Source organism: Pomacea canaliculata, linkage group LG6 (assembly GCF_003073045.1).
Source record: "Pomacea canaliculata isolate SZHN2017 linkage group LG6, ASM307304v1, whole genome shotgun sequence".
NCBI classification, from domain to species: Eukaryota; Metazoa; Mollusca; class Gastropoda; order Architaenioglossa; family Ampullariidae; genus Pomacea; species Pomacea canaliculata.
The window spans coordinates 3736625-3808325 of NC_037595.1; the positions used below are offsets into that span (position 1 = coordinate 3736625).

Genomic DNA, 71701 nt, shown 5'->3' on the forward strand with positions numbered 1-71701 from the left:
CGCCTGCTCATCGGGCGAAACGCCCAATGTCCCGCTTTCTGGCTTTCTGACAAGTCCATCAAATGTCCCGGTTGTCTTTAAAAATCACTTTTTTCGGCGTTCTTTGACGGTGACGACACCATCATCGGCACTTGTCCCGCTTTCGCCCCCGAAACGTCTGGTCACCTTAATGCATAATAAATCACTTTTGGAAAACCTACTGAATACACAGGTAGCACCAGAAAACAGGATCTGATGAAAAGGAGGTCTGAGTTCTCCTTTATCAGATTGACTAGTCTGAAACTCAATAACATCTGCTAGACAAAATATCTCAATGAAGTTGGTCATACTCTGAAAAAGAACAAGAAGACAGAAGAGGAAGGTGCAGGGAGGTAGAAAGCTTAGTTTCAAAATCAGAACTTGTTGGGTTTTGTTTAATGACATTTTCTTCATAACCTGCTTTACTGGCATTACAGTTCAGTGTCAATTCATGCTTTTATCCTAGAGGGTAAAGTAAGGCTTAAACATGTCATTAAAATGTTGTACTTGGAGAACTGCCAATATAATCTGCAGCCCACAGAAGAAGATCACAGTCAGTATTCATAAAGACCATGCCAACAGCAGCAATGAAAACAGCTATAGTGACTGTTGCCACTGTGAAGAAATATGTAGCTCCATTTTTGACTGATTCTGTCTCTGTCATCTTTGATTCACAGCTTTTTTGGATTAAGACACCCAAATCTGCAAAATTAAAAAAAAACAACTGTAACCTTAACTATACTAAATTATGTGCTATTTAACAGACGCCTTAGTAATAATCCGAGGTAAAACATTGCTCTGAAGTATTAAGGAAATCAAAGGTAAGTGTCTTGCCTCCAATGCTGCAAAGTGCTGTGAAAACATTGCTTTTTGCTGTTTTAACCTTGGGCATCTTTGCCAGTGTAAAGGGTAAAGCTACATCTGTGGTGTCCGAACATTTCTTTATAAGTACAGATGCTTGTCTTTGAGTTTGCATGTTGTTCCAGGGCAGTAACTTACCCTTGCTTCATAACTATGGTCCTAGGATAGTCAATTGTCCAATTGTACACCCACAGACTTGAAGTCCTTTTTATTGACTTTGCATCTTGTCTGAGGCAGATTTGGAGTCCACTAAGATTTGATGTTCAGACAATGCAGTGTTTTTGTTTTCAGACCATTGTTAATTTTCTGTTTATTGCTTTTTATCAATACAAGGCAGGGCTGTCCAGAGTCAGCCACCATGCAAATAAAATTATTGGTTCATTACAGCTGCCACTTTCTGACTTGTACCTTCATGCAGTCAGAAAGATAATATAATTTGAGACGAAACATACTCTCCATCACAAACTTTAGCTGTTGCCCTTAGGCAGCCACTACAAATTGCCATGTGCACTAAATATACTGCCAGAGGTCCTTTGTGCCAGCAGCAATCACCATCCTAAATAAAAGTCACAACAACTCATATGTCTACTGTATTACCCATGAATTCTTCATAGGAGGTTTATGTGTATGTGTGAGGTGTAGGTGTGCATGTGTTGAATGTCGTGTACATGTATCTCTGCCCGTTATATAAATATAGATATGCTTATATCATGTTAGCATGAGTGTAGTTTGTAAACAACAGACAATAAAGTTTGATTTGATAAATGTCCCTATATAAAAGCATCAAATGATTGCCTAAAAATATTTTTGAACACTAATACACTAGTTTTAGAAACTTTCTCAACACCTTTAATACACCACCAGGAGCTGTGTGAGCACCGACTGTATCACAGTAAACACATTACTACTTCAGTTTTAGTAGTAGTAGCTCTCATAACGGTAAGAGCAGGAAAAGCAGCCTTTCTGTATATTTAGAGAAGAAAGATGTGAGAACAGTACTTTCTGTAAAACTAATAGCTACTAATTCAGGAAGAGGGTGATAAGCCATAGAAAAAAAAAACATTTGGAGTCTGATACAATAAAGTGAAATGAAGGATAAGCAGTTATTGTAGTGCACTGACAACAGGTCTGACTAGTAATGCCTATGATTATTTGAAGTTTATTAAGTTTCAGCCTCCCTTGTATCTCGCCCCTCTGACAATTAGTAGTCCAATGAAGTAGCAGTCAAGGGAATGAAAATGAAAATACGAACCTATACATGTCCGTGATGAAATGTAGCAAAAAGAAACGCTCCACACGTGAAACGGATTACAGGTAAAGAATCCATAAATAAACAGAAACAAATCAAAACACTACGACTAATTAACTGATTTTGATGTTAACTTTCTTGGACTTCATACAGTCTTAACACTGTATCATTAAAATTTTTATTTATTACATTATAATTATATATATAATTTAGTATTCTATATAGAATTTATGATTCATTAGAATGAGCCATCCTATTTAATATTCTACGAAAATAATTATCGTCCCTGAATTATAACCCGTTGGCAAAATAAGCTACTAGCCGAAAAAATGTAGAAATACCTGATTTTTATTTTGTGTCACAACTTCAAAGTGATTTTTTCACCCCTAAATAGAATTATCGGGAATAGTTGTACGCTATCTCTAAAGTACAAAGTCTCGCAACTTGTAGTTGGCGCGCAAGGGAGCTCACTGTTACAAAATCTTCTTCAACAAAAGATTTGTCACCGTTGTAGTTCTACAGGTGCCAGGCGTTGGCCGTTAAGTTTTCAGAGACATGTTACAGCGATGTCCAGTTTTGCTAAAATGGTGTGTCTGTTCACTAAGTCTTCCAGATGAAGTTCTCCCAAAAGAACAGACATTTAACTTGCAGTAAATCGCATCATGGTGTCGTCATTTGGCCGGGGCAAACAAGATTTTCCTGAACTCTAATTCTTTTTGAGATGCAAAATAACAGTTCAAATATAGAAAAGTCAGGCAGCATAAAAAGAATCGTACATAAAGAGGAATATTTTCTTATTTCTAAGGATTTTGGTTCTTTTGGAAAGCAAGATAACCTGCAGTTCTCGATATCAGGGGACATTACCGGGAGGACACTGAGTCCGAATCACGAGGTACTTGCCCTTTCAAAGAAAACATTTGGCATTCCATTATTTGCTCTGGTCCTCCAAACAGAAGACAATCAGGAAGTGAGAGAAAAGAGGCACCACAGTTAGCTCTCACTCTCAGCAGACACAACTATAAATGAATGTAAGCAAAACAGTAAGCTTCTCTAAAAGCCACTAGCGATAATGACAATCCAGAATGATTTTGTCTTTTGAAAAAGATTAGTTCTAAATTGCCTTCGAGAGTTTAAAAGCTGAAGGTAGAATGCGCTTAAGACTATCCGGTTTCAAATAATTTTCCTATAAACACCGACGAGGATAGTTTTTGTGATTAGATTAATTCACGATGAATTTGGTATCGATTACAATTGTCAGCTAGGAATTATCTCCCTTCTTTTTGTGTCCATCTGTAATGGGCTTTTTTTTTCCACTCCCGAACATTCAGCGGAGTAAAACTTGGGAAGATCGTTAGCTGTTGCGAGGGAAAGAACGACCAGCCATTTGAAAACCTATACTTGGTTCACTCCAGCTGTCCAGCGGGCTGCATTTAGAAGAGCGTGAATCATGCAGTGTCATATTCCCGCTTCTTCCTCATCATCATCAGCGTCATCTTCTTTCTTTCGTACTTCTTTCGTCTTTTTTTCCTTCTTTCGCCTATTACTCTTGGTATATTATTTCTTCTTGCTCTTTCTAACTTTCAGCTAATGTATGAGACGTGTGCGGTGCATCAATATGAATCTGTGGATGTGCTTACCGGCACCACTTTAGGCCGCAAGACTTTGACATTCAGTGGAGAATGACCAGCTGGCTGTTTGACCTTTTGTCAAACTACTTACCCTTACTGAAGCGTGAGTAGTCAGTTTTGGCTCATAATGCAAAGACCACTAGCTGAACACAAATCAGTTTCAGTCAGTAGTCATTCATTCCTTGTCTGGTAACGGTCATTGGGGAGAAAGGGTGCACATAATTTGACACGTAGACTGACAACACCCGACGAGTACTTAAAACTGTTGATCACCCCGTTCATGTAAAGCTCTGCATTCCCGTTGCCAATGACCACTACTTTAATCTTATCAGGGCTGGTCTCCATTCCAGATTCTTTAGAACTATATGTCAGTCTGATGGTAAGATCTTGTAGTTTATTTGGTTTTCTTTGTTAGTGCTTGCTATCAGATCGATGTCGTCTGCAAACCAATAGATATGGAAGTGTGATGGTTGTGTAAGGTTTCACGCATGATGCTCACTTAGAAGATGTTGAACAGCACTGGTGATAGAGGTCACGCTTGACGCACGCCTACTTTAGTGTGACAGAAAGCTCCAAGTAGGTTACCCATCAGGTTACTGGGTTCGTGGAACTATTATTCAGCGCTTCGATGGCTTGGACGAGGCCTTCTTCGATGCTGAATTTTCGCATCACAACTCCTTGCGCCAGATTTTGTCAAACACCTTTTTGAAGTCAATGAAGTTGTGATTGAAGTTCTGCTGATGTTAAAGATGCCTTCCTAGTATGATGCGACAGTTAAAGATCTTATCTGTTTTTACCTGGTCAGAAGCCAGCCTAACCAAGCAGTTCCTCGGCGGTGGTGCTGATGCGGTTCAGCATGATTTTGTTTGGGGGACTGATAAGAATTATGGTTCTGTAGTTCTAACACTGTTTCCCTCGCTGACTGATTAATCCAAGCATAGCCCATGTGGTCAGTGGAGACCGGTCGTTTCGTTCTGCCCAGGCTCGTCTTCTTTCTGTCCCATGTATCAGACTTCAGAGTTGTTTAACATGTTTCTAAGACTCAAAACTATTGAAAAGAAGCAAATTTAGAAACTTTTTTTCAGTAATCCCTCATGTACTATTTCGCTACGTTGCACAGATTACAAAATATTGCGTCGATGGAATCGAAAGTCTGGCTTTAACAGTTTCAGATAATTTAAAACAATTTTTCGTTAACCACATTCTTAAATTGTTTTTATACAAATCATTTTATCATAGGATTTAAGGTCTAAAAGAGTTTAAAATTAGAAATGTGTTGTGTAGCTGGCTCCAGAAGTTTGGCGGTTGCCCATTTTCCTTTCCTGGCCCCAGTGCAGGGAATGCCGCACCATTGTCTCCTTAGTTGGGAAGCTAAAGGTTTTCTAGTTTAAACTCAAAGCTTATCTTTCAGGAATACCTACTGAAATTCTGTGATTTTCTTTTTTACTGTCTGATCTCTGCCTTCCTTCGTGCACTTGGAGCTGAGAGAGAGAGAGAGAGTGCGCGTATACATTAGTGACTTGATATTTTTTTTAGGTAAGTGCCTGGGTGAGGTATTGTTTTGTTAGAAAAGATCTTTTTCTAATGGAATTGTTACAGTAGTTGAACTAAGGAACTGGTGAGTGGATTTTTTTAAAGCCTTGTGGAAAATACGTGAACTAATTTCTTACTTTCCTCAGTATGTGAACCTATTCTTTGTTTGACATAGTATTTATATAGATACATGCTTAGAAATCTGGTTCATGCTACCTTAACTAATAAAGTTTTGAAATTTTCCTTGGCATAGTTTTTTTCACTCCAATGGTTTTGTTGGTTTTTTTTTCATTAAATCGTCACTAATTATCTCCTTGTTTCAGAATTCGAGTCATTGAGTCCTTGTTTCATTCAAACATGCTTCATGACTGAATAAAAAGCACACATGTTATAAAATATGTTTGATAAAGATTTATTTATACATTCTGCCAGTGGAGATCACTTAGACCAATCAAAGCATGTCACAGCATGACACATGTCCCATAGCAAACTGTCATGAACAGGGACCGGACAATTGCTTTTTGAATATTTATGAATTTTATGCATTTGGCGCTGATTGGATTTTGACTGTCAGTGACGTGGGGTTAAGTGTGACAAATAGTAACGAAAAGAATTGTGAACGAGGGCTTAACACTGAAGCCAGATGCACAATCAGTTGCTAAGTAAACTGCGTGTATGAGCATCTTAGTTGACTGCTTTGTGTAAAGCCATGCAGTAAGGACTTGGCAGCTCACCGTGCAGCCGGATCCTGGCCTGTCAAATATAATATATTATACACAAGTTTATAACAAATGTTTTTTAAAGGGAGTTCAAATTTCGCAAAACAAAGCAACCGCACTTCGTCGGTGGCATTTCGTTAAGTGTATCGCCGTCATTACAAAGACGACTATTAGGTCTTTCTGTAATACCACCGCAGTATGAACGGCTGTCATATATCTTTGCGAAGCACCAACACACTGCGAGCTGAATGTGATCTATCTTTCCATAACCTTACCGCCACACCGATAACCACCATCTTCCTGTAATATCAGCGAGGATCGCTGTCATCTGTCTTTCCGTCGTTAGCCTCCACGCCACAGATGACTGTCATCTTCAGAATTGCTTGTATGCCACAGAGGACGGCCCTGTCATCATCTCAGAGCCACCAAATTTTGCCAACCGCAAGATGGTCACAAGTCACGTTACCCTCGTGTCGCTCCTTCCCAGTGATCACTGCGGGCAACAGCACAGCGCTATTGTTGTCACACCGCCATAACACGACAACAAAATAATATCAAGACAGCTGTTATGTGTTAGCAATCGCGATGCTTGAGTCTTGTCGAGTTTTGTTAGGCCTGAAGGGTGGTGCCTTAAGAAGGTAAAGATGAAGGTCGTCACCTAACCTTTTTGAGGCCGTTGGGAACAGGGCGTAGATCGCATTTTTCTGGAGACCAGCTTTATGTGAGTGCGGTTCACATCTCCCTTCCCTGACCGTCTATACTTCTATGGGGTTAGGTGCCCACTACCGACGGCAGGTATGGATGTCAGTGTTGTATCCACTCGGCTACCCGCTTCGGCGAGTGACGTCACTTCGTTCGACAATAATTGTGTCGTTTACTGTCCAACGGATCTGACAGTGAGCAGACCTCAGTGTTCGTCAAAACTTTTTTTTTTTAAAGTCCGCCCGTGTAGCTGATGGTAGACAATGCCGACATGGTGCCCAGGCATTATCTTCTCCGCAGTTGTGTCAGTCTGAAAGTCACCTAAAGTTTCTTTGTCCTGGCTTTGTATAGGTTGATGTGCTGCCTGCTTGTTTTTATTGGTAATCGTGTAGTTTGTGTGTTAATATGCCCCTGTCTCTCTTTCTCTCTCCCACGCGCGCGTTCGTGCGTGTGTGGTAGCATTGGAAGATTTCCGAATGTATCAAGCATATTGTTTTAGAAAATGCGTGTACATGACGATAAGAGTGATGGGACCAGCTGCAGGCTTAACATACACTCATAAATGTGTTTATGCGTGTGTATGTGTGTGCGTGCGCACGCAGAGTACAATGTGTACAAGCACAAGACATTAAAGCACTCACCACGTTTGTGTATTACACAATAACAATAACAACAACAGACTAAGAAAGCGGAGCGGACGTACCACCCTGTACAACACTGTCGGTGCTCGGTAGATGTGCTGATGTGTTGCGTGTACATGCGTTCGCCATACCGTTCAAAAACATATTCTCAGTGTGTCCTCTCAGAAAGCCTCAAGCGCGTGCTGTTTGCGAGTGACATAAGTGGTTGGTTGCCAAGTTCGTGCAGAACATAATCATCAAGTGTGTCAAGCATCATCGTTCATCTGTCACCAAAGACATAAAACATCCGCGGCATGTGTTGTACGTGAGTACAGTAAGACACTCTCAGGTAAACCGCGCTTTCACTTTCGTTTTGTCGATTCAGAAATGTTGTTAGTCTGTTCGTCGCACGCACGCATTCACACACCCACCCATCCACCCACACACGTGTACTTATTATTTACGATTTCGTGCGTATGACATTTGAAGAGTGAGCACAATTGTTCGGCCAACTCACGAGTCCAAGTCTAGAGCCTCATCCTTCATTTTCAGCTCGAACTCAACGTCCCATCTCGCGTGGACATTGCTGACGTCACACACACAAACCACAGGTCGGGCACGAGTCAAAGGTACAAGGCTATGAACTTCCGGTGACAAGGAAGACGATGACATTGGCAACATGCTTTAAGCTGAGGCATCCTTCAAGCTCAAGTTGCGAAGATTTTGTACCGTCATCATTGAGAGCGATTGCCACGAGAAAGAAAGAACAACCTTCCAACGGCTGGAAGGAGCGACCGGAGAGCAGGATGTTGGCCCAAGAGAAAGATCCTGGTCTCCAGGCGTTTTCTCCAAACACACGGTCTCAGGTTGGAAAAGCAGACTTGGGAGAGAGGGCGGGTGGAGAGGAAAGGAGATCGAGGGAGAAAGTATGTTTAACTTAAGTCTAGCACGTGGTTTAAGTAGGAAATGTAGCAGATGGCCAGCCGGAGAATCTCGATCTTGGACAGCTTCTTGTCCGGAGGAAGTGTGGGCAGCAGCTTCCGGAGATCGCCGAACGCGACGTTAAAGGCCTCCACGCGAATGCGCTCCCTTGTGGCATGCGCAGTCCGGTATTTCTGCGTGGCGCGCCGGCGTCGGCGCCGTTCCTCCCTCGACAGCTGTGACGTGTTCTCTTGGTTGGCGCCGCGCCGGCAGCGCACGTGGCCCACACCGGAAGTCACGTGGGCGAGGACGTGTGAAGCTGGCTCCGAGTCGTCCGGCGGACTTAGATCGTCGGCCATGGCTTTAATGCCGAGGTCGCGACCCGAGGTCAGGAAAGGGCTCGGCATGTCCGGAGAAGAGTCCTCCACACTGCTGAAACTGGCGTAGTCGCAGAGGTCGCAGCTGTCGGGCGTGTGGTCAGCAACGGACACAGGCCTGTCCATCTTCATCTTCATCGTTCAATGCTAGCGATAATACTGAGGAGAAAAACACCAAGATTTGTTTGTTATTTTTCTTTCTTTTTTTTATCCTCAGTCCCGATGCCTTCTCCACGAAAGTGATCCCTTGAACGCCATGGTGCGACAGAACTTTGGCAGAATTCCTGCAACAAACAGCACACCCACTCTATAAATAGAACATGGGGGTGAGGGGATGGGGGGTGTCATACAACACAAGCACAACAGATCACGCATGGTCAGACATACATAAGATACACGCACGCACACATATAGACTGGCAAAACTCAAACTCGTGTTCATAAGCCGGAAAGCAATAATACAGACAAGATATGCACATACAAATAATAAAAAAAACACAAAACCCCAACAAACAAAAAAAAAAAACAACAACAAAAACCCAAAGAAAAAAGAATAACACCATTCAGCATTGCTGTCTGGGTGTTGCTACTCATTCTACTATTTTTCTTTTTTTTTTTCTTTTTTTTTTTTCTTTTTTTTTGCTGTTTTTACTTTCTCTCTTTCTCTGATTTTCTAGCTGATATGTTGGGACCTACAAATCTCATTTGTTTGACAATGCAAGGCAGGCGAATGGAACAAACGTTCGTCGAGTGGGACACGAGGTCAGTCAACAGCGAGAACCCACCGAAGAATAACACATTCTTTATTCTCTTTTTCGTCTTTCTTGCTGTCTTCTGTGTCCTCTTCAACAGCTACACACATTCATCTAATCTCATGTCAGGTCAAATCATGTTAAGGGCCAGACTTTCATTTACCCCCGCCTCGTTTTAAGTGCGCCAGCCTCGCTCTGAATGAGGCAGAGGCCACCCGGACTTAAATTGGATCAGGCGTTTCTGCTGCAACCTTACGGTCCGAGGTCTGCGACTTACAGACGGCTCTGACTCAGTCGCCAGACCAAGTGTCTTAAGGTTGGGGTTTCGTGTCAAGTCTGGCGAGAACAGTTTTTTTAAAAGAGTATTGTAACAGAAGCAGTAGCGAGAGGTAGTATAACAGTAGTTTTATGTAATTCGTCTGCCTTAATTCGCGTCTATAGATACCTTGGGGAGGGTGTTAAATTAAAGGAAATACACACTGATCATCGGTCTTGTAACATAGAGAGGTGAGACACCCGCTTGTCGCATTGCAGTGAAAATCGTAAGGTCTGAGGATCGAATTCCATCTCGGAGACACACATACATTTCTCATTGAGAATTGTCACATGTTCACGGGCCTAGCCGTCATTTTTTTTTTTCGGGTACTCTTGTTTGCTCCCTACGCGATCTCCTCCAATATTCTTTGCCCTCATAGTGTGGAATCAAAGTTTGGTGAAAACACCTTCGAAAGAACCAACAAAACAACCACATCAATCTAAATTTAAAATAACACAAAGCAGGGGTTGTCACTTTTGAGTAGACAACATTAAACAACAATAGTTAAGAGGTGGAAAAGCCTGGCCCTCGACAGCGATGAAGAAGATCGTCGGTTCGAAACCTTCCTGGGCCAGTGATTGGAAAATTCACCTTGCTCACCCAGAAGCTGTCCGACAAAAGTGTGTATCTTATTTATCAAGGCGGAGGAAGCAGAAGTTTCTTCCATGTGCCGTGCTCTACACACGGTGGATCTTTCATATTACCTACTACAGCCAGCAATTCACCGGACACAATTTTTAGGAACTTTCCAACAACTGCAACGAAGAAGAAAAAGAAGATGGCAGCCAAGCATGATGACAACGAAATGGCAATGGTCCTTTCACATTCTGGATGCGCGGCATTGAACTCGTGGAAGACTGGAAGTCTCGTAACTCGAGCGTGCACCTCGAAGCAGGGTCAACTCTCCGAGAGTAGTCGGCCCTTGTCGCAGAGAGACGGTCTCGGAATTGAAAGAAGGAAACCCAAACCCACTGAGACAATGCGCCAAATAAACGTCACTTTCGCGTTGGGCGTGCTCCGAAGCAAATTAAACTCGAAAGGACCGCAAGTTTTAGGACCAGTGGCGCGCAAGACGACTAATCGAAGGCCACTAAAAGTAGTTCCTGGTTTCTGCAACAAGTTCCAGCTCAGTTCGTCGGTACAGAGAGCATTCAGGGTTAGAAGAAGAGAGGTTTTGTTTTGTTGTTTCTTTGTTCCAGTTGGATTAGTTTTTGTTAATAATTTTTTTTGTTCTCTCTCTAGCAACTATGGTGTACCACGGACTAGTATCCCTGGACTGCTGGCAGACGATTTTTTTTCCAGTTAACTGCTAAAACGAGGCATTAGACGACATAGCTTCCGGTTTATTCACATTCTTTGTTTAGGCTCGCTGAGACTAACAGCGGAGAACTTCGCAAGAGGCTAAGCGTTGGTCTCGGCAGACAGACAGCAGTCCACCTATACACATCCATGAGTGTACAGTAAAAACGAAGGTTTAATATATATATATTCTTACCTAATTGTGTCCTAATTAAACGTGGACTACGTCGAAATTGAGGGGAAGTATGAGATGTATTCCGGTGCCCGTGGTTGACGAAGAAAAAAAGTCCTGAGAAGTGAAAACCTTATCAAAACACTTTTCAACTGCGGGTGGCCTAAGAAAGGCCAAGAGAGGTGCGAGTAAGGGTGGTGGTCTGAGATGGGGAGGTGGACAGTTAGGTAGCAGCGGGACGGTGTGAGATGGGGGAAGGGTCATCCACTGACACTGGTCAGCCGTTTTGCGGACTGATGCCTCCCTCAGGGATATGTTGAGATGCGATTGTAACCAGGTGCTGCCGCTTGTCGTGCCGTCTGTGCTGTACATCTCAGTAGTCCAACACAATCTTTCATCAGCAACTTCCTTTACCGAGTATTTGACATTTTCGTACCCGAGGTAAACACCAGCAGCGTCTTACATAAGGACAAACGTTTCTGTAATTGTGCTTGTAAAGAGGAATACAAACACTTATTTTTACATTATTCATAGCATTTTCCACACATTTTTATGTACATTTGTGTACACAGACGAACAAACATGGACATGAATACCCGCAGATTTATCAACATCTCCAACATTCCATCTCCGTGCTTTCTCTCTGTATATATACCATATTGTCCCAAAAGAAGAATGATTTTTCAGGATGCTCGTTATATAACCCTTACCCCAATTATAAACCTTTGTTAAGATGTGAACCACACAGACTTCGCTCATCCCTTAAAACACACGAAGGATGTATTGAATTATAAAGTAAAGATATTAATATATATAGAAATAATATTACATCCATGCTCAAAAATAAATGAAAATAAATAAAACAAATTATAACGGGCAATGATTCAGTTGGAAAGGGAGTCGCAAGAAATTCAGGCCGGAATTCAGGTTTAGTTTTATACACGAAAAAATCAGGCATCCGCTGAAAATAAGTCCTAAAACCTCTTTCGGAGCAAAATGTAAAATAAGATCAGGTCTTATTTGGGGATAAACATTGTATATATATATATCTTTCTTTACCACCTTGTATTCTTTTTCTTGGTGTTAGATTTTTAACTCCTTATCACAGTTGAACACATTATATTTTTAACCCCTCATTCCAGTTTAATTCTTGGACTTCGACTCCTTGTCCCAGCTTAATTAACTTCTTAATTTTTTTTTAACTCTTTATCCCAGCTTAACTCCTTAGGTTTTTATCCCAGTTGAACTCCTTAAAATTTTAACTCCTTATCCCATTTCTTTATCACACTTTTTTCCCTTTCCTTCGTCTTTCCTTGTTTCTTTCTTCAGTCCTTCTTCCTTTTCTTTTTCTCACATTGCTGTTAATTAGTTAAGAGGGCACAGAATCAGCTGTGAAGGCATGAATGAAGCAGACACTAGGGCAGCTGGGGAAACTGAACCGCCAACACTGCGAGGCGAGCACTGCCCACTGCTCCATAAATCTTCCCATAAAATTCACTTTGCCACGCTAAGCGGGGGTAGTGGGGAGGCAGTAAAATGGCCGCTCGACTCCTCCTTGTTTTTACACCCTCGCTGCTGCACAGTGATATCGGATGACTGCAGCAAGCAGCAAAACCTCTCGACCGCCTCAAAATTTACGCTTTGACCACAACGGTGTTGACTGTTCAGAAAAGAAAAAACAAGTTCGTCCGACTACAGCAGTATGGACGATTTCGGAGAATTGCGCATGCGTGTGACCTTTTATGGGTTTGACCTCTTCCGGTGGACTATATACTGTACAGTATTGGACAAACTGTTGTGCTTCACGAAGTAAATTGTCGTTGAAACATTACTAGAGAGCTACATGCAACTTCACTTAGTTTTAAATATCCTGACCTGTTTCTCGAGAATTTTCTAAACACAGAAAGCGAGAAGGTTGTGACTAATGTGGACGTCAGTGTTCGAAGCAGCCGGTGGGCGCCTCTGGTTTCAACGAAACTGGATACTTTATTAGTATCAATATTGCTTTTTACTTTCAGATATCTTTATTCTACAAAATGTCAGTGTGTAGATACTTGATCATTTCTACTTTTAAATATTAATATTCAAAAATTTGGTTTAGTTCGTATTCTTTAATTTCTCCGTGTGTGAACCTTTAAATACTGCACAACCTTTCTTTGGCAGTGTTTCTTTCCCTGTCATTTTCTGTTGCAATTTGTGTCAATTCTCCTTATTTTTCGACAAATGTTTGCTTCGCTTTATATTTGGTGGTGAGCCAATACAGGAATTATACACATTTTTAGTCATTTTTGTAAGAATACATAAAACGCGCCATTTTGCCTCCAGAGTTGGAAAAAATATAAATGGACCTTGACACGAAAATTAAATTCCCTTAAAAATGTGTCAACCCGTTCTAAAACACGCTATACCTGCTTTGTTATATAAAATGAGAAGTTGAAGAGGCAAGTAAAGGATGTTCCACATCAACCCCAACCAATCAAAATGTTTTTTAATGAGATAGAATTATAGATATAGACATGCACATTGTTATCAACTGTTAAGCTACTGAAATAAAATAATGTTAACTGAAAAAAAAAAAACCAGAAGAAATTTAAAGTCAAATGACTTTCTCGTGTGAAGAAAACCGCCAGTCCCTCTCTTCCATGATCAACTCCGCCATTGTTAACTGCGTGACCAAGTTCAAAGACAATAAACGGGAACTTCAAGAATGTGGCATACTTTACAGAAATCACCATTTTCTGGCATATTTACTCAAAAACAGCATGTTACAACATGATAGTACATCTTGAATACAACATCAACAAGGAGAGTGACAACCACTTGCAGACGACGCCTGTTGTTGTGCTCCTTTGTTGTCCGTCGTAGTCTCAACAAGATGTTTGTTTTATTGCACTCTTGAGATCTGTTTGATGCTTTCGATTTTTATTTCTTGTTTTAATTTAATTTTATCGGCCCTTCTGTATCTTTACGATGGGCACATTCTCGTGTATATGTGAGGCTGCTAGGCTTATGTTTTTATTCCTTACATACCTGTATCAGGATTCACATCCTATCGACTCAGTTTGGAAACACGATGAAAAAGATGGCTTCTCCTCTCTGAATGGAATCATTTAGGAAAGACTAAACTTCATTAATCTGTAGAGGAGGTGTTCTCGTTTTTTTGCTTCAGCCATGTTAGCGATGTCTGAACCGGAGGTACTAAACGCGATCAGTTTCTGCGCATGTCTTTGGCGCACTTACGACAGGGTTCATACAGCTGGACGTCTGGGGTGGCTTGCATGAACGGTCCTACGTCTGTTTAAACATAGAATTGTCCATAAGTCAGGTGGTTAAAGGGATATTAATTACTACGCGTTTTTGTGTGATGAAACACGTTGCTGGTCTGAAATATTGCGCTCAAGACTCCCCATGCCGGCTTCTTGCACTCGGCGAACATTTGAGTGAGATTTTAATAACAACCTCATAAACCTAGCGGTTAGTTTTATTCAGTTCTGATGCTAACACTCTACAGTCGTTCAGAGTTGGGGTGAGGTGTCAGAGACCGTCCTTTTTCAGGGCCAGCTTTTTGTTGTGCCCGTCTCCCTCTAGCTGGTTTACCTTTCTCCACCCTTGTATGAGTCAGGTACCCATTCCCGTCAATTGGATCGACTGGAGGTGGTGATGGAGTGGGTGGTTCGCTGCTCCGCACGATAATCGAACCGTTGCGCCTCCGGTTGCTCTAGTCAGTGCTCTAACCACGTGGCTGTCAACTACTTGTTTGTTTTCACCTAAATTTTTGTTTGTTTCCTTTGTAAGAATTTGCGAGCACACAGCTCATACTCCTTCACTATTCTTCAATTTTCACTAATTTAGTTCAAATTCTGTACCTTACAGTTATTCGACAATGTACTGGTACAATATAGCTCCATTTAATAATAATAATAATAATAATAATAATAATAATAATAATAATAATAATAATAATAATAATAATAATAATAATAATAATAATAATGAAGTGGCATTTCCAGTCGGGCTCAAAGTGCTCTATATACATTTACACAAGCACATACAATATTAGAACTCCAATCGGAAGTAACTCAACCACCTGCTAGCATGACCATTCTTCTCAAGCATAATTACACACCCACACACACCCCCACACCCACACACACACGCACCCACACACACCCACACGATGACTGCGACAGGTTTCACCTACAAAGCTGTCTTGATGCAAACGGATCAAAGCAAAATAGTCACTATAGGAGCCACTGTCACCGAAGATCAACACTGTCAAAGAATAAAGGACTTAATAAAGAACCAGAAGCAGAACATCTGCAGTCACCATCAAAGGAGGCACAGACGGAGACGAACGAGCTGTGACCATGTGAGTCAAGCTTTTTCATCCGCGGCGTCAGAGTGGAGAAATAAAATGAAACACTTGTGATCTTGATGTCCCTTCTCTATTCTGGCAGGTTGACAGCTCATGATCGGCAATGTGGGCATGAGGTTTTCATTGAAGCCGTCACGTGACTCATTCTCTTGCTCCTTTTTTCCTCCTCTTGCTTTCTCTTTCTCTTTCTCACTCACTCTCATTGGATACATTTTTAAAAGTTGCTTAAATTTCCTCTGCGTTGTAGAAATTTCTGCTGTGTTGAAATTTCTTATATGTATTTTTTTAAAATTTAGAGACACTGGTGACATCTAAAAACGGATAAATGAACTATAGATGTATCTGTTGTTCCTACATTATATATATATATTCATAAACTTCTAAACTTATTTCTGAAGGCATCAAAAGTGAGTTGTGCAAGTCACCAGTTGACAGAAAGACTCCAAAAAGTCGTCTGCATCTTTGACGAACAGGACTTCGATCGTCAGCTACAGCTCAGGTTTCCCGGGAACCCTTCCACAAGCTGCTGATTAAATTGACTGACCATTCACTGACCATTCACTGACCACTGGGGTGTCCAGTTCGTGCCCTTGCTGTGAGATCGGGGTAGGGGAGCGGGGCAATGAATCATCGTTAAAGATTTCGTCCACACCATCAGTGTCGGAACGGATCAGGCCATGGTGGTGGTCGCGATGGTGATGACGGTGGGAGCAACCACGATGGTAATTGCTGTTGGGACACGGGTTGTGTGGTTTTCTTACAGCAACAGAACCCGTAAATACAGACGCCTATAAAAGTCATACAGCGCACGGTTAGATACAAAGATGGATGTTTTTGAACATTTATGTGATGTAAAATTTGCAGTTTAAAGAGTTAATTACATTAAAACTAGCAGCCTATTACCAGTCAGAAAATGCTTGTGTTGGCTTTGTCGGCCGACATTGTCATTCATAGCAAAGTGAAGGAGGTGGGACTTAGTTTAGTTTATTCCTTGTTACTCCGCGAGGAGCATAGGGTGGTGGAGGAAGTGGAGGGTTGAAGTTAATACTTTAGACAGGTGGAAGTGGCTCTGTCTGTGAAAAAGATGTGTGATTCTTGTTTTGAGAAAGTCTAATCACTATGATACCAAAGACCTTCCTTTTCTCTTCCCTCCATCTTATTATTTTTCTATTACCCAGTTTTTTTATTTCTCTCTCTCTCTCTCTCTCTCTCTCTCTCTCTCTCTCTCTCTCTCTCTCTCTTAAAGCCTCAAAGTTTTAGATACTTTCTAACCCCAGGACCATTATGTAACTATGAGGTAAAAGAAAATATTAATTTTGTACACATGTTTACCCCGTCCGCTGTGTTTAGATTGTTATTGTAATACTAAAGAATTTTTTTCCCTTATATGGCAGGGAATATATAAAAGAAAAGCATGTTATTCTACAACCCTCGTAAATAAAAAATTGTCATTGTCTTTCTCAATTTCTTTCTCTTTCTTTCTCTCTCTCTCTCTCTCTCTCTCTCTCTGCCTCCATCTCTCTCTTTCGCTCCAGCTCTTTCTTTGTATTTCTCAAGTTGTTTTTTTTTCGCTCTCTCCTTCCTCCCTCTCTCTGTAACTATTAATTCACTCTCGCACATTACAGAAAACAAACAGAAACAAAGCATTGAATGCTGACAGAAACCTCGTGGCTATTTTACAATGAACATATTTATCGACAGTTATCCTGATGTGATGTATGGAAATAAAAGAAAAACCAGATAAGTTCAAATTAGAGAAAATCTATACCACGTGACAGTAAAACACATTTCACGAGCAGCTTACACGGGCCAAAAAAAAAAAAAACATGGGCGGGGGTGGAAAAATGTGGAGGAAGCGGGCGACTGCACAATTCAGCTTGCATTCAGGCAAGAAATGAAATGAGTCGTCTGCTGCTTGATCCATCTGTCAGCAAGGGGCTACGTCACGTGACTGCCTTTTATCGCGAAGGTCAGGGTGTAAAGTGTTGTAAAACAGCTAACAAATCTCTCCCCGCGACTTGCCAGAAAATTGCTTTGACCTCTCCCCCCACCGTAATATCGACCCACTCCCTCCCCCCTCGCCCGCCCATGCCAAGCATATCGCAGTGCATAATAAACGACTAATAAATGAACTCCTTCCTCGACCCCCGGCGTGACCTTTTTTTGCTGCGCGCATGCGTGGACTTGATCACCATTCATCTTCGCCGCGGATCAACTCTCAGGCACGCGCACGAGGAGGAGCAATAGTAGGAGGAGAAACTAAAGCCAACGTTTGTAATCGCCTGTAAAAATGTGGCGAAGGATACGGTTGGAGATCGAATCATGCTGAAAGCTTTTATATTTTTTTATATTTGTAAATGATATAAGCAAATATGCGCCGCCGTTGCGACTTCTTACTATTTCTTATCTTCATCCTCAGTGCTTGATTCTTCGCTTGTAGCAGTACTTAAACGAGAAGAAAAACTCATCCAATCAAATTATATTATTATTACTTAATTACTCTATTAAGTGTGACAGACTGACATGGTGACGTGTCGGGTCACATGACTTGACTGTTGAAAGTAGATGTTCCCGGTGTCGTACGAGTGTGGCTATCTTGTTTCGTGCAAAGTCGTTGATTCTATGTTATTTGTAGTAAACCTGAGGATATTTCTGTCTCACATTCTGCTCAGTCTCGCCATTGCTGCTGTCGCTGAAGAGGACGCCTGCGGTGGAGCTGCCATCTTTAAATTGCCCAATATTACCCACAATGCAAAAAGTACCAGTTACCCTGGGTAAGGTGGTGTTACGGTGAGGAATGGCGATTTAGCTGACTATTATGCATTTTGATCCATGTAGTTCACCTGGAATCCGGTGTTTCTACGTAGGTACATGCCCTCGAATAGTCTACCATAACCTCCAAAAATGTACAGCTCTCGCACTGAGCTTTACGAGAGGTCCCTGGCTCGCACTGACCTACATGACTGGGAAATATTAGTCCGAGACTGAAAACGGGCTTGGAGAGATGGGCGCCGCCAAGCGGAGGACGCCCACAGACAAACAAAATGATGAAGCGAAGCATTGGTTAATGAGACCCGCTGGCGTGAGTTCACCTTTGCTACGCTCCGTCAGATGTCTGCCCTGCGACTGGTGGATGGCAGGACCGCCAGTGGAGGGACAAACTGCAACTGAACAGAGTGCTGAACAGAACAGAAAGACAGAAGCACTGTTGTGTTCCAGTTTTTAACCATGCACACGGAAAGTATAAACAACAAAAACTAATTTTTGCTGCTATCACACGAGGTTCTTTAAAACATTTTATTTATTCTATATTTAGTGTCAGTATTCTTGTTACGGGTGTTAGATGCTAGGATCACAAACTGTTTCTTCCAAAACTTTCTGAAGAAGCATGGACCTCTTACTGTGCCTTTCATGTCCTAGCTAATAACGGATTTATTAAAAGTGTCTAATATTTTTTTCTTCGAGCCATATTTTTCTCTGGAACTGCCCAAAACAGCGAAAAGCTGGGGGTGCGCTGGCAAATAACGGGTTGCATCCGGTGACGTCGTTGATGGAGGAGTAGGGGTAGAAGCAGGAGTGGGGATGAGACCGAAGGGGAGGGGTGAGGCCATCTCTCCCGAGGCCGGTCATCGCAGACTGAAAGACAGCTCGCCCCCAGCTCGAGCATTGCGCGCCATCTGCGCTTGCTGCGACGCACGTGAGTTCGCTTAAAGTGCAACACGAGGGCAACATATTTCCTTCGTTACAGTTAAATTCATTTTAAAATAATTATTCCGCAAATATGAGTATATAATTATTTTAAATCTCAATTTATAACCCTTTCAAGCATCGTCATTCTCACCTGCCATTAGAAAAGCAGAAAATAATTACTTGCGCGCAAGTAGTATTTGTAGCAGTTCAGCAAATTTTTAGAAATACTACCCCTTATCACCTCCTGTTTTCTGGACAAATCCAGGTGTGATTAACAAAAAACCAAAAACCAAAAAACAAAAAATAACACTAATATAATATTTTTCATGCTTCTTGGTCATAAAAATCACCAGAATATGTTTTCCGATACCTTATGTTCTATTTCCAGCAATTTTCGCTGAGCGCTCGTGTTGCCCTTTAAGCAACCACCCTCGGCACCTCCTTTCCGCGTGCAGTTCTTCCCCCTTCACCCGTGAACACAAAAGCCTGGAACCCCCGCCATTCTAGCACGCGGTCTAGGCGCTCGGCGACTTCGTAAGCCCTTACCCTACCCCCTTTCCCCACCCCCTCATACCCTGTCCTCCAACTCCTTTCCCCAGACTCTGAGGTTTGAACCTTCAGCTGCACTAGCCGAGAGAAGCTCGAGTTTTCTTGTGGCGAGCTCTTCTCGCGCTAAACTCGCGCCGCGAGAAAGCCGTGCGTAATCGGTTCAAAGGACAAGGCGACGTGCTTAGCTGCATGTGGGTCAGCGCCTCGCTGGCAAGGAAGGGGTTAATCTGTAGCCGGAAGGTGCTGAAGCGCGGGAGGGGATGTTGACTAATCCTCGGCTTAGGGGAGGCGACTCACAAGGGGGCGCGGCGTCACAAGTAGAGTTGGGCGCAGGAACATGTGGCGCGTGGAACCTCAGTCAGTTCCAATAAAACACGAGGAACATGGAGAGAAACACGATGGACATATGACGAAACATAACAAAAACAATGTCCGACACAATGAACACGCGGCGAATATTTATCAAAACATAAACACTCATGTGAAATAGTTGACAAATAAATATTGTGAAATACTCTCAAGCATCTCGTGTGACGTTCATGAGCGTTCAGCACCTTCAGGTGTTAGGGAAAGTTTCAATTTTAAAGGAGTGACGAACAAAGGTGCTGAACATTTGTATACTTAATTGTATACTTAATTACTAAACATTGTGGAAGGAGGAAGGATGTCCCAGACTGAGAGGAAAATGTCGTCGCTGGTTGTAAGGTTTTTTGCCAAAATGTTCTACTCGCTCTTCAGGACAAGAATCTTGGAAAAATGTTTGTCCTGTCCAAGATCTGATCCAGCTCACACCGAAATTAAATGCGAGACATTTTAGTTGGTGACATCCAGACTAATTAACGATCAGCTGCTTCATTAGCATTGTCGTCTAACAGTAATTTTCTTTTTGTTGTTGTAGAATAAACGAAGTGCGGTCTAAAAGCGATACAAAGTTTCAAATAAAATAAAGAATTCAATCGCCATTGAAATCTGGTTCATAACCGGTACTCTTTAAAAAGAGAAGGTTGAAAATATCTGTTTTCAGATATGTTAGTGGGAGGTTTTTGCATAAAAGTTTTTAAATTGCTCGATTTGCCTATTGATTTTGAATTTTATTCTGCTTTGAATAATTGTGATTAGTCTCATAAATACGAAAAAGAATTTTATTATAAGCTATTTAATAAATCTGAACAAGTAGTTACACTGAAATACATTTTATCTTTGTTATCCTTTTGGAAATGTTGATTGCTTTATATCTGCAAAAATGTTGCTTGATGAAAAGGAATTTTATCTGTAAAATGCAATTGGCTCTTTCGATTTTTTTATCAGTTATGTCGAAATGTTAGTGTAACAAGTAAACGACATTAGCATCACTCTTATCTGTGTTTACAGATAAGTTACTAAAAATATATATTATGTATACAAAGTGTTGCGGTTTTTAATTATAAGTGTTTGTAAAAAGTTAATGGCAATTTTGAACGCATTAGGAATTAGAGAAAGCTTGAAAAGTATTTAATAAATATGTTTCACTAGTGTTATTATGAGAGTTTTAATTTATCTTCTGATTTTAAAAACCTATAATACTTCAGCAACATTAATTAACTTCAGGCAATTAGAGAGGAGAGAGAGAGAGAACTTCTCTGTAGAAGGTAGGCAGACATATAGAAGAAGGTCTTGCCTATGTAAATCTTTATCTCCTGGTAATTTTTTTAAGTTTTCAACTGTCAGTAAAATAAACGTTACTCGTCTTCAACGTCCAAACCCGGGAACCCGTCGGTTCGATACCCGTGTGGCACAGCAACCCTTCTCCAGTCGACCCAGCTGTCGGGAGCTGGTATGTGGCTCTGTAGGAGAGATGGGGATGATAAGGATGAGAGAGGGAGAAAGAAGAAGGAGATAGGCATTACCCCCATCACCGAAACTTTGCCCCCAGAATGTGAGGTCACTAACATCTACCTCCGTATCGACTAAAATGCTAGGGATTACCTTTATCTTCTTTATTTTACCTTCCTCTTAAAAAAACAACACATTTCATACTAGTGCTTATATCTGCTGGCACACTTGGAAGACTATTTTTAGCTCCTCATTTCCTGAAAGATGATTATATCCTCACAATATCTACTAATACATACAGGCTTTTGTAAAAGTCTTCTTTCTAAGTGTTTAAGAGGAGGAAAGTATGAATTGTTCAAGATGTTTAGCATACAGTCTAGTCATCCATTCTGTCATATTTTCAGCGATATATTGTTAATTGTGAAGGTAACAAGAAGAACTTATTCCGCGGAAAGAAATAGACCGCCATTAGACTTGATTACCTGTGCCGGTGTCAGACCCGCCTGACCGACTTTTCAACTGTGGTGAAGTCCTCTGTACTTAAGTTGAATTCCGGAACTAATGGGTGATCACAAGGCGAAATAGTAAAACTCAGTATATCAATAGAGAAATACATGAACACACACACGGACACATACACGCACTCACCTAAGCATTCATTCACAGCCAGAAAGAGATTACAAACAGAGGGTAGGGGAGTGGGAGAGAGGGGGAAGTAGAGAGGAGTAGATCATGAAGGGGGAATATTAAGCGACAGAGAGGTAAAAGATTAGATTGGGGAGTGTCTGTCTGTCTGTCTGCCTGTCTGTCTGTCTGTCTGTCTGTCTGTCTGTCTGTCTGTCTGTCTGTCTGTGTGAGTTCTTTACAAATGTACCTAATATATTCACATATTTATTCAGTCACTCGCAAAACAGGATGGTCGATGACCGGGATGCTGACCGGGACTCACTCACTCACACACAGGATGGAGCACGAGCATAGGGTGGGGCGGGGGATACAGGCGCGCGGGGGGAGGAAACTCGTGGCCAGATGGCCGCTTTAAACGCTGTCTTGCCGTAATGAGAAAATCGAATGTCTCAGAGCCGGGTGCTCACAGTCGCTGACGAAGACATGTCGGTCAGTCGAGTGACGGGTGGTGTCCTCATCGGACGGTTGTTCGTGATCCTACACACTGACGGCCTGACTCACGGTGGGTCTGAGCTCGCCATTGGCCGGTGGTGCAGCCATTAGCACCTGTCACCAATACAGTGAGGATTAGCTGTCCTGGGTTCAACTTTCATCTCGGGCATGTTCTTTCACCGTATTTCACTGTTCGCAGACCCGGCTGCTTAGTTGTGATATAGGTTTAATCACTGGTAATCAGTTGTCTCCCCCAACACGCCCCTAGCTGCGCGTTTCCTCCCTTTAGTTCACTACGTCTCCGGAGGAGTGTTCCTCGTTCCTGACCAACGTGTCTGTCAGCCTCAGACTACACTTTCGACACCAATGTTAGATGAAAAGTAACCGATGAGTAATCTGCACGCCGATTAAATTTAAAGTAAAAGAAGGCGAAGGCGAGGAAGGCGAGGCGTGATATTAAAAAAATAATTAAAAGCTAGATTTTTGTAGGCTAGGTGGAAACTTAATCTTGATGAACACAATTAAGAAGAGAAAGCAGTTCAAGGAAAGCGTCCACGTGAGAAAGAGAGAGAGAGAGCTATCAGCAAGAGAGAGAGAGGAAAAGAGGGAAATGTGAAAGAGAATGCGTCGGAGGCATGCAGATAAAACAGATGATACTTATATTCAGAATACTGATATTAATGGTCAAAATACACGTATGTCATATATAAATAAACCATCAAATAGAGATGATCCTCATCATGTAAGTACACAACACACTATTAAATGTCATAAGTACATAGATAGGTAAATTATCATAATTGTAGATAATCATTATACAGGTGCGGCTAATACAGACGGCGCTATCTCCTTCTGTGTCCATAGCTAGATTATTGACACATTATTTATCCTAACTCTTGTTATGACAGTCTAAAACAAAAATAATATTATGATGATAGTAGTTTGGTTCCTTGCGAGCTTTCTCAAGACACCGTACTCAGACACTTGTTTTCATGGTAGCGATAACAGTACTTCTCCTTTTATTTATTTAATATATTTTTTTATTTGGTTCTGAATTTTGTTAGACCGTCTACATTTTACTTTTTCTTATCCGTGTGTATGTTTGTTCAAGCATTTTAACTTTTAAAGATTTTTTTAGAACAAAATTGATAAAACGTCTTGCTTAAAGGGATCCGTGCTGCTGAAAGTCCTGCTGCTGTCCTCCTTCCTCTAAATGAAATGAATTTTGATGACTTGTCTCTCTCTGTGTCTCTTTTTCTCTCTCTCTCTGTCTGTTTCTCTCTCTCTCTTTCTGTCTCTCTCTGTTGTAGCTTCGTTCAAACAGACGGACTGCTCCATTCTGTCGTCTCTGATGATGAGAAGTGGTGCAACGCTGCTTCCTTGCAAAGTTGATAAAATTATTGTCATGCTTATTCAAGATACCCTCACAATGTAGCAAGGATGTACCTACTACATGTATATGCAGCTGGTGTTTGCTGTAGGTTTTCCTCGGCGCCGGTTGTCGAAGTTGTCATCTAGATAATGTTTTAGTTTATCGTTTTCGAGCTCTACCGCTGTATGAGTAGACACTCTGTACCAGCAGTCTTCAGAATCCTATTCGGATTTTTTTTTTCGGTTCTTAAAGAAATTATCGATAAAATGTGTCGTGTACTATACAGTGTGCCACCCAGTTTCCACATAAACTACAAACTATGACTTCTAACTTCGATTTTCCTCCCTTGGCGCACTCTTTCACTTCCACTTAATAAGGAAAGAAAGGTCGAGATGCCTTGCCCAGGCAACTTGTTCTCGCCCTGTTCTGCTCGACTTCATGGCACAAATAAGACCTGAGGTCACGTGACGCTTACATGCAAACATTACTGCATCTGTTGTAGGTGTAGGCGATGACTTGTCAGACACGATAGTTCTGTTACCTGTAAACAATTCCTTGTCTCATACCAAAGGCCTGCTACCTGTAAACAATATGTGTTTGTGCTGTTTGTATATGCTAATAAAAGATCTGTAACAAACACGCTCGCAAACACGCTAACACACCTCAATACCCGCCCCGAGCTCAGCCGAGCGCCTGCAGCGCGATGATGACTGCTAGATGTCCCGGATGTAGATAACAATACAAAGGATGATTTCTATTGCCATTTACCGTTCTCTCGACATTAACTTCCTCAAGTATTGCCATCTTGAGCCCAGTGTACATGCCCGTGCCCTTTGTGTGTGTGACTGTATGGATTGCCTGCGTGCGTCAGCGGCTAGTTTACACACGATTGTGTAAATTCGCTATCAGGGGACCTTTGTCACCATCACCCACCATTGCAAGACAAGTCACAAGCGCTTCGATCAGCTCGTTTCTTGACATTTACTATTGTTGGGGAGTTTGCTAATTATTTCATTACCTTGCCGCAAAGGTTGTCAGTATTTCTTTACTCGTGTGGAGAGAGACGGTCACTTTAGTGGAGCGAAGAGAGAACACGCAGACAGAAATAGAAACAAACGAACGACGGAAAGGAATAGAGAAAGAAAGAACGGATCGATGGATGGAAGAAAGGGAAGTTAAAATATAATGTAAATAAAAAAATGAAACAAAAAGAAGAAAGAATGAAATAAAGAACATCGAAAATGTAGAAAAAAGAGAGAAAGAAGGACGGAAAATAAAACAAGTAAGTGCCTATGTGTAGATCTACTATTACTTGTACACCATTCGTCAATGCGTGTAAATGCTCACTCGTGCGTGTATGTGTGTGCGTGTGTGTGTGTGTGTGTTTTGATCGCGCGTGTTCGCATCTGGATGCCCGCATTGGAGTGCGCTCTGGTACAGAAAGCATCATTTGCGTTTCGAGTCCCTCGGTGACACCCACCAAGCACCAAGCCACCCCATCTTCTGCCACCCTTGCAAACTACGCAGGCCGACATGCAGCTGTATCAAAGTAAACACGTCGACATGCAGCTGTATCAAAGTAAACACGCCGACATGCAGCTGTATCAAAGTAAACACGCCGACATGCAGCTGTATCAAAGTAAACAAGTCTACATACAGCTGTATCAAAGAGATGACATCCCTGCAGCTCACCACAGGAATGTGTCGGAATGGAAACATCGTCCACATCATCTACAAGTCTCTTCTAAGTCTTTTTTTTTTTAAAAATATCTAGTCTATTAGGGATGTCTTGGTCACAAAATTATTCAACAAAGGAAAAGATAACATTCGACAAATTAGTTTACAGTTAGGGTCGTACTGGTAATGAAAAGTAAAATATAAAAATGTCGGTTTTTCTTGATAAATTCCAAAGCCAAATGTAATTTTTGTTATGATTAGTGACGTAGAGATAATATTCAAACACTTTATCTGCTGTACTACAAGGGGGAGAACAGACGAGCGAACAGACAGACAGGAAACTGAGAAGTGTAGAGGAAGTGGACATACCCGTGACAGCAGACATCAATGAAAACAGACCACGTGTCTGAGGTTAAAGGCCAATCTCATTCGCGATGGATTAGTTTCAGGCACACACGCTGCATGTCCTTCACCTTGTCACCTATTTCTATTTCCCAGGTGTCGCTGCGAAGTTATTCTTGGAGAAATAACTAGGCGTTACGTCACTGGGATACACCGGGGCAAGGAGTGGTCCACTGTCCAACGTTGGGATTGCAACCATTGGTCAACTTTCCCTCATGCGTCACCAAGGCCGTTAATAGCAGTGACGTCAGCTAGCACAACGTCACCAACGCCGTCAGAGGTGACATCACGAGTGGTCATGTGCCTTCCTGTACGCAATGCAGAGCTCACGTGACTGGCGTCCTCCTCCCCAGCTGACGAGCAGGAGTTGTCTGTCAGCGGCGTCGACATCGAGATTCTTGGATGGAAGTACGTTGGATTTTTTTTCCCACCCGCTCGCTGTCTCCTCCAGGGCGCGTGTCTTTGTGACTGCCTCGTGCTATGATCGAGGAAAGATGAGGATGGTTCCAATGGTGTCGTCAAAGACACGACGACACGGCGTCTCCTGCACGGGCCCTCCCCGAGGCGCGGGCGCAGCACGCACGCGTGAAGACACTGCGGCGGAGTGTGTTTGGGGTCGGGTGGCGAGGATGGGGCAGCGAGGCGGTCGATGAGAGCAGACAAGAGAAAACACAACGGAAATGGTGACGGTGACAGCGCATGAGAGAAATTGTTACATCACTTCCAGCTCCATCAGACACTTCTGACACTTCTTGTGGCTGCATCTGCCTGGGTGGTCAGCGACGACCACAGCCTCCTAGAGTCTCGCTGCTACCGGACAGACGACACAGCGATGATTAACGGTTAGAAAAAGTAAATTAAAAAAATCAACTTCAGGTAAGAAACAATTCTGCAGTCTGTCACCATCTCGTCGTCCTCACACAATGCAGATAACGGCAGCAGATTCTGATGTACCCGACACACCCTTACGACTTCATATTTCTCGTCTGAATGATCTCCATGCGAAGTGGTTGCGACTATCTGAAGCTGCAGAATGAAACCCTACAGAGAACAGGCAGGTTGTACTGGATGATACCTGTGCTTCTTAATCTCTCTCTGTTTGGGTGGGTGGCTGGGTGGGTGGGAAATACTTTCTGTTTGTCAATGTAATATCCTTCACATTCAGCCCTTCTCAGATGTTTATTAGTATACTCTTCTGTTTCAAATTCTATCAGCACTAATAGTTCCTAGTATCCTGTTTTAATTAATTTGATTTCTAAGCCTCCAACATGTACACGAGCTCGCACCCGGCATGCCTTTAGTGGGAGTATTTTCGACAAATAAATGCTAAATCAGTCAACCAAACACTAATACAACGAAGGATTTCTTGTCTGTCAAACCATCCTGCTATTTAGTACAGAAGATTGGTTGGGAAACACAGACGCATAAAGAGGGTTCATCTTTCAGTCAGTGTCACTTTCTAAGAACAAATTATCTCTACTCGGAGACGATCGTCAGTGCTGCTGGGACTGCAGCAATAAACTGACGGTTGAGGATGGTCGGGAGAGTTCTTCATGTCAGAAGAGCTCACTGATGGTCCACCGTGTTCGGCGTCCAAAGGTTAGCTTGGACGACGACCAAAAAAAGCTTTCTATTAGGATGCCAACCCTCGCTAACTCCTCCGCGCAAAGCATGATGGGGCCGAGGGCATCAAGAGACGGACTCCATCCTACGAGGGGCTTTATAGAGGTCTGAGCACCTCGGATGTAACGACAGTCGTGGCAAGGGGGGATAATTTCTTCCGTTTCCTGCGGAGATCGCCGGTTAGCAGCCCACCAAAGATATCAAAAGCCCTCCACACATTTACAATGCAATGGGACTTTGGGCACTTGGAAGCTTTGACACTTCCGCACTTTGCCCCAGTGTGCGAGTGTGAGTAAATGTGTGTGTGGTGCGTGCGCGCGTGCACACTATGTACCTGCGCTTTGACAGTTGCACAGTAGAAATCCGAAAGTCAGCAGCACATCTAACTTTCAAAATACCCTATTGCTCACATGAGATATATTTTTTTTTTTGTCATCTGGACTTTATTTTTCGTTTAAAAACATGCCAGCAAACTTGCAGCTCCAGAGAAGAGTCAAGCTATTTTCTGCAGAATTTATGAACGAAAACTGAACCAACCGTCCTGTGGATCATACATTTTTGCTTATATCCTTATACAACGTGGAATCAGTTATCTGCCTTGTTATGATTTTATGCTGTTGCCATCTGACTTTTTATCCAGGGAAGAAGAAGAAAAGACAATCTACTCTGTGCGGCATAGCAGACCTTGTGGGAGGGGAGACAACGCCGAAAAAGTAACCAAAGAAAAGTTAGCAGTTATCTCACAGAATTATCAATATTTCTATAATTTGCTTTCAGAGTTAATGACAATAATAACGAATAATGGTAATTACCAAAGCTCAATGCACTTTACAAAATATATAAAGACAGACAGGCACAATATATATCAAACTGACAGACTAACACGTCAGCAATCAAACGAACAGATACAGACATAAACACGAGACAAAACCTGAGAACAAAGCATGCAAGGATGTAGGATATTTTCGGGGTCTAACAAGTGCAGTATGTAATCGTGTGTAAGATTACAATTTTGTGAGTTTTTTGAAATATTGGCAGACTTCTACATCACCGAATTTCCTCAGAATTAATTCTTAAAAACTTCAAACTGGTGTAAGGATTCAACTAATCGAGTGAAAAGAAGGAAGATTGAATTGGCTTACATGCAGATGAAACTGGATCTGACTGTTTGCCTGATTAGGACTTATTAGTCGGAGAAGGACATGAAGTGAGAGGACAATCTGCAGTGAAGTTCAAAGGAAACAACCTTTTCAAAATATCTCAGTTAGCTATGAAGATTCCTCCAAAAATGTCATTCTTAACTGGACAAACATGGACAAAACGCATTCCTATGCACACACACACGCACACACGCGCGCACAGGCAGGCTAATAAAAATAGAATGAATGGCAGACAGACCAAATGTGGTCAGAGTGCCAGATGCCAAGCTCTTTTTTCTTCCTTTCTGTTTTTCCCTTTCGACTTAAGGTCAGACAGCCCATAAATTAATGAGGCTGCGAGCCCCCGTATATCACCGGGTGACTAAAAATGAGACATTTCAAAAACAATCATTCCGCTATTTGCTGTTTGAATTCTTTCCATCGAAAGTCTGCGAGGACATCAGCGGGAACCGACAGCCATAGTCAGTACTCTGATGACGTCACTTCCTTTGAACCGTTCCTCTTTTTTATTTATTTACTTTGTGCGTGTATTTATTTGTTTGTTCTCGTTGCAGTCTTCTGGCAGATTGTCTTCTATTGTTGCCAGACGGAATCCGAGTCCGTCTGTCGGCCTTTATCGTAAAGAGATCAAAGGTCAACCGAAATTTTGTGACACAGAACACGACCCGAGCGAAGAGCAAGGACGGAGTTACCTTCCCAAATTACCTTTAACGACAACGGTAGTTTTCGAATGAGAGGTTTCGTACCGCAGACGACGGGGAAGGGAAAAAAAGGTGTTGCCGGCAATAATTATCGGTGTAACTACAGCTGAGATCCAGACAAAGTACAGGTGAGATCCAGACAAAGAGTTAGCTCCTCTTTTTGTTCATTAAATGTCGCGGCGGTCCGCAAAAGTAAGGGGATACCGGTATTTTCTGTCTTTCTCTATCGCTCTGTCTCCGGTTCTTTCTTTGTAACATCAAAGGCGATCCGTAAACAAGAAATCGCCAGCTGTCTGGTACTAAATATATTCAAATTATTTTAGTTCAAGTAGCTAGCTCATTCGTGAACTCGGGGGAAAAAGTAAGATGGGAGATGGGGAAAAGACAGACAGACAGACAGATAGACCGCTCATATTGTCCATCATTACATTGTGGCTACAGTCTCCAACATTTCCACTGTTTCGGTCGTTTTACAGGCGACGCAGGAATTCTGCAAAATCTTTCAAATTTATTCATCTTTTTTTCCTTTCACTGCTTAACATATCAGCCAATCATCTTAATCGGAGTCTTGTTTATCATTCTCTCACTCTTTCCCACTTTCGGTAAAATCTTTCAACAAGATTTTCTTCGAAACTAGTTCCTACTCTTTGGGTTTGAAAATACCTCGCTGTCTTCTTAACCATTCTGGAGTTGGTAAGTGGGTGGGTAACCTTGCCTTCGACCTTTCCCATTGAAGAAACAAGAAGTTAATGAGGCTGTCATAGTTTTTATTTTGCTTACCTTTACATTCTATCCATTCTCAATTCTGATAATCCATATAAATGATTTAGTCAAACTTTATGTCAGATTGTTGCGTTTTGTTAGGTTCCTAACAAGATACTGTTGGGTCTATAAAACATTACAAGCAAACTTTTGAGGATATCTGATAATCGCAGCTGAAATAACCTTCTACGCTGACTTGTCATTCCTTCATGGATTATCTCATAGTTTATTCGGGTTTACTTTTCAAAGTGAAAAAATCTTTATTTTCAGCTTCGAGGCACTAACATTCGCTATTACGAGCGAAGAAGGTAAATATAATCCCTTGACTTAACGGTCGTTAGGAAATGATGGGTTATAGCCCCTGTATTCTCAAGACCAGCTTTTTCCTCATCTCCCTCGCTGATTGCCACCCCTAACTTTCTGTGGAGTCAGATGCCCCACCCGACAGCTAGGCAAACTAGAGGAGAGCATGCTGCGCTACACGGGTATCGAACCGGCGAGTGTGCGCCTTCAGGGTGGGACTCCGCTGCTGTAACCACGAAACTTTCCCTGTTATGAGTGACTAACCCAGGCTAGAGTTTTATTCAGAAAACCCAGTAGTAAGGACTATCACATGATGTTTGTGGAAACGAGTAAAAACAATTGTTACTTTGTGAGATTATTAAGGGGAAGGCATAATTACCACAGCAAATCAGTAAAATCCGCCAAGCAACACAGTATCGTACCTTCATAATCCTTTCAAAGAATTTATGAAAGCACATAACAGTGCTTCTTGAAATTAAATTCTGAACACGATATTATATGTTAGGTCACCCACCTTCCACCCACATCCCACAAAATATCTCTTTACCACTATTCATCCGGTTATTCATTAAATAATTTTTATAGACAGTATAACTGCGATCTCATTTTTGTCTGAACTTTAAGGATGGTAGCTTAGCTAAGTCAGTGTCTCTTTCCTCTTACATTACTTTTTTAAAGCTTTTTTTTCCTCAATGAAAGAGAAGACTCGATTAAAAATAAATTTATAGCGATTAGTTTTCCGTCAGGTCCTCCGATCGCTAATTTCATTAACTTGTTTTTGAAGTAATGATTTCCTGGCTGCAAGTTAGCCATGCTCAAAACACTTTGTCAAATAAGTGAGGGTATTTTTTTCGAACTTTATCCGTGATTGAGAAAAATAGTTTCTAATCAGTACGGCTTAGTGCGGCCACATCGGACCCGACAGACAACTTCAGAAGAAGGATGATCCAGTCACTAGTAGCGAGAGAATAATGCAGCGAGCCAGAAAGTAGGACAGACAGACAGACAGACACAGACAGACAGACAGACAGACAGACAGACAGACAGACAGACAGACAGACAGACAGACAGACAGACAGACAGACAGACAGACAGACAGACAGACAGACAGACAGACAGATTTAATTTTTTTTTAACTATTCGGATCACAAAGAAAGTGCAAAAGTAGTCGTATATCAATCTCGTGTAAAACTCACTTACCCACTCACGCAATCAATCAATCAATCGATCGATCAATCAAATTAACTCGAAAAGTAAGATGGAGAAATATGTTAGATATTTGGAACAACAACAATTTCGGTGGAACAATTACATCCGAAACAAAACCAAAAGAACAAACAAACAAACAAACAAACAAACAAACAAACAAACAAACAAACAAACAAACAAATAAATAAACAATGAACCAAGATAAATAAGGAAAGAAAAGATGAAATTAATTAGAAAGTTGGAGAAAATGTGAATGAAGGTAAAAGCAGCCATCAGATCATGCAGCAAGCAGCAATTAGTGACTTGCCTGCTGATTTCGACTTCCTGCCTGTTGTCTGTGGAAACACAATCACTGCCCAGTCTTCATAAGTCCTGCTTTCCATCTGAGACTTAACGATCTGTCATCACACACTCTTGTCGTCTGCTTCCCTTCAAATCCTGTCGTCTTTTCCGGGCGCAGACAGTGAAGAATTATGGGAAGTGAAAGTCGACGATGTCAGTCAGCTTACATTTGTGGCTCTAGACCCGCCCATTTATACCCCTCCTCCTTCTTCTTCGTCCCTTCCCCTCCCTCGTCCTGCCTTCCGCCCTCCTCCCTCCATCCTCTGGACTGAATGACCGGTCCCGAGGATCACGCCTATGCAGCCGAAATAAATACCGCCATTGTGACTCCCTCGGAAACATCTTGAGCCCGCCTGTCTGTAGCTGCTGCTGATTGTAGGAACTGTTCTAAGCTTGTTACCTAAAGCCGATGATAAACACAAGAAATCGTTTCTTGTTTTCTTTTTTGCCTTCTTTGCAAATTGAAATCAGCACTCGCAGATGAAATCTTCTGTTGACATAAGAGAAATTTTCTTGAAATGAGCATTTGGCAATAAAAGAATTCAGCACTTGAGGGAGGAAGAAAGGCACATCTGTCGTCAGGAATCCCAGGCGCAGATCCCGCGCAGGGCCTCAGCACGGAGGGTGACAGCATAGAGACGTAACTGAATTTCAGTTAAGGAAGTTACAAGTCCCCAAGGACAATGTCTGAGTGTCAGGCACGATGGAAGAATAGTTTAGTTTCACTGTTCGACTGAAATTTTCTTTTTTTTCCCCCATCCTCGTACTAGTGTTCAAGTTCTAGTACACACTACTTAAACTTTTTTTGAGTTTATTTTGTTTTCTCAAAATTTTCTTGTCTTATCTACCTTCTTTCCGTTGGAAGTATAAAGCTTTCTTTCGATTTCTTTCGGGTAGAATCTCCACCTCACATATCTTTACCTTTATGTTTCACTCAGACCACAACGGAGAAGAAACAAGGATTCAGAAAGAACAGTAAACGGACTTTGAGGAAAATAAACAAACATTTATTTAGATATTAATGTTGCAAATATTTTTTTATCAATAAGAAGTGTATGAGTGTGAGTGTGTGTGTGTGTGCAAAAAGGAGGGAAAAGATAAGATGTGGAAGAGAGAAAGAGAAAGTGCAAAAGCAGTGTGGAAGAGAGAAAGAGAGGAGAGAAATTATTTATTTATGAGGGAAATAGCACAAGCATAGCATATGCCGAACATGTAGCACTCTTCCTGTGAAAGGCAGAGTAAACTAAACTACAATTTAAAAAGAGAATGACTAAAGAAATAAATGCTTAAAACAAAAAAACAAAAAAAGACTTATTGGAAAAGGAGAGGAGGGGGCTTCGTGGCTTCATATTTGAGACGAGATGAATACAGCTCACTTATGAACTTTGAACCTGCCGATGCTGAAAGTGAGTCATTTTAGACAGCTGAGACCTATTCCAAAAGAAGTTTTATTTAAAACACTGTCACCAGATATGCTGTCACATGGGAACAAAGGATTACTTCCTTCAAGGGGCGGGGCTGACTTGGCGAGCAGACCCAGATCAAGTATGTCAGCTGTCAATCAAGTCCATTTCAATCAAGCTTCAAGGCGCAGCTCCAAACCTACCACAGCCTGACTGCCGTGGCTGCAACTGCAGAGTCTGGACACAGAGAGTGAGGATGATGGTGAAAACAGTCATATTTGCCACTAAAGTGTTCATTGTCACTTGTATTCGCCACAAAAGTCCTCATTTTCTATATATGTACATCAGTTATAAGATATATATATATCAGTTGTAAGATATATAATATATCAGTGGTAAGATATATATATATTAGTTATATAAATATATCAGTTGTAAGATACATAATATATCAGTGGTAATAATCAGGAAACTGAAACTGGTCATTAATTAATATTATATTGGACATTACAGATACTGGTCACCAGTTACCCGTTTATTAGAAACTGAAACTGATTAGCAGCTGGTCTTGTATTTGTCAGAAAACAAAACTTATCATTGATTACCATACTAGGTACAAACAGATACCTATCACCTATGTAGCCGTTAGAGTAGCTGGTGTATGAAGTAAGATGAGTAACACATTATTACTGTAAATGTTTAGCTGTAAATGTGTAGTCCTGTCATGACTCAAGTGTATTGTTCAATAAAACATATTTGAAACAAACCCGTCTGTTTACACATGCCATACAATCAAACACTATAAATAAACTAGGTAGTTAGCTACTGGTGGGTGCCGGAACCAATTAAATAATTAAATACATTGATATTATTTCTTACGGGGGAGGATGCTCGGGACTAGAGTGAGCAGCACTCAACCAGCCATCCAGTGGTCGATTGGCGAGGCACCACTGTAAACATACTTCACTGGATGGGCGATGACGAGATAAATGCTGGGAGGGGAGAATTGAGGTGAGAGGTAGAGGGAGAGAGCACGAGACTAGTTGTCAACAAAGTAAACAGAGGAACAGTGACAAGGAGACATAGTGGAAGACACGTGTTTTCATCTTTGTGTATTTCTGAATACGTGTTAGGAAAACAATTATACATTTTATATGGCTTAACTTATATTTAAAGTTTTTGTCATTTTTTTCTGTAAGAGACTGGGTGTATAAATAAACAGTAAATTTGAGTTGTTTTCCAGTGTCACCTGCGAGATTCGGGCAGTCAGAAGCTCACAAACGTTTGCCCTTCGACTTTCAACCTCTCTTGTATATGGGTGGTCTTCACACCAACATCAGTACCAGCGGGTATTTCTTATTTATTCACGTGGCCATCATGTTATGGAACAGAAGGCCAGCAGTTCGATGTTCGATCGAGCCAGCACCAGGAAAATGAAGATTCTTTACTTATCAGAAAGTTTGAAAGACGGAGGATGCAGGCAGGCGGGTTAGTTCTACCCTGAATATTATGTGGACATTGTACACGTCCTCGACATTGGGCATTAACCTCAACTTACTAGTATTAATAATTCTTTTCTTGCTTAACTCTTGCCTTCAGATCAGTTTGCTTATAATAATAATCGGTAAATATTTTTCATCTGTAGGTACACGCAATCATCATCGTCGTCGTCGTCATGTATCAACAGTAGAAAAAGGCAGTAACGACAGTAGAATAAAGAAAGTTATTCTCGGTGTCCTGACCACATAAATAAATCTGTTGGTATGATGTTTATACGATGTGTGGTGTAAGACAATAATCAACCGTCTGTCACTTCCAGGCTGTCTTCCAGTGACCCCACGCAGGGGTCGTGCGCGTCAGTCCTGACTTAGGCGAAGAGTGCACATTTAGCACCCTCCCTCTGTCTGGCCCAGACTCCACTCCCAGTCAGTATACAAAAGAACTGGGGCACAAGGGTAGTGTCCCGACTGCACAGACACATACGTCTTCAAATGCGACAGCAAGAAATACCAATCTTAACAAAATACAAAAAAAGGAAAGAAATAATCGCAAAAGAAATGCTTACACGTGACAATAGTCTCCATCCCATGCAGAGCCTCACTACGCTATTGGTTCTCGTATTTGTTCGTAATTTGTTTTAATTTTCCGGACGAAAGGCGATCTCTGTTTTCTATTGGCTGTTGGTTGCGGGGACTGTCAGTGATTGGTTGTCGAAGGCGAGGGAGGAGCGAGATGCATGACATTGATTCTGTTCCGCCTAATCAATAGGCGTGTTATGGTTTCTGTCAACTGATCGCGTCTCGTGCACTTCCCTCCTCCGGCAGCTTCAGCGCCCGTCAGATCCCTTCCCCTCCTTCTGTTTGTCTGTCAGCTGGTCTTTCCGTCTGGGTGCGTGCATGCTTCGTGTCTGTCTGTCTGTCTGTCTGTCTGTCTGTCTGTCTGTCTGTCTGTCTGTCTGTCTGTCTGTCTGTCTGTCTGTCTGTCTAAGATCTCACGCTCCACTTGCAAGGATGCAGGATTCAGTGTGAAGCAATGATGACTGCGGGAAATGGTTGCTATGGGAATACAGCTCGGGTACCTAGGTCTTCACTAAAGGACACCCGGGTTTCCGCCACCCGAGCTGCTCCTGTACAGTATACAGTTGGTCTCAATGTCACCGGAAGCACCTGAACACGAGGAAATTTTTGTTAAAAATTAGTAATCGTAGTTTTTAATGCCCCGAGGAGGCTCTGTAACCTCTGACTGTAGTTATCCACCAAAAGTCACCTGCATTCTCGGATTTGTATTATCTTCTCTCCACATCTACAGCCAAAGAAAGAAGTCATAGCTGAGGACCGTACACAAGATGGAGAGCCGCTAAACTAACGGTCGGGCTGATAGGTCAGCTCCTGTTTCCCATATCATGTCCAGTCGTTAACTAACCGTGAGGTAATGTTACTTCTGCTTCATAACCATGGCCTCTGGTGGTTAGTGCTTTTGACTTCAGAGCAAAGAAAGATAGTTCGACTTGCACGTAACTAGAAAACCTACCCGTCTTCGTCGAACAGAAAGGGTTGTACCTGATGTTAGCAAGGTAGAAAAGGGAGGAAAAGGAGGTACTAGAGACGGGGAACACACTGTATTCTGTTTCTGAAGACTCTTTACATTTAAATGCCACATACATCTGTATCACAAGTTGTAAAGTAGACATGGAGACTACTCAAAGCATTTGAAGTCTGATACGGGTACCGGCATTTCACGAAATTCATCCTCCGCTCCACGATCTGTGTTTTACACTTGATGGAAAGGAAATGATATTTCTGCAACACAAGAATTTCAGCGGAATTGAGAATGTCATAACATCTTTTAAACCCAATTTTTACTGGAATAGTCTTCTCCTTTAGCAAGGTAGTGTGTGATACAATTCGAAGCTTGGTGTAGAATGGAGGGACTGGAGGAACCGTGCTTTAAACTACTGAGCTCATAAATGGAGTACAGTGTGGGTTATGGTTAACCCAGTCAGGACATGACATTTAAACAGCTTCCCGACTCTCCTGGACGTTTTCGTTGTTAACGGCTACGAGCAATCACTACTACACACGAGAGAGGAGAGAGACCAGACAGACAGACCGGCATCATTCAAAAAAAGATATTTTTTAAAGGGCAATTTGTCTTGTTTCGACTGAGGAAGTTTATCGCTCCAAAGTTCAACACTTCATCTTTAAACTCAGACACTTTCGAGACGGTGGTGGTGGTTGTGGTCGTGGTGGTGGTAGTGGTGGTGGGGAGAACAGTGTAAGTTATTCTTTCACGTCTGCGTCAAAATAACCGTCTTAGTTGTTGGACACTTCTAAGTATCGCGTATGTCGCTTGCTTTGCTGAATATTTCACCGATTGTTTTGATCGAAAAAGGTCGTTACTGTTCGATATACCTATAAACCCAAGTGCATTCTATTTGAAAAATTAGTGTTAATGGTTAACAAGAACAGATTATCGTCCAGAGTTATCCTCAGTCCGGTTTCGAGATATGTGGGGACAAATTTCAAAGCATGGCGACTGATTGAAACTAATTTGAAAAATTGATCGCTGCTTCTCGCTCCCTATCGACTGGTTGTCACCGGATCTCGGCGCGTAGAGTGGCGAGATGAAAGCGTGAGTTGAATTCAGCCGTGTGCGCATGCGCGCGATCACAGGGCCGGCCAGGCGACGCCGCACGGCAGCAGATTTGTCGCACGCGTAAGGAACCGCTGCCGTAGCCTTTTGACCGGCATCCTCTCCGGCGCTAGCACTGTGCTGCAGACGGTCTGGACCTATCCTCATGGCATCTCCGATAATCCGCAGCACGCTCCTGCTGGGCGCCATCGACAGCCTCCACCTTCTTGTCCTCCATCTCAACGTCCGTGAGGTGGTGGTGGCGTTGGTGGTGGTGGTGACGGTGGGAGAGCCGGGGAGAGGAAAAATACGCAGACGGTCGGGTGGGTGTTTGTTATAATCGGGTGGCATGCAGTAGAGACGACAATCGGGTGGCGGGAATGGGGAGAGAACAGGGCAAATCGATGGAAGATTATTTCCTTTGGATAGCTGCCGGAGACAGGCACGGTGTTATCAGGCTGTTTACACTCGGCGTCGGCCATCGCTAATCGCTGTGGGCAAATAGACACACCTCATTAGAGCCAATCAAACTGTCCATTCCTCCTCCTAGCCTTATATGTCATCGAGTGTCTGCGCACTGTCCATGTCTTCATGTCTGAACAGACAAGTGGCATGGTACTATAATCGAGCGATGATAACACGGGAATCTAGCTTAACTACCGAGATAGCTACTAGGCACACCAGAAACTTTCAAGTTCGAGGACACTTTTACATCAAAAAAAAAAAAAAATAAAAAAAATGTTCTTCCATAATGTTCCTCCAAACTGATGATGACGACGACAACGACAATTTCTTTCACATTTGTTTTATCTGACTTCATCTGCACGTGGGTACCGAAAACATTTTCCAACTTGATTTTTGTTTTATTTTTCCACTGAGATTCAAGCTTCAAAAATATTATTTCCAATCCTAAAGAAAGCCTGCTTGTTTCTGTCCAACGCGTCCGTAGTTATGGATTTCTTTTTGTGTTTGTTAAGAGTTTTGCAGCTGCAAATATTCTGTAAGTCGTCCCGGAGTCACTGTCATACCAGCTTATCTCTCCTCCTGCCTCGTGTGATTACACAACGATTTTTTTGTTTGTTTGATTTTTTTCCCGCAATACCTTGCCGTTCGGAGGGTTGTAGGAAACCAGTAATTTCAAATCCAGAATGTGTAATCTACTCAATCTTATGCTAGCACCTCAGTGTCTGTCAAATTTTCTTAATGGGTCGCTTTGGTCCTGTCTCCGGTTTTCTCCCTCCCCCTTCCTTCTCCCTCCCTCACTGTCACTGTCTCTTGCAGCGGCAGTCGCATCGAAAGAGTTTCAGACGGCAAGCGGGTGCATTCACCCAGTTTTGAAAGCTGACCCAGCCACCTGTCTCTGCGGTGCAGCTCAGACTCTATGCACCCGGAATAACCTAAGTCATCTGATACATTGTTTCCTGGAGTAATTTTTTTTAAGGAAGGAAAAGAAAGCCCACCACACCTGAAACTCAGAATCGAAAGAGTTTTTAAGTCCACGCCCCACCCCTGCCTACCCTACACTTTCCCTCCCATGAGTCCCTCCTTTCTGAACCTAACCTCACGGATTGATGTCTTTTAAAAAAAATATTTGCTTATCTACTTTATGGTTGCAATTGTGTATTTTGGTTAAAGAGTGAAAATGTGGGATTCACAATAAAACTTTTTTGTCAAAAGTTTCAGACTTTTTTTTTTTAATGTTTAACTTTTAAAAAAAACTTACAAAGCCCCGAAATATCTGTTCTTCGTTATTAACCTATTTGATGCCTGCTTTGTCGTGGGGTAGCGTGATGCAATCAAACGATGTTTACGCTGTAGGAAAAAAACAAAAAACAGAACTATGCGGTTTTACCATTAGCCAGGCAAATGGAAAAGTCTCACACCTAATCACAGGGTCTTTTCAGGCCTCCAACACACAAGAGTGGCCTGCCTCTTTTCTCCCACTTGGAGATTCGATAATGCCTACCTTCCTCGCCGCTACAAAGAGCGGCTCAGTACATCCTTGAACGGCCTTTATTCTCAAAAGGAGTGGCTGATTCCAGCCTCGTTTGGGAGTGGAGATGTAAGCGTAAGAGCGTGTTTGAACAGCCTAGTCCCTTGCTGCCTGCAACGATTTCTTTTCATCAAAGTCGTCCGGCTTCCTTTTCAAAATTGTCGTCTGCTTTTTAGCTGCAGGTCTCACGGCAGATTGGAACCATTGTACCAGCGACAAGGAGCAAAGCGGGCTTCGCCATTAGCTCTGCCTTCAGTGTGGGGCAGTGGGGAACTTTGGCCAACAAATGTGTCGCAAACCTATCTTTTTTATCTTAGACGCAGCCATCGAGAGTTTTGGAAAGCAAAACTTCCAGTAAGGAAAATAAAACAACTGGAATGGCAGTAAGAAAGGAGGCGTCTACGAGGAGCTGTAAAAGAAACAGTAGTCGCCATCTTGCTGGATAACACCAGGAGATTAGAATTTTTTATCGGTGTTTGACCTTTTGGTGAAGACCCATCAGCAACGCGTCAGAACTTAGAAACTAATAACGGCCAACGGTTGACATTACACCTCTTAAAAACAAATACAATTTACTAGTCTACGTTGTTTAAAAATTTATTTGAAAAGCTAATTAGTGTTTCACAGCATACAATAAAAAAGGTCTGAAAACCATTCGAGGGCTGACCCTTAACACACAAAGGTTAAAACTTAAAAAGTACCCGTATAAAGACATCTATCATGTGTCATGTGGTGACAACTCTCTTCAGAGTTAAGCTCCAGTTTTTATGTCTTCACTTTAATTCTTCGAAGTCCAGAGGAAGTAAAAGAAGGTTCGAGACGGTTGCTTAAAACGCCTGTTATCTTTGTACACGTGAACTGCACGATCTCTCCGTTATATCTCCTGTCTGTCTTTAAGTTTTAGTCACTCTTTTTTACCTGCATATATTTAGCTTTATTTTTGTTGATTTTTAAAAATACCTTGCTAGGTTAATACAGAGAGCCAGATGAACGAGAATTCTATCTGACCTGGAGCTCTTTCAAAATGTCAGTAGTGATACAGCACCGCTTCGCTAAATAAATAAATAACATTTTTCACAGAAGAATTTGCCACAGCGACTAATTTTATTGTATCTTAAATGCCAAACATTAATTAAACGATCGGATCTCATGTGACTTTCTTAAAACAGAATCACAAACTCCCAGGTATAGGACTGAAGAAAAGTAGAGGCAGACTTCTGGAAGTGTCTCGCTCTAGACTTCATGTGAAGGAAGGAGGTCGGGTAGAGAAATAGTATCTGACTTAATAGTATGTGCTCGTCTCTCTGGACGAAATGTGTCCGAACATTTTCCAAAAGCACATTCCTTTAAACAGCTATGATTACACACATGTCTAAGATACAAACCTCCCGTGCATCTTCTTATTTATTTCATTATTAATGGGCACGTTTGCTTACAATGTTTGTATACATATCTATTGTCTCAAGCACATTATTATTATTATTATTGCACTCCAATGTCGTCGTGAAGATGTTCTCACAACGTGCACACCTTTACAATTTACAATCTGCCTCTGCTCCCCTCGCGGCTTGGCCAGGTGAAAAAGCCGAGGAGCTGTTTGGGTGCAGCAAAGGCGAGGCCGCCAACCGCTTGAATGGGATCATGGCATACCCTGCACCCCCGCACACCCGACATATTGCGCCCAGAAGGGCCGCTGAAAGGAACCACTAGGATTGCGAGTGGTCCACCCTTGACGACTCCATGCACGCCGGGAGAAAAAGCGTCCACGTCAGTCCACGTGTCCTCCTCAAAAGGCATCACCCACAGCACCATATGGACCACCATTTACGGAAGATTAACCCCTTATGAGGGCAGGACAATAGCTGCTGTACAGATGGCCCGTGATGAAAGGAGAAAGACTGTTTCGATTCGCCATTGATTACCCGCAAGACGAGAAGGTAAGGGCGGACAGTTCAGAAGCCCAGGGGAGATAACGCCGCGAGAACAGAATATTTCGACGGCCAAGATGGCTGAAGAGCGAGCTACTGCGGCTGTTTATTCATCGCTGGGAGGGAGAAGAAACGGCTCAGGAGGTGGCGTCGCTAGCCTTGTAAGCTGTCGATGGTAAGCGTGAGCGTCAGTGACAGCTGGTAATCTTGCTGTCTCCACTGCAGGCTGTGGGTTTTTCGCCTCCTGAAACGCGCTCACTTCGAGAATGCGAGAAAGAGGAGTAGAGACGATGACAAGCGTGTGACGAGACGGAAAGAATGAAAAAAAAAACAAAAAAAAAACGGAGGAAGGCAGTGATCGAGCAAGAGAGAATGAAAAAGATAAAGAAGGATAAAAAAAAGAGCGAAATACATTTGGGTAAGTAGGGATATAGTGGAGAGGGGAGAAAAAAAAAAGAGATGCGGAGACAGATAGATGATAGATCGTTGTTGAGACACCCTTCTCAGACACCAGGACTGGGTTTTATGTGAGGTATTAAAAATGTCTTAGATCGCCGGTCTCAAGTGCAAGTCGACTTTGCTAAGTATAGTCTGAATAGTCGACCTGCAATTTCAGACCGATGACTCAAGACTCAGTTTCAAGACCTTACATGCACACCAGAGAAAGGTGGATTTCGGGAGTAAAGCCTGGAAAACTTGGACTTAACGTGAAGGCTGACTTAAGTCCTCTCCCGAAACCAACCCCAGAGGAAGCAGCCAGAGAGAGACACTAAGACTCCAGAGTGAGATGACAAAATGAGACACATAAAACAAAGAATATGCATATGAGTCATTCTACCGAAGTATTATAATTTAGTATCACTTATATCATTTCCCACATTATCACCATTACTGAATCGTCTTTGTTATGGTCAACTCAGCCTTCTCCTCTCTTTTCTTCACCACCGTCACAACATCTTCGTCATGCATGACAGCGGACAATGTAGGAATGCTCGTGAAAATCATGATTTTGTAATGGCTAGCATCGTTCAGGCTGGCTGTTGTCTTTGTCATTAAGTAAGGTGTTCATTGATGAGCAGATGATCGGTGAGAGAGAATATTCCTTCAACCACTTTTCTGTCCTTCACTTGTAGTGTAAGCCTAATGTTTACTTCATTCATGAGTGGACTTGTGCTTTCTAAGATTATGAAGCCTTTCTTACTGCTTTCTTTTTTCTTGTTGCTTATTTCTACATTGAAACAAACTTTTAAATATAACTCATATTTCACTAACTTCGTTAGTTTTAATCAATTTTTTTTCAGACTAAAACATAACTGATTTAATTATCAATGTTTATCTTGATTGTGATGGCATGCGAGCATCATCTGATAAGACCATTCAGTTCTGGTTCCTAGATGATCATTTGTTAGTCGTTTCATTTGCGTGTGTGGAAATGGTTTACGGTTTGTACAGGATCCCATCTCACCAAGATCATCAGAATTCTCAAAGAAGAAATAGACATTATCAAAGTGTGGTCTTGCGTTGAGGTACTATATATATATACACACAATATACATAATTATTGCTTGTCTGTCACTCAGCATATCATGTAGAATGGTCTAAGAAAGATGGTGAAACATAATGATAACATCGTCAAATGCTTCCATACGGTCAAAAAGCGTTAAGGGGTCATCATCGTCGTCGTCGTCGTCGTCATCATATGGTTTTGAGTTCTGCCTCCTCATTTCGGTTCTTTTCTGTCTTTAAAGATAACAGCGGATTAGGATTTTGGTCCTGAGGCAGAGTTTGGTGATGGTGCTTGACCTCGGACACAGGGCTGGGGTTGTGGACACGAAGAGTGATCTGTCGGGAGGCATGAAGGGGAATGGGGAGGGAAGGGGAGAGAAGAGCCAGGGGGCAGCACCAACAAGGGGCGGGAAGCTGCGACTCCTCGAGCCATCTCCCTCTGGTCCTCGCCCAGCGACTCGAGTTCCGCGATCGATGAGGGAAGAAAAGGCCGCTAGATGTCGCTCAGGTGGTGCACGCGCGCTAATTGCCACGTGCAGCACCACCGCCACGCACGTGCACACGCGCTTGTCGATCGCCTCCCCTTTTCCTGTCTGTGTGACAGAGTTGCTTCTCCGCTCTTTATTTTTTTTCTGCTTGTACCAGACAATTGCATCCCCTGGGCCTCATTTGGCGTGATCGGGGATAAATTAACAGGTAGAAGGCCTCGATATAAAATCTGAGGGTTTGTTGGTCCGTTGGCTACAGCGCTTACCTGACTTTTATTAACACGCTCAGACCTCCATTTGTTTGTGAGACTGCATGGTGTTCATAGTTGAAGTGTTCAGGACACAAGACTTTTGTTGAAAAGGAAATTTAGCTTCCTTCAGGTATTCGTCTCCCAAAACTTAGAAGTCAAGGAATCAGCTTGGAACTCAGTCGCAAAATTTTGTTTATGGGAAGGAGTGGGGAGGCAGGGAGGAGAAGAAGAGGACCTAGTATGGGTGTTGGTGTGAGAGTTGCTCAGAGGAAGTTGGTTCTGGGGTGAGAGACAGCTAATCAATAATTTGTCTGCCTGTCCATTTATTCTGTCTGTTTGCAATTTTAAGATTATTAAAAGATAGACCCTGAACATTTCTTTGTCTTTTTTCCTTATTTTCTTAATATATTTTGCCCGAATATAAATGGATATGTTTGAGTGTATTCCACAAAAAAGTGCTTTCCAGAAAATTTGTTTCATAATATAACCAGTGTTCGTGCAGACCAAGGACTCATTCGCTGATAAAAAGATCTTTAGCAATGTATCGTAATTTTTTTGGTGTATGAGATATTTTCTTTATACCTAATTATTTTCAAATCCCTGTACTTGATTTACTAGGAAATACTAATTGCAGAAGTGTGAGCAGACAACTCAGTTCTGCACGAAAGAGGCAATATCTTGAGCATCGCAACGGTGCTGTGCCACCTGTGAAATATTATCTCCCTTTCCATTAGAAGGAATCAATTTTAAGGTTTTTACAAATACATTGTGAATACCAGATACATCGTTTTTATTTATACTAACTTTTCATATAATCTGTGAACACTGCACGCCATTGTGCAATTATTTTAAACCAAATAAAAGTATAGACATTTTTTTTAACCAAAATAATCTTCAAACAAATTCCAGATAATCACACATTTCCTGGAGAAAAAGATTACATAGAAAAAGCAATCTGTAAACTGTATAAACACTAAAAATCCTTTCTATTGGGGTAAATTTGACAGCGCGTTCAATAGATCATCCTCTAACTTTTTCTGGTTACTGGAGTGTTAGAGACCTCACTCTTCTCGGTGCCAGCTTTATGTGAGAAGGGTTTATATCTCCTGTTTACATCTCCTGTCCACTTGCTGTGTTCCTTTCCCCAACCCTCTATGGAGCCAGGTACCCATTCCCGACAGATGGGTGGACTGGGGAAATCTTGCTCCGCCACTCGGGTTCGAACGTTGGTGTTCGGCAAGCCGCTTCTCTACAGTGGACTACCTCATACTTTTTATTTTCTAATTTTTGGATATTAAATTAACGGAAAAATTAAGACTTTTGTGTGTTTCGGTTATCTGCAATTATACTAATGCAGGTCTAAATTCCTTCAGTGCACTAGTAGCATCAGTCTCTACCAATATTCTTGTTAAAAATGCTTCTTTATAACGACTTGAAGCATCTCCCTTACACAATATTGTATAATTAAAAGAGTAATAATAAATTATATTGAAATAAATGTATACTCAATGCCAGTGAAAAAGTAATGTCACATGTGCACCAGTCATTTAGTCTGTGTTAAATGTCCTATTTGTTGTTTGCTGACATACTGGTGGTGCTTGATGACATTCTAAATAAAACTGACATCATGAAAGAGATGTGAAATGTGGAGCTCACATAGGCGAAGTTCCTTTACACATCTTTATATTTTAAGTATTGATGTGTAAGAAGCTCTGAGAAAATTAATCTTTCATAATATGTAACAATTTATCCTTTACGGTTTGTGTTCACATATATACAGTACATGTAGATTTATTTTTATTATTTAATTCATAAAAACATTAATCAAAAATTCTCTTAGCAGATCACAGAGAAACAGTCACAATAATTTTGAAACTCATCGGCTACATTTATGATGTCTAAAAAAAGCAACTTTCCTGTTTTGCACAAGTTCATTTTTCGTATAAAAAGATCTAATTATTTTCCTAATTTATTTCTTTAATAAACACACTAACGATACATTTTTATTATATATATTTTCGAAAGGCATATTAATGCCGCACTGTGATTTATGTATATACCGAGAGAGAGATTCTAAAATCTTTTATGTAATTAGCAAGTAAGCTTTTCGAATTTTTAAGCGAGATTGATTCAGATACAAAAATACAAACAAAGAATTCTTTTCAATGTATTTTGCATTATTGTTTTGAAAAATTGTTTTAAGCAATTGTTTTGATTGTCTGTAGAACATTCTGTAACATTTTTCTTTCCCGACTCGCATCTTTTCGCCCAAAATTATATTAAAAAAACTTTCGAGATGTATATGATACTGAATATTTTTTAGATGAACCAAATTACATTTCGTGTTGAATATTTTGAGATGAACCAAATTATATTTCGTGCCCTTTCTGTTGTTTTGAGTTACATGTACATGGAGCGCGTTTTGCAACAGTAAGACCACTCGATGGTGAGTTCCGGTTAGTTAGCTTGATGTTTATCATGCATGACAAATGTTCACAGGACGTGGTGAGACATACCCCCAGCCAGTAAACGACCCAGCCCACTTGAAATCTTGCGGAGAAAAGATGTTTTGCTTGCTAAATCCTTCTGCATTGTGAAGCACAACAGGTACGAACCGCCTCCAGACTTTCTCCCACAGACATTCCTGCGGATTCCACCAGAGTCTGCGAGACATCCCCGCCTGTGCAAACTGTCAGCATCTCTTCTTCATTTTACTTTTTACAATTTTGCCCCTCCCTTCAATATCATGGCTGCCAATGCTTTCTCGTTTTATTCATTCCCCCGTGTTCCCTCTCTTTTTTAAATACTCTCGAATTTCTTTTGGAGTGAGCGATGGATTTTGCCACACGGACTGCTCTTAATATTTGAATTTCATTTCTTTCTTAAGACGTTTGAAACTTCTGTCATTCTCTCTCAATTCGTCTCTGCTTATTTCTTCTCGTCTATCTTTCTTTTTCGTTATTTCTTCTACACAAGCACGCGCGGCTCGAAGACCTGCATGATTGACAATTTGTAAGTGTGTACGCGCGTGTGTGTACGTGTGTGTGTGTGGGTGCGAGTGCTTGCGTGTCTGTGAATCTCTATGTTAATGTGTATTTATGTCTGAAAGTGTGCATCCAGGTGTGTGTAGGGGTGTGGGTGTGTGCGCGCGCATGCAGACATACGTGCGTGCGTGCATCTGTGTTCGTGGTCCTGACGGGCGTATACGTCACGTGACTCATTAAAGGGACACAACTCCCACCTGCTACCCACGGTGGTGGCTAAAAAAACTCCTCGGAAGAGCGCGCGGCACTTTGCATCGCCGTTGTCGGCGACGTTTTCCTCGGCGCCTGCAACAAGATTTACACAAGAGGACGCGGTGACTGACAAGAATGACAGCCTCGCTCTCGCTGAGGTCGCCGCCTGGGCCCCCGAACCCTCTCTTAATCCACTTTCCTGTTTCCCGGTGTTTTCCGAGAATGGAGTTTTTGACAAATTAGCTATCTGGTCACCTGCTCCCCGGCATTTTGTTTATGAACTAGACTCGTGAAGTGGAGGTGTATATTACTTCAAAATCGTCAGCTTTATTAATTTTGAAAGGTCAGGATGGGCGGAGTCACCTGAAGTCGGAGACGCATCGTGGCAATAAAATATTGACTACCTGGGGAGGAGTGGGTGGGTAACGGGGTGGTAGTCAGTCGAAGTGGATTGTTTCAGGGAGATGAAAATGTGAGAAAGGTAATATAAAGAGCTTTAATAAGTTATCTGCGCCATCGTGAAAAAGACTTAGTGAAGTTCTACCTTTCAGTACTTTGTCAATTTTCCATGTACCCCACATCCCCCGCCTCCCCCCTCCCCTTCTCCCTACCTCCACTCTCGACCTGACTAGTGGCGCGGCTGCAATAAGGACTAATTAATTTCCGGGCAGCACCCGCCTGTGTCGTCTGCTAACGATTAGTTTCGCTTTTCAGTGGCTGTCGCGGCGGGTCTTGAGTGACTGCAGCCTCAGCAGTTTCTGCCCCAAGTAGTTTGTCATTTTTTGTGTTAATTTTGAGAAAAAACCTCCAATGAATTCTGTATCTAAATTTCTTACCTATATTTGAAACCTAGTATGTTTTACATCCCACAACCGTTAGATTAATTTTGAATGCAAAACACGATTTAAATTAGGTTTTAATTTTCCTCTATACTTCTCTCTCGCTTTTCCTCTTTATTGAGGTTCACATTAGTTGTCTGCTTGTCTATATGTTCTTTATCTGTTTGCCTCTGCTTGTTTTCGTCCCTTTTTTAGTTATTCGTCATTCTTTGGCATTTTAATTTTTTTTCCCCGCTTGAAAATATTTTTGAACACTTGCCCGTTTGAAACGTGTGAGTGATCTGAACTAAGCTTCCCATTTTTTTTCTTTTATACTTGATTTGGAATTTCGTTCTAAGGAGGCAAGTATAAAGGCTGCAATGATGTCAATCTAGACTGCTTTTCTCTTTGAAAAACTCATCCACAAAGTATGTGTGCTGGCAGATTTGTCATTGTCTGTAAAATGCTAACAGGATGAAACTTGGGAAAGACTTGCCTGCGATGAAAAACGACCTTTAAAGTGAATTTTTTTTTTTTTTAAATCACAGTGACGAGCTTAAGTCGGTTTGAACAGGAAAAGAGAAAACTGTCCGTTACCAGTATCTACCACGTGCAGTCACTCGAAGGGAAGAGTCCTGGGAAGAGTGAAGAAGGAAATTATTCAACTTTGAGCGATGCAAGAATTAGGAGAGGAAGTTTGCTCCCCTACTCAGTCAGATTAGGACTGGTGGAATATGGGGTAGGCTTAATTCACTGTGATTTCAAAACCCCCGCTGTGGGATAGCTGTCCTGAGCTCGTTTTTCTAATTGAAGGTGTGCTTTAAAAAAAAAAAATGGTGAGCTGACGAATGAGCAGAGATTTCGGCGCCGCATAACTAACACGGGAGACAACTCTAATTTACCATAAAGCATCCGAACACGTGTCGACTGTTTGCACTTTCATAGCAGCCGTTCTTTGGAGTACTCTGCGGGAGACAAACACGCCCTTGGTCGTCTTTTTATAGTAGGGGGGAAAGTCAAGGGGGAAAGGCAGCTATTCCTCCTGTGGGTCTCTACAATGCGTCGACAATAGGATTTTTTTTTCACAGCCGCAAGTCACCCATCCCCTACACCCACCGTCGCCTGCCCCATCCTTCACGCACGGAAAAAAGCTGTTATCAGACCAGCGGAAGCCTCTAAGGCGTTGGGCATGCGTAGTTGGTGCTTCCGGGGCTTTGTTCCCAACCGGAGCCTGGGACGGTCCGCCCCAAATCTTTCGGTCACTGCGATTTCCCCTTCTTGCTTTAACGCCCCTCAGCATCAGCCTCCTCAGACCCGTGGTCACTATAACGACAAAAGCACCGATCGTTGTCACAATTCCCGGTCGTCTGCTCCAACGACAATTAGAGAGTGGGAAGAGACGAGAAGTCGTGATGCTTGGGCGTTGTCTGCACCATGTGCACCATTTCAGTTGGACTAGTTATTTGGTCGCTTGATTAGTTGTTTTGCATCCAGTATTTGGGGAGATTGTTTGTGACAATCACTTGGTTGGTTGCTTAGTTGATTGACTGATATCCATTATATAGAATGTTTTGTTTTACATTGTTTTATTCAGTTTTTAAAGTTTTCAGTGAGTCTTTGCAGTGCTTAAAGATTATTTTCAAGAGTTTAGAAGAGAAATGCACTGTGGCAGATTAGAGTTCACCAGTGACAGCAAATGACTGCTTTGTTCAAGTAAGCTTTCTTTTTAAAAGTTTCTTTTACTAAGTGCACAGACTTTGCTTCGGATTTTCTTTCCACCCTCGCCTCTTTCCACTCAGGCCGAATCAGAACTCAAACTGTATATTTCTTCACTCCAGTGAATGCTGAGCACTTAGAAACAACCTGACTTGAGTGTTCACATTTCTTTTGTTGATTACAAGGAATCGAAAGAGATTTTCTGTGGTAATTATAAAGGTTATTAAGAGAGAAGGCTAATGTGGCTGATCCTCGGCATATAAATGGACTTGCAGACTGAGTTAACAGGATTCTCCGAAGACAGTGATGTGTTGAAAATTACTCGAAGGTTCCTGGCAGACTGGGAAAGAGCAATGGTGGATCTAGAGAAAGTGTGTGATGTGGACGAAGGAAGATGTTTCATCAATGTTCCAAGACTATCGGGATGGCGTTTTCCTCGATGGGCTATAATTTGTATGTTAACATCCCCAGCGTTTGTCAAAACCAAGTGTTTGATAAGTGCTGGTGATCAGTCTGTGGAGCTGGCAAGATATATATATAATACAAATCCTTAACTCCTAAAAAAATAACATTTTTCTTGATCAAGCAAAAGAGTCTGGATAGTTCATCTCACCCACGCCTTACAACCCGCCCCCTGTCGGGGTAGACAAACACAAGTAAACTTCGTTATCTGCAAAGTATATTCAGGTCGCTTGCGTGTCCCGACTTTCTCATCCACACACCGCAGGTCGAGATGGCATCAGGCTTGGGAAATCTGATGGGCAAAGTGGCGCTAATTTCTGGTATGTGGAACAGTTATGGCAGATTTAATTATTCGAGTAGTTTACTGCTTTCTACAATAGCTTATTTTCAGCATACTCTAAGTTTCAAACGCTTTCCTAACAGGCTGCATTACAAGCAGACGAACTTTGAAGCGACCAAGTGCTGGTAGCTTGTTATCTCCTGGTGTCATTCGAAGTCATTATCATGCCTCCTTAAATTAGTACAAATTTCTCACCTTCCTTTTAGAGGATTATCATAGTTTGTTTTATTTTTTTCGCTGACAGTTTGTAATATAGCTAATATTTTCTACGTCGATTGGGTTAGTTTAAAATATTAATAAGATTTATTTAGTTTAATTGTTATTATTTCGTTCAACGTTTTCGTGTTCATCATATTAAAATTGAAAAGTGGTCGAGAGTATGCATCAAATAAAAACTTTTATATCTGCGCTTTGTAATGAGCCCTTTAGGGGGTGAATGAGGCTCGGGTTTGGAGAGTGGCAGTTTCTTAAAATCGAATCCAATCTGTACTTGTAATTAAAAAGAAAGTAAAATGTACTGATGGAAAATGTGGAAACTCGTGTCCCTTTATTTATTCTGACTTTGAAAAAAAAACCAGATTTTGCCCCCAGTAACACATTAGTGTGTGTATGCACTCGCATCCAGAGTTTATCTGCAAAGCATATTCAGGCCGCTTTACATATTTCAGTTTAAACCACACACACTGACTAATCTTCGAAACAGCCATAGATCTTAAATATATGATATAGAAAAGAGGCTATAATTACTGGTAATTTAAGCTGCTTCTTGTATAATTGATAAGGAAAATACTGAAATAGAATAGCGGATTGTAAAATTAAGCAGCGATCTTTTTGTTTGCACTCCTCGGGTTAAACCTGAGTATGTGTACTTTGAAGCCTCCAGTTTCTGACCATCCGACCACGGCCCTGTCGCATGTCGTTATCTGCTGTTGGCAGTTCAAGGTCATGATTCCTGACTCCACATGTACACTCTACACACATTATATGTATGGGTGTATTATAGCTAAACAGGATGGCTCTACTTGCTAATGCAATCATAAATAGTTGTAGCCTGCATCTGGTCCTCTTGAAATATTTACAAGTCAATGTTAGTTTTAAATTCCTAGATATACATTACATGTGCATTATACATTATTCTTATGTGACGGTACCTATCAGTTACGATTTCAATATCGGTTTATTATCGGACACATAATCTGTGTATATAATGACCTTTTTTTGGATGGAAGAACTGGCAAAGAGCATGGCATACTTCCTGACTTCATAGTAACCGTGTCAGCTGTAGAAAATTGCACAAAGTTGTGAGGAAGCCATAAGCATTCATTGATTGTCGAGAATGATGGGTCATGTGGGTTAAAAAGAACAGCGGCGGAAAGAATATATGTTTGAAAATACTTACCAGTTTTCATAATCCCCTAAAATAATAAAATCAACATATGGTTTTTCTTTTATGGTTTGCTCCCACTAACACATCAGTATACGCACTCACATCCAAATTAAAGTTGTCTGCACTGACTGCACGGTATATTGAGGTCGCTTTGCGTGTCCATTGAACAGAGCGTCAAGGTAGACAATCATCTTCAAGCTTCCATATCTTCTGTAAAATTCTGTTAAGTCCCTTGAATAGCGCGACCTTTCACCCACATGATGGAAGACATGGCAGGCTTAGGAAAACTGACTGGGAAAGTGGCTTTGATTACTGGTATGTTGACATATTTCCATTGTTATTCATTATAAAAAGATTTATTATTAGAAAATAGCTTATTTGCAGCAGATTGTAAGATTCTGGCGCTGCAACTTTTTATCCACCCAGTTATTTCGCAAAGCAGACGAATTTTGGTGTTTCGTCGTTCATCGTGCACGTGAGGTACAATATGCATATCCCGACCTCGCACCTACAGTTTATTGGTATCTGGTGCATTCAGTTAATGCTATGTCAAAATGTTAGGATGGACCGTAGTTCATAGCTTCATGAGCTCTTAATTCAGAAGTTCTTGACTTGTTTTGCGTTACAGTCACCGTGGTAGGCAACACGTATGCGCTGAAGAGTATCAGACACATGACAATAAAAACACAAATTTTACATTGTTTGCAGTTAAAAATAACAAGTAATTTTTAATTTTCCATAGTATACAGAATCATTTAGGTGTGACTTGCGTGACCTGTAGAATGTTTAAAACAAGAAATCCATATGTTCATTTCCGACTTAATAATTAAGCAACAGAAATTGAAGAGGGAAATAATTTGTCTGTGATTTCATTCTGAAATTATCACCAGAATTTGTTGGTGTTTCTGTGTGTGAAAATAGTTCAAAAAGTATATTTTGCTCTTTAGAAGGACAATGCTAGTGAGATTCCCCAACCAAACCAAGGACAACATTAAGCATTAAGAAATTTTTTTTCTGATGTTTGAGTAAAGCTAAGAGTAAGATAGCCTACCCAGATTTTTGTTAATACATCCCTTTCATTCTTGAGATATGCTTTAGTCCTTTAAAGTCTTTTCTGAACTATCGTAATGCAAACATGTACTCAACATACATGTCAAAGCAGTCAGATAATTTTAATATTCATAAATATATTGCTGTCAGTAATATTAATGTAATTAAAAAACTAAAATTACTTCGTTATAACTTAGGGATTTTTTTTTTTTGGGGGGGGGGGGGGGCGGATATTTCTTGGGATTAAAGGGATGGACAAGGAATTGCACAGCAAATGAAAGCATTATTAATTATTTTAGTATAAAATAATTCCAACATTATTATGTCATTGCCTAGAATCAGAAAAGATTGCCTTGTGATATACATTCACATAAAGCTTGAGAAGATAAATTGTAGCTTTCGAGACCAAAGCTAGATTACAGAAGGTAAATATAGGTATAACTATTATTTTACTTTCAACAATGTTAACAGGTGCCAGCTCTGGCATTGGGGCAGCCACAGCCATTCTTTTTTCCAAGCTTGGTGCTTCCCTAGCTCTAGCAGGACGCAACGAAGAAAATTTGCAGAAGGTGGGCAGTCAATGCCAAAAGACTACAGTAAGTAAACTTTTTGTTTTCTGCATTATTTGCATGACATTTTGAGAGCAGAATTCTCTCTTATAATGTATTTAGTGCATCAGCTGTTAAGAAGGTTTATACTCTAGTTTGCTAAGCTGTATTCACCTTCCAAAACATATTACATGCATAATTGGAAAAACTTGTTTTAAAAATTCTTTGTTATCCTATTTTTATAGTAATTATCATCCTGCCTCATGCTTAATTACATGTATGCTAACTAAATCTTCTCTTTCTTGTTTTATTTCTTGTTCCCGATCTTGATTCTTTACTTTTTTAAAAATCTTTTTTGAAGTTTTGAGTTATTTTGTTTTGCATTTTGCTTTGTATTTTGTAGCCCTTGCTGCTCGCTGGTGACTTGAGCTGCGAGGAAGACACAAAACGAATTTTAAATGAGACTATCAAACAGTATGGAAAGCTGAACATTCTGGTAATGTTGCCCTTATTTATTTCTGATTATATTTGTTTATTGTGTACATAGTGCGCTATCACAAGGTTGTGTTTCCTAGCTTTTAGCCGAAAATGTGACTTTTTTGAATTGACTAAACTGTGGAAAAACAAATGCTAGTCACTTGCAAAAATACATAAATACATCTCATCACATTTTAGTGACAGTTACAGAGAGATGGCTTTCAAGTGCTCAGATCTTTGAGTAGTGCTAATTTTAAAGCTAGATTTCTTTCTTGATTCATTTACTTTTAAAGCGTTTATTTTTCATTAAATTGTTGAAATTTATTTTCTTGTCTTCTTTCAGATAATGCAAGTCATTGCATTTTTTAAAATAATATATATAGTTTTCACTTCAGCAACTCAGGTTTATGTTCCTTCTTTAAATTGTTAGGGTAGCATATAAATTCATCTTTTGATTTGTGACTTGACTGCTTATGATCATTTGACTGATTTTATTCAGGTGAACTGTGCTGGCATATTAGAATCAGGTTCCATAGAAAACACTTCCCTGGAGCAGTTTGATCGTGTTTTTAATGTCAATGTCAGGTATTTAAAATTATCTCTCATTATTTTAGAAAGTGTGCTGTAGGAGTTCACATTGATGCACCTTCTAACCCTGATATTATATCTTTACTTTGTGTTTAAAATAATAAATCATGTTTGCTAGCTTAACAGTGTTAATTATGGAAGGTTTTGCCATGCCTTTTGTTTGAATGCATGAGGATTAACCACCATACACACCACATTTAAGAACAGTAGAAAGCAAGGCAACGGATGTCAGAACTACTTGGGCTCAACTGAGAGGGGGCTGCCCAAAGCCGGGTCCGCTGGCAAGGTGTGGCGGCCCTATGCTCCTCGAGGAGTAACTAGGACTAAACTAAACACACCACATTCTTCATGTCCAAAACAAAGAAACTGAGCTGAAAATATTACTAAAACACATGTTTTGCATTGTGAGCATATAATATGGTGTCCAGTTTGTTCAAAGGATAAAAATTCTTTATGCAATAGTTTAAAATAAAAAAAATGAGGCAAACAAAATACTTATTGCTTACTCTCACTCATTCGGAAAAAAATTATCTTCTTTACTAGAAGTCTTTTAGATTTTTCCTGCCAGGTTGCTACAGAAATGTACCGCTTAGTCCCTCAATTCGAGTCTTACTGTTAAGTTACATTACACATTTCCCTGTTGATACTTAATGCCTGTATACTGGCAGTAAAGGGAAGTAATCTAGCATAATTTAAACTCCTTCTTTAACCTGTTACGTCCCCTCTATCATATGATTCAAAACTTTTTTTTATTTATTTGTTGTCCTCTTGAATAAACATTGTGTAGCACAGAGGAGTTGTATTGATTCACAATAGGAATAACTAAATTTATTTTTTAATTATTTTAAAATAAAACAATATTGTTATTATGAAATTACCAGGATTATCTGCTGTTATGTTGATTCTGTATTATAGTACAGCAGTCATGAGTGCTAAGGCAGTCCTTGTACATGTACTATGTTTGAACAGGTCAATTTACCACCTGACAATGCTAGCTGTCCCTCACCTTATTGCCACCAAAGGGAACATAGTCAACGTCTCTAGTGTCAATGGAATGAGATCGGTAAGTGGCTACATCAGAAGTTAAATTTCAGTAATGTTTAGGATGTATAACAGACGATCATAAAACTTCAGCAAGTGATAGCAGAGTGTCCATAGGGCAGTCCATACTCATCTGTCATCTGTGCAAGAAGCCCAAAAAATGTAAATAAGTGATACTGAATCTAAAAAGAAGAAAATGTCTGACTTGAAGAAAGCTGAAATGTCTCAGATGCATTTTTAAGATGAATAATGAATGCTGAAGATAAATGATACTACATGATATATAGGGGCAGATAATTGTGTGTATGTATTCCACAAAAAATATGTGATGTAGGTGAAGTATTGCTTTTTTTTTTTTTAGTCTTGACAGCATTGTAGCTGCAATACTTGTATTTACTTGTTTACTCTCACTTATCTACTAGCTTCACAACTGTGACAAGTGTTAAATCACACTTCTAGGCTAGGTGTCACTGGATCCATATGATCACACATGATTGCCAGGATTGCTTACTTTGAATAACAGCTTAAGTATGGAGTAGTGGCCTATGAAGGTCTATTATAATAGGGTGTGTTTTCATAACAATATATCATTTAAACTCACTGCATTTGTTCTGCTTTTGTTGCCACGATTGCTACATGTTTCAGTTTCCAGGTGTGCTAGCCTACAATATGTCCAAGAGTGCTGTTGATCAGTTCACCCGTTGTGTAGCATTGGGTAAGTTTTTTGTACATCTGCAACCATTGTCTGCTTCCTAGATCAATTTCTTGATTCTCGATTGCTATGGTATGGGTATGCAGACTGTTAGTTTGATTTTGGATTTTCCAGATAAAAGATGTTTATTACGTGGCAAAAATTTCAAAGCAGTAGTTATATATCTACTGTATTTTTGATGCTACCTTTACTTCTAACCAAAATGTGGTTTTTTGGGTACTGGGGTGGTGGAGTGCTGTCTGTTTATAAGAACAACAATGATTAGTGTAGCATGTTGGCATTATTGTTTATCAACATGCCATATTTTTATTTTTTTTTTGCTTTGTGTTGATTTCAGGAAAGTTCAAAATATCAAGGGGTCCAGTTTAGAGGACTGTTAATCAAAGAAATATTATTGTATGAGATTAGTTATTGTACATGATATACAGCTTAATAAGACTTACTCTGTATATTACACAGTTGTATTGAGCTTTCAGTAACCACAGCAGCTAAGAGTTTATATGAAATGTTAATATTTACTGAGGGATGGAAGATGGGTTGCAGTTATTAAAACATTAAATCAGCCTTACTCATTTCAGCACTTTTATAGGCAGATTAGCATTTTAGGTTACACAAGGAGCAGAGAACATGGATAAACTGAATAATTTTGGCAATCGCAGAGACTAATCTAAGTTTTTCAGGTCGTAAAGTCTCCAGCCCTTGTTACTGATGTGTACAATTGTTTATTACAGCTGTTTGTATTCACATGTTTTCTGGTTTCAGAACTAGCACCTAAGCAAGTCAGAGTGAATGGAGTAAAGTAAGTGTAACTCGTTTTGTCTTGTGATATTTGTATCAATCATCAGCTGTCTTGTGCCTGCATGGCTTGTGCATTCATTGATGTACATAGTGTGCAGTGACTTATATTGAAGGTCTGTGACATTTACATCTTCATGATTGTACATGCAGATTTACTCACCTGTGATTGTACAGCTTGATTCAGTAGATTACTTATGTGGAAGAAAATGTGGACATAAATTTATAAGTAATGAGATTTCTCTTTCAGTTAAGATGTCACTAAAATTAATTTTTTGAGCAATATAATAAACTAAATGTTATGAAGGTATGTTCCTGATGTCGCAAATGTCCTTAAGTATACCTCATTAACATGTTCTCCTGACTTCCTCATTGGTTGCACCACTGACATTGTAAATACAAAGTCTGTGCTTTATTTCATTATTATTCACCTATTTCAGTCTTGGTGAGCCATGAATATCAAGATTCAAAGATTCCATTTTTGTTTTATTGAGTAGGCCTGAGCCCATTTCCAGGGGAATAACAACAGCCATCATCATTAACATTTAACATTTTCATAAACTGTAGTCTGGAAAATAAACATACAATTAACTTTCAATAGTACAGTTATGCAACATGGACAGTAATTGAAATTATGTTAATGTACATATAGCCACATAAACTAAATGGAAAAAAAAAATTCAACAAGGTAAAATGAAAATCTACAATGTAAGATTTCAGATTAAGAAAGCAGGCATTTCATTGTGTATCAGATTGATTGATTCTTTATTATTTTAAGAGCATAGCTTCAGCAAGGGTGTGAGCATTTCAGAAAATAACTACACATCTTAAAACTGCTGTATATACAATCCAATAACAAGCTATGTCAAGACCAGTTATTCTCAAATTCTGTACACACATATACACACTTCGAAACTTAGCATTTGTGAAATATAACTACTCTCTCTCTCATACACCATTATCCTAAATATCAACACCATATATGGAGAATCATTATATCATAAAGGAGAAAACATCTTCACAGCCATTGGCTATCAAAATAAAACTTTAAAAAGGAGGTAAACAATTATCATGTGTAACAAATACATTATACTCTGTGATCTTCCTGGATGTAATGGGCTTTAATTTATGCCACAACTTTTCTTATCTCCAATGCATTGTAAACAAAAGAGGCAAGATGTAGTATAATTAGTATTCTGTTATCTAACATCAAGAGTGTGAAATGGAAAAGGGAAGGTGATTAGAGTATTTTTAGGGATGACCAGTTTATTTCATGTCTCAAAAACATTGGGATCACTCAGATTTTGGGAAACAGTATTGCCAAATGTCCTTTTCATTTGAAACCAGAAATTGCAACTCACTAGACATTTAAGAGACTCAAAAAATGATATTCTAAACATTACAGCCCTGGGGTGACCATCACAGACCTTCATAGACGAGGAGGAATGGATGAAGAGAAGTATCAAAAGGTAGTACATGATGCATCCCATTCTTATATTTGATAGCCTTTGTGATCTTAGGCCTGTCCATTTGTTGTTAGATACTGGAATAATTAACAACTGTCTTGATTTCGTTCTGCTTGGAGCTATTTCAGATAGCTGTTCAGTTCAATTAAGTGACTGCTGATGCTACTCCTGTATTTCATGTATTCTTAAATCAACCTGCCATTCAGACGGGTTCACTTCTCCTTTGGTCATGACATGCTATGTAGCCCATAATATGCATCAAAGGCTTCAACAAGCATTCCTTCTCCTATGCTACTCCAAAATAGACTGATTTTCACAAAACAAACTCTATCAAGCTTTAAGAAAGCATTTTAACCTCATCTGTTTCAAAAATATCTTTTGCTAGATAAGAGGAAATTCACTGCTTCAGACTTTGTCAAACAGGTATAGAAAGGGAGGCAAGAACTATACCCAATTTCTGCCATAAGGTGCAAGGAATTACCAATAACATTATCAATTTTTTAAAACTTTCTCCTTTGTGTGTGACAGTTTCTGGAACACTGCAGAAATACACATGCACTTGGACGACCTGGAGAAGCAGAAGAAGTTGCCCGAGCAATTGCTTTTCTGGCATCAGAAGATGCTTCCTTCATAACTGGTGCCTCCGTTCCAGTTGATGGAGGTCGCCATGCAATGTGTCCACGCTAGATATCAGTATTCAGATACTGTAATCACAGTTTATCGAGCTCAAACCAAATGTGAGCTTAGTTCTTCTAGGTCTTTGTAAGAGAGGATTATTCAGATGGAAAATGACTACTGATTCCTTTACTCGGGTAATCCATGCCCCTTTGGATGATTTGATATGTGTTCACTTCTCACAAGTACTGTGAGGAATATATCTCTAAGAGGGATTCATATTTTCCTATTTATCATCCAGCTTTATGATGGTAACTGCTTATGATTTATAATATTAATAAATATCTAAAAAGTGTATTCAAGGCTTTGTCACCATGTCTGTGCAATGCTTGAATGTAATATTTTTATGAATGGAGTTAAATTTCAATATGTTTGTAAATAAATCTCATGTCATTCTGGGGGCTGGATTTATTGTTTGTGATGTGTTACTAAAGTTTTAGGTATCAGCAGAACACATTCATTCAAAGATAGCAATATTACAGCCACTGGCAGCTGCACATTAGATGCTACTCCCCACCCCTAAAAAAAAAAAGCAAACCCAAAACAACATATACTTCTTAGACTCTATTTGTATTGTACACAATAGCACACAGTGCACCTTGAAATTTACTAAATCCACTGGTTAGTAACTGTCTTTAGGAAACAAAAGTTACTGAGTTGAATTATACAAACTCAGAACACCTAAGCAATGCACTGAACCATGCTATTGAACGGAGGCATCCATATTAAAATACTTCAAAGCTTCAGCTCCTCAGAATGTTGAATATCACAGTTATTGCCAGTCAGTTGGAAGAGAATAACATGTGTTATGTATAATAATGATTAAAATTGGTCAGTGTGATCACAATTAAAAAAATGTATATATATGAATCACTGGACTAGCTGATATAGCTGCTAGTGGTGGATTAACTCCAGAACTACTTCTGCTTGGCTAGTTTAAGAAAGGTTTAAGCGTCAGCTGATTTGTTTACAGTATAGATCGAATTCAGGTATGCATGGTCCAGTGAAGAAGCTAATTTTTAAAACAACAGTGAACAATGCTAGATTTTTCTATTGCCCTAAGATCTTGCTTGTGAGATATGGATCCTGTGGATGGTCAAGCTGTTGACAGGCATTAGCTCCATAAGGAAAATGTATTTTGGAAAACGATTGTCAAGGTCTTCCTCTGGAGTGTGGAAAGAGGCCAGCAAAAAGGGAATTGCATTAATCCAAGCATGAGAAAAGAAAGGAGAATCAGGGCTTAGGGTTAGTCAGTGGATTATTCCCCTCCTAAGCAGCCATTCCTGCAGTTGCAGTGAACAAGCTTACCGAAACCAAGAGGTTCTGTAACTCACTTCTGTGCAACGTCTTCTTAATGCCACACTCCCACCTCCATGTGCACAAATCCTCTTTCACTCAGTCCTAACTAGTGTATCCGCAGAGTTCAGTGAAGCTACAGCTTTGGCAAAGAAACTTTTGCAGGAGGGATGTTCTGACCTGGGCACATCTATACCTGAACCCAGAGGGCATATGACAAAACAGACCATTGACTGGGTAGGATTTGTCGGTCACAATCTTGCAAATGGACTGAACGTAGAATGTGTCTACAGAGGGAAGGTCCCGCTCAGCTCTGCTAGCTGCGCGCATCACCCGGTTGTTGGACTTTCTGCTTGCGGGTAGTGTTGCCATACCAGATGGCAATTGAATATGTCAGTACACTATTATTGCCCAAAAACTGGACCAGGATGCCTCTCTCGAAGCCAAACTTTTTCAGCTGACTCACAATGTAAAGTCGTTTTGATAATCGACACATTGTTCCTCTGAGAGGGTCAACCTTTTCAATGGCCTTACCGTTGATAATGATTGAAGGTACACTGTTGTTAAAGCGTACAAAATATGGGAATGCATTATTAGGGTTGAAGAAATGATTGCTGTGTTATTATATTGTAACCTCATTGTCAGTCACAACATTAATTTGTTGATAAATGTGAAGTGTGTCTCTTTGACACAGAGATATTAGCTATGTAGACAATCAGATATTATTCATTCCAAGTAATCAGTAAATAAAGACAAAAATGAGTTTCCATTGTAAATAACTCATGCTGGCATGTTGCAGAACAATACATAATGGCTCAAGACAACGTGGGATACTTGATGTTTATTTTTCTAATAAATTTGTATTCAGTAATTTTACTCTAATCTCATGTATCATTTTATGTATATCAAATTGTAGCTGATGCCTATAATGTCTTCAGGAAAGTTTTCCATTGTCCAAGCTGCCATTTGAAAAAAGCGTATTTTGTGAGTTGCCTTCCTTGGCTCCTCCCTTGCCTTTTGCAAATTTTTTAGAATCTCTACAGCCTGTGAAACTGGACTGGCATTGTCTAATTTTTTCTTCCCTCAGCCTCTGTTTTGCTGCCTGGTGCCAGAGGTGATGGTGTTTAATTGTTGGTACACATTGGGTGAGACTGGGGCAGCATGCATGCAGCTGCTTCAGCAGTTTCTTCTGCACTGGCCCCCACAGAAGTGAGGAGAACTTTGATTTCTCCTGTCTCCTCTTTTGAAACAAGGAGTTCTTCAGAGGATTGCGAGGAGTCTGTTGATGCAAAACTCTGCAAATTAGATAAAATATTTCAATAAATCTTGTAAATGCTTTGTACATGCAAATACGCTATAGATATACATATATATTATATTGCTAAAATGGGATGCTTTGTTGTTGCAGCTCCAAGTACTGAGTCAGAATGGTGACAAATTTCACAAGAATTTGCACAGCGGTGGAATCTGCCAAACTGCATATATACAATCATTATGATAATTGCCATTCAATCTCATCGTCAACAAATTTTAATTATTTAAAATTCCACCGCATTGATCATTCTTCTGGCAGTTGTATAGATGCGAAATACAGATTTCTGTATTTTGACGTGGGAGCAAAGGGCAGGGTAGGTGATGCTGGTGTTTTCAGAGACAGTACTATATATAGCTGCTGCTTTTGAGAACAACACTCAATATTCCATTCTCGGCCTTAATATTGCTGTTCATATATTCTGGATGGGCAGTGTCGATCAGGCACAGATAGTTCTCCCAAAGAGTAACATGAGTACACATATCTTTTCTCCGACTACATGGCCGTTATTTACACGAAGCCTACTGTGTTTAAGCATTCCGAATCCCTACAGCCAAATGTTGTCGGACTTTCCCAGAAATCACTGTTCTATAAATAGAAACCTCGAGCCGTGTACACAACTCTACGTCATAGCATGGTGGGCACGGTTTGGGTCGACCACCTAGCACTCATTCATATCTGCTTAAAGACGATTGTTTTTACTGCTCTGAGTCTGGTCTATGCTTTCTACGTGCATGGTGGCATAAAAGTTCTTAAGCCGAAGCGTTCAGCATTTTTGAAAGAATTATTTTATTAACTTTAAGCATAGATCGAGTTTTGAGCGTCCAGTTGAGTCGGATAGAATTTTTCTCGGAGCATCTCCAGAGGAGAACGTGAGTTTATTTGTATTTTTACCGGTGTTTTGATGTTGTACGATGTTTTGGTTTGTCTGCCTGTTTTGTTGCGCTGATCCTAGTGTCATATTCTGAAAATCTTGGTGCTTTGCTACTCATTCGCGAAAAAAGAAAACGGACGATGTATATTAATCTATATTTTTGAATGCCAAATAACACAAGTACATACAGCAGAATACTAACTTCTAGTGTACTACTATTTCTGTATTATTATATGGTTTACATGTTTCCAGTCATTTAGAACATTATATTTTCCAGGCTGATATTATTTTGGCCATTGAAACACGTATAGTATATTTCAAGGCAAAGCATAGGGAATTGTAATTAATTAGAAATATTTAGCAGGTTCTTGAGTTTGGATGGGTATAAGTGACATGATTGCCAAGCACTGGTTGTGTATCATGCACACACATAGGAAAACTAATAATAATAATGCTTGTATAGCATGGACTCCCAGCACTTGGCTAGGCTAGCAGTGCTTTACATTGCCAGGCCATAAATATTATGAATACAGTTGAGACTGGAAGATATTCTATTTCTCACCCAACACACTCAAAAGACAAAATAATAAAATGTATTTTTACAGGAACTATACCTGTCAAGCATGGGAGCATTTATTTCCATTTTGTTGGACTTGGCTACCACTGCCATCATCATGATTTTTCTTTGGTGCTTGGTTATGTGGGTGAGTAAATAGTGATATATACATTTTTAATTTTTAAATATTTTTATGCTTTTAATTTTATTAAATACAATGCTTGAATTCCTTATTGATTGAAAAGAATTCTTCCTTTTTTATTCTGCAAACAGTTTAGAATGGTTCCATAAAGATATAGCACCTAAAGGGAAAGGGGTGGTCAAAGAAAAATTGCAATGCTTGTCCAGCAGGAAACCACAGTGGCATGGCTTTGGCTATGAAGTCAATAATGAATCCAGATATGGGTCAGATTTGATGTCATCATGCACTCTGCATGTTAACTCACTTGCCCACTCTTTGGGAAATTCTGACAATGTTCACATTTTTACAAAGTTGTGAATTTCAAACCATCCTAATTATATCCATTGAATATTTAGGAACAAAAGATCATATACAATTCTAACTAACTTAAACAGTCTTGCACTTTGTCACAATTTCCATCAGCATATCTTCATGTCATTAACTATAAAATCAATAAGCATTTCTTTTGCTAGTTAGTTTGTAATGTCTTAAATATTTATTTTTTTCCTAAAGATGTGTTTGTCTTTGAATTTCAGATGTTTGACAGCTCACACACTGAGAATGAATCTTCTCCAGAAATTTTACCATTGCAGTCTATGGAAGGTTTGTGCTGACTAGAAGAAAACTGCTGTAACAGATAATAATATATTAACACTTAGTAGAGTAGCCTGGTTAGTCTTCTGGCATCTATTGACAATTACAATCCCATGAGTAACTGGTTTTATTTAGGGAAAAGCTGAGAGGTCAGGAATATAAGATAGATATGTGGTGAGAGGGTAATAAATTTGTGACAAATAATCAACTTCTTTATCACACTAGTATTAACAATATTGTAAATTTCACAGTTTGGCTTTCCTCTTCTAACAAAGTAGGACAAGAATAAGTTAGGACCTATCTGCTAAGTATGTTAAGTGTTTTAAAATTCACAGACTGTGATCTGTCGTGTGTCTTCAGTATTTTACTGTTCACTGTTCAGTAAACAAAACTTGATTATGTCTGATGTTTTACTCTATCAACTATCATTCTGAGCTACTTAGTCAGATATTATAAAACTTTAAAAAGTTAGTTTTTCCTCAAGGACTGTCTGTCATCCAATAACTGCACTTGTAATTGTACTTGTTGACTGACTTTGTTATTACATAGAGTTTGCATCCACACAGGGAAACACTTTACAAATTCATTTATTGTTAATGTTATTACTATTTCATTATTTTTAAGTAATAACACATGCCATCAAAAGAACATAGGAAGGTTTTATAAGTATGATGACATGACTGACTCCATGTCTTTTGATCTTTTTTGTTTATGGCGTGGAATAACAGTTTTTGTCTGATAGAAAAGAACAAATGAAGGCTTTAAATGCTTGTAATATTTTTTCAATCATCTTATACTTTAAACAAAGTAATTGATTAAATAATAAATAGCATTTTAATTTTGCTTAACAGACTTACAGGAGAGATTGCCAATACCTGTACAGTGCCAGGAGGACCTTGGTATGCTCAAAGTATTTTTATGTGATTTCTCTCTTAACTTCGTTTGTTAATGCATGAAATCAAGCTCTTTGCAATATTACAATGTGCCATACTAATATTTTGACATTTGTGCTTTGCCTTGACTATCTATATAGCAGATATTTCTTGTTTTCTCCTGCACACTATGCTTTACTCCAACACGCAGTATGCTTATGAAGAAACCTAACGTATTATTCAAAACAAGCATAACTTTAAAATCTTTATGTAACTATTATTCTTGTTTATTATTCCATTAAGTGTATTATAATTTTTGAAAATCTCCTTTCAGTGCAAAAATTTCCTGCCACAATATTTCACCTGCCTTTTTTAAATATAATTTTCCTTCTCCCCTGTTCCCCTTACCCCCAAACACCCAGATGGTTCACATGCAAATCATTGTTTTTCTTATATAAAAGGACTTTCAGTTTTTTTTAAAGATGTTTAAAGAACTACAAAAATAAGGTCAACATTTCTTGCGTTATTCAGCTTTTTGGCTTTATAACCCTCTGATTGCAATCTGCTTTAGAGCTTTATCTTAAATTCTATTGAACTTTTCTGCAATTTTCTTTTATTCTGTGCAGGGTAAATATGGCCAGGTAAATATGAGTTCAAACTATTCTGTTTATTAAAAAAATCTTGAGGCATGTTCTAGTGAGGGAGTATAATAATAAAAATAATAATAATTTTATTCAGCTTCAGTTTATTACTGTGTGCATGAACATGTATGTTTTGAATATGAATATGCACATTTTTCTTCTGAGTTTTCAGTAATCGCTTGTCAGATTCTGATTTTAGCTGCTTAAATATCATTTACTTTTGCACACTGTTTTAATGGACAGATGCCTTAGGTAGCCCTGGAACAAATGCATCAGTGTGTGATAGAGAGCAGAAATTTAACACAGGCCTCACTGAATCTACCTGCAAGGCGACCTGTGGATCTGATGATGGTGAACTACAGTCTCCTACAGTATCCCATGTATGAATTATTATCTGTTATTCGTCTGTTTTATTGGTATTTTAGTTTATCACAAGACATTGTTTAGCTTCTTCAGTGTTATTCACATATATTTAACTTTGAACATTAGTTCTTTTGTTAATAATTTGTTTTTAAATAGTGTAGACATTTTAAAATAATTTTGAAATCATAACCCACCTTTTCCTGGTTCATTATTAAAAAATACTTGTTTTGAAAAGATGCAGAAGATTTTAATAATCTGTCCAGCTTTTTTTGTAAATGAGATATGTATTATTTTTTTATATGTGTGTATTTTGTCATATTTTTTTTATTTAATAAATCTATTCTTGTTGTACTCATCTTTTGCTTGGGGCTGAAGAGGGGTGGGTATCGTGAGCCATGTGGGAAGATTTTAATGACTGACCTGTGAACACTGTGCTTAATATTCCTCATGCAGGATTATGTTAATGTGGGTGGTAAGAGTTAGATTATAACTGTGCTCAGCACTGTGATGCCACTATCATATTTCTAGAAAGCAAGGGAGATTGTAACAGTCTTTGATATACACTTTTTATGTTGCCAGAATAATACTTTGTATTGATTTTATTCATTTTTGGAAGTAGCGATTGCAGTTGCGTACATTTAAAATGTTAATGGTATGTAGGAAAAAAATTTCAGTGTTTAAAAGTTGCTTTAAAATTTAGTGACAGTGAATCTATTTTCCCTTTTTCTAGATTGATGATGCACAGTATCCTATACAGAGCCAAGAAGATGGTGTGTGATATATTCAAATCTTGTGTTGAGTATTGTTGTCTGAAATTATGCCAGCAGCTAATGCTTAGTATTTTACAAAATTCAAAAAAAAAAATTTGGTCAAAATATTTTATTCACGACAAGCATAGATACGTTTTGAATCTTTTCATTGTAAGGTCTAACCCTGCAATATCCATGTAAAGATGGAAAGTGTGCTGGAAATTTGTAATCAAGTTTAACTGATTTATGACATTGCCTGTAGGCTGATAACTGATATATCTGGTACAATAATTCTTTTATTATTATTTATGACAAGACCACTTTAAATGTTTTTCAGTTGACCAGGGTGTGGACTGCATTGCCATCCACAGTAATGCAGATGCTATTTTGGATGATGACAGCAGTCAGATAGCTACGTCTGCGGTGAGACTGATAACATCATGTTTCACAGGAGATCTAGCCAAATAATAAAACCAAAAGTTGTCTGAGAGCTCTCAGAAATAGAAATTTATGGCCAACTTGATCTCAGGCAATTTTAAACATCCTGAAAATACTACATCAGGCATACTAAGTTTGAAACATGAAAAAAAATTTTTTCCCATTATTGAAAATGCCGCAAAATCCATAGTGAGTCACTTTCTTGGGAGAAGCTAGTTTATTATGAGTGATAAAATTTGCATATGCTAGTCTGAATTGTCTAAAATATCTTTCAGAGCTTATTGCTGTTAATTTAAGTTGGCTTTTAAAGTTATCTTGTGATTCCTTAATATCTTTCAGGCTTTTCTGGGAAGAGAAGAGCAGAAAAAAATTGAATGGTATAGGCACTTTAGAGCTTGCTGACATTGTTTTCTGTCAAACTGTTGAGCAAAATATGCCAGGTAGCATATTTTGAAATATTTGGAGTTCTACAATGAGAATTGTAAATTAAAATTGAAAAGTTATATGTTTGGCTGTGTATTGGAAAGCACATTCAACTAGAAATGTGTTCTTCTTGAATCAGTTGCTTCAGTTACCATGCTGTAGATTGTTTTCAGATGAGCAGCAGCAATGACAGGAAATCATGTAAATTAACCTGACAAGTGCCTTATCAAACATAAGCTTGCTTAGCATAGTATCGTTTCCTCATTTGAGTGCAATTGCTGTACATGTGACATTGCAGCAACAATAACAACATAGGTATTAAAGGTAATAGATGTTTAGAATGTAAAAAAATCAACATCAGTATTTTGCCTGCTCATATGTTAAAAAATATTTTCTTCTTATCCAGGCACTCACAAATAATGGAGGGGGTGGAGCTGGTGAGTTTCCTCATGAAACCAGTGAAGGCACTGCTGCTTGGTTAAAACGCAAACCTCCTGAGGTATGAAATGATGTTTCACATCTAGTCCTGAAGTAATGTTTCATAGCTAGTCTTGACTGTTGTCAGCTTCATCTTCTAATGTAATCATGAGTTTACTAGAATAGAAATATCACAAGTTCTTTATAAGAGACTCACTATTTGTGCTGCAAGGCCTCATTGTCAGGAAACCAAACCAGAGTGTGGAAGAACTCAAAAATCAGCTTTGAACCCTCAGCAAGAAGTCCACTTTTGTTGGCTGCCTGCTCACAGTGGAACCAGCAGCATCCAGAAGGCACACAATCAGGATGGAGCAGTCCCAGCACTCTGTCATTTCAAGAAGGGTTAGGGTTAGAGACCCTCATTAAGCACAGTTGGAAACCGCTAGGGTGGCAAGTACACAAAGATCCACTCCATCTCAGCCATGTGCAGCAGACCTTTTTTCCATATCAGAACTGGACCCTGATGCCTGAAATCACATCTGTGGAGAATATGGATACCAAAGGCTGCTAGGTGGAGAGGGAACACATCTTGTGCAGAACACATCTTGGCATCTGCTTTTCATCCATTTGCAGCCCCTTACACAGCCTGAATCCACAGATCTCAGCATCAAACTTTGGCAAACAACCGAGGATCTGGCAAAAAGGTCACAAAAAAAAGGTCAACATCTGGACCTATGGCATAATGCAACTCATTGAACAAAGAAAAAGAAGAATCATGGGTAAATTTCTCTGAGTTTATGGCCCAGATTTTCTCCCAGAAATCCTGCATTCTGAAAATGTTGCAGAGACAGAAGAAGTAAATATTTCATTTATGAAACTACTGTCTAGAGGTTCACAAGGTTCTCTTTTAAAAATCATGTCAAAGAAAGTTAAAGCTAACCATGAACTTTAGCATATCATTTTTCTTTCCTCCCTGCACAGGTTGTACAGATACGGGGAAGGCATTCCTTGGTTGACCATGTTGACCATGAAGGTAAAACCTATCCTACCAATCCAGTGCCTGCCAAACTTCCTTATCCCACCACTTCCAAAAAATAAACACCTGAAAGGGTGTGATAAAGACTTTCTTGATTTATGCTAAAGTTAGTTGCAAACTATGACAGGTATGACTCTTTTTGACATTTTGAGATTGGTTAGAGTAAAAAAAAAAATTTAATCACGAAAATTCAGAGCAGCCATTTTATTTCAGATGACACATCCCAGCAAGTGAACGGGCTCATGAGGGAAAATCAGAGGCTGCGTGCATTCCGGTTGTGCAGAAAATGTAGACAACTGCCATTTTGTTTTGTGCTTGTTCCTTGTGGTCATCTTCTTTGCTGGCAGTGTATCACGAGAAAGAAATGTCCAATCTGTGATTGGCAGATCAGTTCTTGGTATCCTGCTATATTGCCATAGGATTTGAATTTAGTAAACAACAGAAGGTTCTTTGTAACTGAACATATTAAAAACTGCGTTTTCCATGACATTCTGCCCTGGGATCAACTGAACATGCGGTACACTTCCTGAAGTCATTTTCAAATTGGTATCTTGCCTTCTCTTTAATGCATAATCTCTGTCACCACATTGTTTTTAGATGCAGTAGTGATCTGTAAGCTAAAGGCAAGGATTAGGTTGTTAAAATCAGATATGTCCAACTGAAGTGTATTAAATCAAGATTCACATAATTAGAAACTGTTCTGGGAGGTCTAAGTTGAAGGCATGTGGGAAAAGATTTATAAGATTGGAAGCAGATGGCACTAATGTATATAATATGTACAGCAGCTGTACAATAACAGCAAGTTGACACTATCATTTTGAACCTTCTTTTCTGTATTACTTAGCTGTGTGAAACTTTGCCAAATTTAGCAAAATATCCATTGACTTTTTAAGGAGACTAGATAGGCCACAATACTTCACCTGAAAGTCAAGAACCATAACATGTTATAGGGTCCATAGCAGCAACTATTTTACAGTACATATAGCACAATGAGATTACCACCATTTGAGTTCTATTATGTATACTTCTTCTTTTTCTTGTTTTCCTTTTTGTGAAATTTTATTAAATTTTTATTCAGCAAACTGTGTTGCATTGTTTCATAACTGGTTGTTTGTATGAAATAAAAATAATGTGGATAAAAGGAGTTTGAAGTTACAAAATAAAAATATGAAAGAAATGCAAGAATCATAATTTCCTTTGAAAGCATCTGACATACTGTGGATCCATCACATTGGGGCTGATGCCCAAGACCATACAAAATAAAAGTGCCATGTCACTGATGGAAAACTGTGATTATTATTGCATTTATTCTTGGACTTCAGCAACAGAGATAACACTTGTACCACCTGCTTTTCAATGGTTTTCTGTCAGTGACACAACAATTTTTGTCTCATCCTATTCTCCAGCCATTGTCCCACTTAAAAAGCTACCAAAATGTTTCAGACAACTCATAATCTATAATGTCTTGGTCATGATTATCACACTTGCACCTCCCCTTCCTTCAGAGAGATCCATATGGAACCTGCACTTCATAAATGACATTGAATTTATGGCAGACGGCAGAAATGAACTGTGGAGCATTATCAAGAGTTGAACAGAGCAGATGCACACAGAATAGAAGTTCCCATAGGCAAGTTAAGGTGTGGTTAACACCAAAGATGATTGCAAAGTGGATATATGCGCAAAACAGCTTTAAGTACCATGGAAACCACCCCATCTAAATCTGCCTACTGTACAGCATATATCTGCATTAGGATTGCAACAGCTGGTCACTCAGAATAATAAGTTTATAGAGAACATTTCTATGTCAAAGGCAGTTAAAAGCATTTTATGGAATAAAATGTACAAAAATACATTTACAGTGCATCATCCAAAGTTGTATGTTGCACACATATACAAATTGTAGATTCATATTAGCACCACTTTTGTTTTCAAACTACTCATCAGCCTATATAGCAGTTGCTGAAAGTTTCAAATTGGATGGGTTATTTACTGATGTCCAGACTTAACTACCAAGTGCCTGCACTTAATGTGTAAGTCCCTTATAGCTCCTCTTGTTCTTTGGATGCAAGATATGGGCTCTGATTACTGATACAGAAAAAAATAATCCACCCAAAGAGACCAAGGGAAACCATGGTCCTACATTTCGGATATATCTGAATACTATGATTAAACTGTAATGAATATCTAAGATGGTTCATTCGGGCATAGACACTATATAGTATCCTTGAATCAGGCTTGTTTCTTTTAGTAGCTGACAGAAGCAGAAATATAAACAAAACCAACCCTCTTGCAGACACAAGTCATCCCACTCTACAACTTGTCAACACCAGATATGCTGAACTGGGGGATGGTGGATTCCCAAGAATATGTGAATGCAGAAGCAAGCATCAGAGCCCCAGAAAATGGCGATATCCACAGTTCAACTTACGTAAACATTTGATCATGTCAAACCATGCACCATGTCATATTAGAATTTATTAAATCACTTTATCCATTTCTAAACTGATAGTGCTCCAAACGCAGGATTCAAATATGTACGCGACCACAATCTTTAAAAGGAACTAAGACAATGAATTAATTTTTTCCAATGTTTCATCGAATGTTTCACTTTTTTGTTACCTATATATGATCGCAAAGCATTTTCATTCCCTAAAAAAAAGCAAACTATTCCAT

General features: G+C 40.1%; 4 protein-coding genes across 9 annotated transcripts in view; 2 read left to right on the forward strand and 2 right to left on the reverse strand.

Moving 5' to 3' along the window:
* LOC112566297 (dehydrogenase/reductase SDR family member 7-like) overlaps positions 1–2822 on the reverse strand; it is an 11691-nt gene extending 8869 nt beyond the window's left edge. The window contains exons 1-2 of one of the 5 annotated variants that reach the window (XM_025242375.1): positions 2470–2822; positions 526–720 (exon numbers count right to left, since the gene is read on the reverse strand). In XM_025242375.1, coding sequence (XP_025098160.1) covers positions 526–682 — 157 coding nt within the window. In that variant the 5' untranslated portion in view covers positions 683–720; positions 2470–2822. The other 4 variants (XM_025242377.1, XM_025242376.1, XM_025242378.1 and 1 more) reach the window with 4 other exon arrangements.
* A 5440-nt stretch (positions 2823–8262) lies between these two features.
* On the reverse strand, positions 8263–8766 carry LOC112565982 (helix-loop-helix protein 2-like). Its single transcript, XM_025241891.1, has one exon. The coding sequence runs from the start codon at positions 8764–8766 to the stop codon at positions 8263–8265; it is 504 nt and encodes a 167-aa protein (XP_025097676.1).
* A 41593-nt stretch (positions 8767–50359) lies between these two features.
* On the forward strand, positions 50360–59671 carry LOC112566609 (3-oxoacyl-[acyl-carrier-protein] reductase FabG-like). 2 transcript variants are annotated; one of them, XM_025242869.1, is made up of 9 exons: positions 50360–50514; positions 53443–53567; positions 53923–54015; positions 54496–54581; positions 55554–55647; positions 56271–56340; positions 57100–57136; positions 58538–58601; positions 59127–59671. In XM_025242869.1, the coding sequence occupies exons 1-9, from the start codon at positions 50466–50468 to the stop codon at positions 59283–59285; spliced, it is 777 nt and encodes a 258-aa protein (XP_025098654.1). In that variant the 5' UTR covers positions 50360–50465; the 3' UTR covers positions 59286–59671. The 2 variants fall into 2 exon arrangements, with proteins under 2 accessions (XP_025098654.1, XP_025098653.1); XM_025242868.1 differs by lacking the exon at positions 50360–50514 and adding an exon at positions 52136–52236.
* Positions 59672–62490: 2819 nt separating this feature from the next.
* LOC112566608 lies at positions 62491–70108 on the forward strand. Its single transcript, XM_025242867.1, has 10 exons — positions 62491–62753; positions 63361–63459; positions 64029–64095; positions 64938–64985; positions 65843–65979; positions 66693–66732; positions 67049–67134; positions 67979–68071; positions 68971–69022; positions 69239–70108. Exons 2-10 carry the CDS (start codon positions 63379–63381, stop codon positions 69442–69444), a joined length of 810 nt encoding a protein of 269 aa, XP_025098652.1. The 5' UTR covers positions 62491–62753; positions 63361–63378; the 3' UTR covers positions 69445–70108.
* The last annotated feature ends 1593 nt before the right edge of the window (positions 70109–71701 follow it).

Excerpts from the sequence above, each read along its gene's own strand:
- LOC112565982 (XM_025241891.1), bottom strand. The coding sequence starts at position 8,766 with ATGAAGATGAAGATGGACAGGCCTGTGTCCGTTGCTGACCACACGCCC.
- LOC112566608 (XM_025242867.1), top strand. The coding sequence starts at position 63,379 with ATGGGAGCATTTATTTCCATTTTGTTGGACTTGGCTACCACTGCCATC. Across the intron at positions 65,980-66,692 it reads AGTCTCCTACAGTATCCCAT|ATTGATGATGCACAGTATCC; the intron begins GTATGAATTATT and ends CCCTTTTTCTAG. Across the intron at positions 68,072-68,970 it reads TAAAACGCAAACCTCCTGAG|GTTGTACAGATACGGGGAAG; the intron begins GTATGAAATGAT and ends CTCCCTGCACAG.
- LOC112566609 (XM_025242868.1), top strand. The coding sequence starts at position 52,179 with ATGATGGAAGACATGGCAGGCTTAGGAAAACTGACTGGGAAAGTGGCT. Across the intron at positions 54,016-54,495 it reads ATGGAAAGCTGAACATTCTG|GTGAACTGTGCTGGCATATT; the intron begins GTAATGTTGCCC and ends GATTTTATTCAG. Across the intron at positions 56,341-57,099 it reads CACCCGTTGTGTAGCATTGG|AACTAGCACCTAAGCAAGTC; the intron begins GTAAGTTTTTTG and ends TTCTGGTTTCAG.